The sequence below is a fragment of the Bos indicus x Bos taurus genome, chromosome 18 (genome assembly GCF_003369695.1).
Source record: "Bos indicus x Bos taurus breed Angus x Brahman F1 hybrid chromosome 18, Bos_hybrid_MaternalHap_v2.0, whole genome shotgun sequence".
In the NCBI taxonomy this organism is placed as follows: Eukaryota; Metazoa; Chordata; class Mammalia; order Artiodactyla; family Bovidae; genus Bos; species Bos indicus x Bos taurus.
Window position 1 is genome coordinate 53389531 of NC_040093.1, and position 69810 is coordinate 53459340.

Consider the following 69810-nt stretch of genomic DNA (forward strand, 5'->3'; position numbering starts at 1 on the left):
GAGTCAGGAGAGGGAACGTTTATCTGTGTCTGTCCTGCAGTCAGATCAGCTGCCTTGTCTTCGGGCAGTGGCTGTACCATCTGAGTAGACACAACAAACTTTTAATAACTCTACACAACTCTAAAGCAGAAGTATATTTTTACTCTTGTGAGTCAGCCATTTATTTGTCAATAAAGGCCAGTAAAGGAAAAGGCCCAGGGGGCATTTATAAACAGACGGTAGCCCCTAGAGACATCCCGGGGGAAGCCGAGCTGTCTAGAAATTCTCTGGACCCTGAAAACCATTCCACGGGAACAGACAAGCACGGAGCCATCTGGGAGACAGGCTGCAGAGGCACCAGAGGTGGAGGAGGTGTTCGGAGGAGGCAGTGTGGTGACAGCCCACGGGCCTTGGGCAGACCTGCCTCCCAGCCCCACTTAGGAATCTTGGGACAGAGTGAGTAGCTCACTGGGCCTCAGCTTCATCATCTGCCAACCCTTCAGGGCTCCATGGAGATTAGAGATCAGGTTCATGACGGGCGGTGCTTGAACGTCCCTTGTGACAGGGATCAGGGCGCTGGTGGTGACTGGGATGGCAGGGTGATGGGAACCGGGATTGATCAGTATTCATTCTCCAAAAGTGAGCTGAGTTAGCTGAATACCTGTTGCATACCAGGGGCTCGCCATGTACTGGGAAAGGAGGAGGAGGAAGCGAGTGTAAACGCACCCCCTCTGAAAAGAGCAAGACATGGAGGAACAAGAGTTCTGTCTCACTGGGATACTGTCTGGCAGGATGAACCTCAAAGGACACAGAACCCATAAGCAGCAGTTCCTTTTCTGGAGTGTCCCCAGTCTAATAGAGGGTTCTGTTCTACAAGAAGGCATGTGCAAGCCCACTTATAGCAGTGTTACTCCCAATAGTCAGGAACTGCCAACAGCTCAGGCTCCTGCCAGCAGAGAATGAAGAGGTTGTGGTCTCTTCATCTAGGAGAATATTACTTGGCAGTGAAGACAGACCAGCCACTGTGACACACAACCATGTGGGTGAGCTTCCATCATAACACAAGAGAAAGAAGGCAGACATGCTGTGTAGGTCCATCTACACGACAGTCGAGAACAGATAAAGCTAACTGATGAGGACAGAAGTCAAAGCGTCAGTTACCTCTAGGGTGGGAGAGTACTGACTGTCTGGTGATAGAAATATTCCAAATCATAGCCCCAGAGGTGATCCAGAGAGTGTCCACGTGTCTAAAATGTTATGGATCTTGTACCTACGTACGTTGTTGTTCTTTTTCAGTCATTAAGTCGTGTCTGACTCTTTTGGACCCCATGGGCTGCAGCACGCCAGGCTTCTCTATCCTTCACCATCTCCCGGAGTCTGCTCAAATTCATGTCCATTGAGTTGGTGATGCCATCCAGCCATTTCATCCTCTGCCACCCCCTTCTCCTGCCTTCAGTCTTTCCCAGCATCAGGGTCTTTTCCAATGAGTCAACTCTTCTCATCAAGTGGCCAAAGTACTGGAGCTTCAGCTTCAGCATCAGTCCTTCCAATGAATATTCAAGGTTGATTTCCTTTAGGATTGACTGGTTTGATCTTCTTGCTGTCCAAAGGACTCTCAAGAGGCTTCTCCAGCATCATGGCTCGAAAGCAGCAATTCTTTGGTGCTTAGCCTTCATTATGGTCCAACTCACATCCATATGGGCTTCTCTTGTGGCTCAGCTGGTAAAGAATCCTCCTGCAATTCAGGAGACCTGGGTCCGATCCCTGGGTTGCGAAGGTCCCCTGGAGACGGGAACAGATACCCACTCCAGTATTCTGACTTGGAGAATTCCATGGACTGTATAGTCCATAAGATCGCCAAGAGTCTGACACGACTGAGTGACTTTCACTTTCACTCACATCCATAATGACTACTGGAAAAACCATAGCTTTGACTATACAGAGCTTTGTTGGCAAAGTGAGGTCTCTACTTTTTAATATGCTATCTAGGTTTGTCATAGCTTTTCTTCCAATGAGCAAGCGTATTTTTATTTCATGGCTGCAGTCACCATCCAATACATGCCTTTAAATGTAATTTTAACAGATGTATTTCATTAGGACTCTTTTGTTTGAAGATGACAAAAACACAACACACCCTGGCTTAAGTAAATTGGCTTAAGAATTGATCAGCTCCTCTAATCAGATGTCTGGGGCAGGGGGAGCCTCAGAGACTCAAGTACTGTTCTCTGCCCACCTTATCCCCCATCTTCTCTTTTTTCTTCTAAGAAAAAGTGTGTGTCAGTCACGCGGTCCGACTCTTTGTGACCCTGTGGACTGAAGCCCGCCAGGCTCCGCTGTCCATGGGATTATCCAGGCAAGAATATTGGAGTGAGCTGCCATTCCCTTCTCCATCCAAGAAAAAAGAAACCACCAAACTGACACTGTCCTCCTTGATACAGTCAGATGGTGTGGAGAGAACTGAAAAGGGAGAAACTTCTCCCTGGGTGACTTTTGGGTCAGCTCCCTCAACCCACCGAAGGCAGGAACCACAGCCACAGGCATCTCCAGGCTCCCATGTTTCTCAAGAAGACAGCACTTCCTCCTCAGTGATTAAAACCCTGTGGTGGACTCTCATTGGTCCAACAGGAATCATGTGTCTGAGGCTGGGCCCAATCATTGTGTCCCAGAGGTGGAACCCGATCCACCTGCAACCCCTGGAGGAATCCCAGGTTGCTAGCTCCAGTTTTTTCTGGTCCCTCCAACAAAGATTTGTGGTTTTCTTTTTAGTCTCTCCCCAAGCACCTGTTGTTACCTCCTGTTATAGCTACAGAAGGATGATGAGTTAGTAGGGGCATCAAGAAGGGTAAAGACTGTTGAAGAAGGAGAAGACTCAGAGGGAAGAAATGGTGTCTGGAGGGCTGCAAAAGAGACAATTAAAGTTATACATGTGAAAGACGGGGAGTCCACACTGCCAGAGGATTCTATGACGCTGACCTCGTGTATTCACTTTCCCATTTTCTAAGAGGACTTATTTCTCTCTCACACTTTCTCTGATCTCCTCAAATCTCCATTATCCTGTATTCTCTCTCAGGTGATGACTCTTCATGCTTCGTAGAGAAAATTAAAGCAGTTAGTTGAAAATGTGAGAAGCATCCTTGTATTTCTACAGCCACTTCCTCCACTTGTGCTCTGCATCCCATCGCCTCATGTCCTCTTGTAATTATTTTCCTTCTCTCCTGCATCATTCTTTTGTTTCTATTACATCATTTCTATCAACTTGTAAATACGCTTTAACATTATTCTTAACAAAATCTTTTTTTAAATTTTTAATTAATTTATTTTACTTTACAATATTGTATTGGTTTTGCCATACATTGACTTGAATCCGCCATGAGAGTATATGTGTTCCCCATCCTGAGCCTCCCTCCCACTTCCCTCTCCATCCCATCCCTCTGGGTCATCCCAGCTTTCCTAACACCATACCCCCATGCAGTTACTGCTACCTTTTTGCTGTTCATTCTGCACCTAAACTCCTTGAAGGAACCCTCTGTACTTGTTCTCCTCTTTTGCTAATCTCTGCTCTTTCCTCAACCACTCCAATGAGACAACAGATAATGCATTATTGAAATAGCCCTTATCAAACTCCCATGAATGTCCTAGATCTTGCTCAGTTTTCTGTTCCCATCATACTTGACCTTCAACTAGCGTTTGATACAATTGACGCCTCCCTTCCTCTTTTATTCTTCCTGCAATTGGTTTCCTTCTTAACTCTGGCTATTCATCCTGAGGATCTTCTGTGGGATCCTCTCTTCCATACTTAAACTATAAATATTAAAGTGTCCTAGACTTAACTCTGGGTTCTCATCTCTTCTGTATGTATACTCTCAATTGGTTACCTCGACCAATCGCTTATTTTTAAATATCATCTATAGAGTGGTTTTATATCTCTATATTCCTGAGCATATCATGTATTCAAATGCCTACACTTCATTATCTAATAGGCATCTCCAACTGTTCATTGCTAAGATCAAACTTATAATTCTTACATCTGTTCCTCAGATTTTTTCCATATAAGGAAATTATGCTACCAGCCATCTTGTTAGTCAAATGTAATCTTTGGAAATTCTCTTTAATTTCTTCTTATATCCTTATCTACTCCTCTCACCACAAATTCTTTTCATCAGCAAGGTTCCACCTCCAAATGGATCGCAAATCTGACCACTTAACCATCTCCAGAGTACTGTCCTAGACAGAGCTACCATAATTTCTTATCTGCATTATCACAGTCACCTCCTAATTGATGTCCTTTCAGTTCTGTCCACTAGAACCCCTTCACTGTGAAGTGGCCAGACAGATCTTTGTAAAGCTTTGATGGAGTCACACATCATCCTTGCCCAAATCTTCAAATGGTTTCATTATAGCTAGACTACATCCTAATTTCCAAACCTGGCTCACAAGACACTTCAGCATTTTGCCCAAACTGCCTCTCCACTTAGTGTTCACTATGTTCTGGCTACATTGGCCTTTTTGCTCCTGACATGTCAGGCTTTGCTCCCATCACAAATGTTTATACTCCTGCTGTTCCTTGTTGTTTTTGCTGTTCCTCTAGAACTTTGTATTACTCTCATCATTTAAATCATGCAAAGGCCGTTTTCACAAAGATCTTTTCTGACCAGGCTGGCCAAAAAAGAATTTTAAAAATCCAGAAAACCATTAACCAATTAAACAACTACTCCAAACTCAATGACTTTCTATAATGTCATCCTGTTTTCTTTATAGCAGTTACTTGTCTCATTCACTTATTTATTTATGTGTTTGTTGTCTGTCTCCCTCAACTACACTTGAATAGTTGTAGTTTTTGAATAAAAGAGAATCCATCTTTAAAAAAAAAAAAGAGACAATTAGACTATGCGTAATAATTATTGTTTACAAGGCATCACAGTCCTCATCTCTTTGTTCCTCTATCAAAACCCTGAGAGAGGAGGAGGGGGTTCAGGGCAGGGATTACGTCCCACTCAACAGGGGAGACGGACTTCGAGGAGGTGAAGTGCCTGTCTGCACTCACTGCTTAGATTATGAAGAAGAGGAGGAGAAGGACCCGGACTTTCTTGCTGCCTCTCCCAGTCTCCCTCCTCCCCTGCTTGCCAAAGCATCAGCCAGCAGGGAAGTGTGAGGTTTCTTCTTCTTCTTCTTCTTCTAAGTCGCTTCAGTCGTGTCCGACTCTGTGTGACCCCATAGACGGCAGCCCACTAGGCTCCCCTGTCCCTGGGATTCTCCAGGCAAGAACACTGGAGTGGGTTGCCATTTCCTTCTCCAAGGCATGAAAGTGGAAAGTGAAAGTGAAGTCGCTCAGTCGCGTCCGACTCTTAGTGACCCCATGGACTGCAGCCTACCAGGCTCCTCTGTCCATGGGATTTTCCAGGCAAGAGTACTGGAGTGGGTTGCCATTGCCTTCTCCGAGTGTGAGGTTTACCAAAGCACAAACCACCTCTCCATGATCTCATTAATATTTTCCTTTAGGTTGACTCTGGTTTTTACTTTAATAATTTTTAAAAGTGAACTTTGAAGAATTGCTGACAATGGACTATCAGTACCTCTTTGATATGTAGATTGTAACCAAAAGCAGATAAAGAAAGGGAAAACAGTGTTACTCAGCCCTAGCTAGACAATGTTACCTGCCCACAGCTCCACCTCCACGCCCAGGCCTTGGTCTGCTTTCCTTACAGGAGAAGATCCGCAGGTGTCAGAGGGAGTGAAAGACAGCCGACCTTGATGCCTTTGGATGGAGTGGAGGAGAATAGGAAGGGGCATTTCTCACTTTCTCACTGGGTGACTCATGATATGTAACACTCAAAATCAAATATGGGAAAGCATGTTTATTATGGTTGTGTGTTCATTTTCAGAATGTCTCTGCTTTTTCCTGCCCCCTCATTCCTTCTGGGTCTTAGTACATGATGGAACAAGGTCCTGCCACTGCAGCATTTGATATCTTGTTACTGTGGTGCCAAGTAAAAAAGCCTATGTGGGGAGGCAGGGAGGGAGAGAGAGATGGGAGGGGCAATTAATACTAAGAGAATGGAGTTAAACATAGGGCCACAGGGGATATTTTAAGGTACAAAAAGGAAATATTAAGGCTATCAAAATGTAAAATAAATTGTTTTACTAGAATTGACTCCATGACATTTTTAAGAAGATACATAAACCCTAAGAAATTGCATTTTTGGGGGGAAGAGAAACTTGTTAACTATAAGAATGTGATCATCAAAATCCAAAATGTGGGAAATCCCACATGATAAATGATGTTTCTTCAACAGATAAATTGCCAAAAGAAAAAAAAGAAATCAAAGGACTAAAAGCCACCCAATGTATAGCTTTGTTTAAATCCCAATTCAAAGAACCCAGTTTTTAAAAATTATGAAAAAATGGGGGGAAATGACTCAGGATTTTTATGACATTGAGGAATTTATTACCAATTTGTAATCAGGGTATTGGACACCTTTAAAGAGTCTTTCCTCATGTTTTAGAGCTATGGGCAGAAATATAGAAGAATGAAATGATACAAAATCAAGCCTTCATCTCAGAGGTAAAGTTGATATGGAACTGATAACTGCTGAAGTCTGGTGAGTAGGACATGCAGACATTCTCTACTCTTCTGTGTGTTTTAAAGGTTCCAGGATAAAAAGTTTGAAATAATTCAGCCTTTACAAACATGTCGGAAGGCCCTCCTAAGTTCCATTCTCCTAAATGTGTGGAGACCGGTCCTTAAAACCATCTTCCAGGTGCTGAAGTAAAAAGATGCATCATTCTTGTCCATCGCCCGGCCAACAGCATGTGCTCCTGGACACAGAGGTGGGGGGGCCCCGGTCCTGGATTTGGGGAAGGGGGTCCTGACGGGTCTTCAAAGGGGGCAGGTTTTGCCTGTTTCACAGCCCACTGAGAATTCACAGTTCTCTAATTGTGAACCAAACATGAACTTTTTTTCAGCTAGGGAACTCATTTATGCTTGGCAAACGGCAACATCTCATTTCAAAGCCAGGAAGGGAGGACTTTAAAAGATTTAAAACCCAGCTCCAAAAGTTCCTTGGACATCAAATAGCTTTTTCGAAACAAGGTTTTGATGAGTTAAGAGCAAATGAATCAGAAACATATGGATTAAATTCCCCTTAAAATCCGCATGGGTTTAAAAAATGAAGGGGAATGGAGCTTGGCAAATATCTTTTTTGGTTTTATCAGACCCCAAGCATTTTAAAAACAGTGCAAGATGGCTGGCAAACCCAACATGCAGCTGAATTCATCCTGTGATAATGGCGGGTCTCGAGAAGGACCCGCTGCACAAGTTGGGGACACCACGCAGGGCAGCTGTTAGCGTCCCCTCCCCTGGTGAGCAAAGGCCCCCCCTCCATACGCCAAAACTCTGTGAGCAGAGAGCTCCAGTGGACGGCTCCATAAAGGGATTCTGGTCCGTGTGGCCACTCGCTCTTCTTGTTAACTGCATGACAGGAAATTAAGAGAAATCACAAAAGGCAGCGTTTCCATTCTGTTCGGGTGTGCGTGCTGTTGTGTGACTTTGTGATTCCATGAACCGCAGATCACCAGGCTCCTATGTCCATTGAATTTCCAGACAAGGACACTGGAGTAGGTTGCCAGTTCAGGTTCCCACCTCCGATTAGAGATGTCCTCCAAGTCTCCCTCCCAACCTCCGCCAAAGCCCCCTTTGGAGGAACTCAGATGGCTCTCAGCTAAAGAAAGTAGTGCAATCTTGGATCTGCACTGAGATGGGCCTGCCACAGGCTCGGGACAAAACCCCAGTGCGTGTTCTGTAAGGAGGTCCCTCCAGAGGGAGGCCTGTGGCCAGGCGGATACGTGGGGGTCCCTCTGAGCAGACCCCAGGCATGAGACAGCGGAGCAGCCCTCAACCAGCCCCAGAGAACTCCTTCTATTACTTGTGAGGAGACAGGGCTGAGGGCCCAGGGCCCCTGGGGTCACCTGTCGAGACACGCAGCAGTGACGCCGGGGTGTGGGAGCTGAGGTTCCCGATCCCCAGGTCACACTCAGGCTGCATCTCAGAGCACCACCAGGAACCATTCTGGAGCACGACTGACATCAAGCATCCTCAAGGATGGTGTCCTGGGAGAGGTGCAGAAACACATCCATCGGTGGTCCCCTGCTCCCAGAATAAGCCCCAGTTCTCAGCTTTCGTGTCACGCTGTCTGCAGGGTCACCGCATCCACCCTGCCCACAGAGGACCCGTCCAAGAGGCGGATGGGAGAGCGCTGAGAGGAGGGAAGCCGGCCCGCCCCCCAGCTCCACCGCGCAGAGCCATCATGCCGCGCGGAGCGAGCTGCCGGGGACCCTGTGGCCCAGCTGGCTCACCTATAAAACAAGGATGCTAATGGCTCCCATCCGAATGCGGTTGGAGGGACTGCTTGAGTTTCTCCAAGTGAGGCTGTTGGCGTTGGTCTGGCCCGGGGACCCGCCATGCCTGCCCACGGTGCTGATGGTGACGTGGTGCCAGTCACTGCAGATAAATGACCTCACCCCACTCCATCCTCACCACCGCCTTGATGTCATCACCCCCACTTGAGGGGTAAGAAATCCGAGGCTCCAGGAGGCTGAATAACTTGCTAACGAGCTGCGCAGCCAGATTTCCAGATCAGATAGGGCGGGCTCCCCAGCCGCCTGCACCCCGAAGGCACCGCTGCTCCAAGGCGCATGGGCTGGGTGTTCAGCCTGGGCTTGGCCCCCTCGGCCAGCTCTGCGCCATGGACCAGCTGTGTGACCAGTCGCCACAGGCCTGTCTGAATCCAAGGCCATCCACTCTCCTTAGCCGAGGAGAGGTCGAGGGGTAAAGCAGAGACACCCCGCCATCTTAAGTGCAGAGTCCAAGCCCAGCCCACCACCCCCTCCCCCCTAACCCCAAGAAGATTTGTTCACTGAGTCTCAGTCCCCTCATCTGTAAGATGGGCCTGTCATTAGTATTTACATCCCAAGGCTGGGAAAAATAAATCAGAGAAGGCCTGTACTTCTCTCACTGGGCAGAGTTCCCAGCATGGCTAATTGCCCGATAATTATGGAGGCTCAGGCCTGCGTTGTCCCCCACCCTCCAGCCTCCGCCTCCACGAGGACAAGGTGTCTGCACAACAGAGTCCTTCACAGGCAACAGTGTCCTTTCCGTAGCCCAGCCTTGCGCCTCCCAGAACCTGTCTAGGGTCCAGGCACAGAAACGCAACCACATGCCAGGGCTCCCTGTGTCTGTCTCCGCTGACACTCTCACGTTGGCCTGCCTGGCTGTTCTGCCTGGGAACATGCAAGCGGCTGCATCTCGTCATGCTTCAAAGTCCGATACCAGCCCCGTCACTTCAGTTCTAAGATGCCACCAAAGACGGGGTCCTATAGATGGGACACCTGATGGGTATGGACTCAACCTCCCCCCACCATGGTTCTCCCATCTGTAAAACAGAGCCAGTAACACCTGCTTCTACGGGGCAGTACCAAGAACACAGCAAGTGCTCAGTAAATGGTCCACCTGCCATGGGAGACTAACTCTCCATCTAGTTTCACACCAAGCGCCAAGAAAACTGTAGATCAAACCATACCCCAAAGGCGCAGGGATGAGCCTGGCCCTGGGCTTGCTTCAGATGAAAAAGAGCTTGCTTTTGCTATGTCAAGATCACAAACCTATTACACTTTTAAAACCCAAAGAGGAGACTCGGGCCCTTTGAAGCCAACGTAAATACAACTGTTTAACAGCTTATTTTAACTATCCAATGGGAAGCCAGTTGCTTAAATGGATTCACGTTGCCAGCAATCTCTCTCTGCGACATGGTATTTGTTAGAAATCAGGATTTCACTTCACAAACCGTCCTGCGGTCGCCTCCGCTTTGTCTCTTAACAGGGCTGTCTTTATGTGAGTTTTCTTTGGCTTCCCAATAGAAGAGTAACAGATTCCTTTTGAAGTTTTTTTATTGATGAATGAGCCGCTATAAATAACCCTCCATGGCAGCCGCCCGATCTCTGAAGTTTACTCTGGAATAATAGTAGCAGTGGGAATGAAGGGCAGTTCACAGCAGCGTGTCATGAAATACTTTAATGGGCTTCATACTGTTTAACTTAATCTTTACAGATGTAAAAACAGAAATACAATTATTTTAACAACTATTATTACATATTGCTTTGCTAATGAAAACAAAGTCCTAGGAAGCACGGGGAGACACTGAGGGAATCCTTATGACCCTCACGGAACTATGCTGGGTGCTGGTGGGGATGGGATCTGGGGACGGAGGGAGAGTCAGGGACGGAGCATCTTGGCTCTCCCACAGGTCTCTTTCTGCCTCCCAGCTTTGACACACACACACACACACACACACGCAACCACACACACACACATGCAACCACAGAACACATCCTAATGATGCTGTCATACCAAGTGCAGCTTCTCGGAGCTGATTTCAGGCTCAGCTCTGCAGTATGAATTATGGGGCCCATGGAGAATTTCTGTTGCTGGGAAAGACAACCGCTTGCTCTTAATGGAGCTCGAAGGACTTTTCCTGTTTCTCACAGTCCCCAGCTGCCACCCCGCCTCCTTGATCCCAGCCCTCCCACCCCCGCCCCCTCAACTCCAGCTTCCAAGGAGCATCCTCTCGCCAGAGGGGACTGGGATACAGCTCACTCGCAAACCCATAAATCCAGAGGTCGCGCCTGCAGTCTGAACCTTCTCCCTGCCCCTCTGGGAAGTCGCAGAGATTAAATATGGAACCCCTGGGTCTCGTCCACTGCACTGTGAAGACCGCCCTCCCCTTTGATTCTTCGGGGAGGTCTCTGCCTGCAGAGGCGCATCCAGAGTCCAGACATGCCTGTTTCTCATGAGCTGTGGCCTAACCCCCCTCCCGCACTCCAGACTGGGAGCGGGGGCCCCCATGCAACCCCCCACTGTATAACTCTGTGCCTTCTCCTCCCTGCTTCTTGGAGCGGTCCTCGCCAGTGAAACTAGGAGCTTGCCTGAACCCCGAACCCTTCAGGAAATGACAGGATTGGGCAGGGAGACGTCAAAAATATGTATTTTGAAAGCTCAGCTGGAGACAGGGGCTTGTACCCATGGCAAGCAGCAGATTTGCCCAGTAGTCAGCAGCCGCTCTGGATTCTCACAGCCCCCACCCCGTGGACCAGGGGCAGTGGGCAGATCCTTGAGAGCAAAATAGAGGGCAGCTCACTCCCAGGGAAAAAGAGCCAGACTGGGACCCTGGATGCCTCTCTATGTCTGCCCAGGTTTACCCATCAGGTGAGCCCCACCACCCACCCGCCCTGGGCTGAGCAAGTAAAGGGGTGAACAGCCTTGTGTGGAGAAAAGCACCAGGAGTCAGATAAGTGCTTTCCCGGGATCATTCTACAAGTGTTCACTGTCTGCTCCGCACCAAGCGTTGGATCACAAGCCAAGGGACGCTCACTCTGGCAGGAGAGCCAGGCGTGGAGAAATGCAATCCTGTAACAAACATTTTTGGAGGCCTGCTAAGTGGCAGGCTCTAGGCTGGACATGATAGGAAAAAAGGGGCACAGCAGAGAATGATGTGACCTTTGCCCTCAAGAGCGCATTGCATCGTGGGGAGGGACAGATGCAAAACTCATTACTGGGCAAATAATTACTTAATTGCAGTTGGGATAAGTACTCTAAAGAGCTGCAGAATCCTCTAAAAGTGTGTGAAAGGGCAAGCAAAGAGAATCAAGCTGTGCATCCCTCAGGCTGAGGCGGAGTGCGTGAAATGCAGCTCGTCTAAACTAAGATGTGTGGTTAGCACAGGATACACACTGGACTTCCAAGACTTGGTGCCAAAAAGATGTAAAGCATGTCAATAATTTTTATATTAAACCACATGCTGAAGTGGGATCAAATCCAGGTCTCCATCTGAGCCATCAGGGAAGCCCAGTACCTTGGATAGGTGGGGTTAAATAAAATAGACCCCTGAAATGAACTTTACTTGTTTCTTTTCACTTTTTCTTTTTTAAGGTGGCTCCTAAAAATTGTCAAATTACTCTTCTTCAGCTCGCTGGGCTAGAAGATCCAAAAATGCATCCCTGAGCAAGAGGCTTTCTGTGGCCCTTTAGCTTGAAAATCCCAGAGAGATGGGAAGGAGATAGAAATATGGCCTATGCCACTAACTCTGTTCTTTGGGTGTGGAGATCACACAGAGGAACTAACCAGGGTTTCTCAAATCTCAGGGCTGTAGAGTCAGATAATTCTCCATTGTGAGGGGCTGTCCTGTGCTCTATAGGATGTTCACAGCATGTCTGGCCTCAACCCCCTAGCTGCCGCTAGCACCCCTCCCCTGGTTACAAGAACCTAAAACGCCTCCAGACACTGCCAACTGCCCCAGGGGTAAGACTGCCCTGGTGAGAACCAGCCCGCTCGACCAGTGTGGGACCAGGTGAAGATTCTGCATCAGAATCCCCAGCGTCTCCGGTAGAGGGGTCTGGGCAGCTCAATTTGTCAAGCTCACTGGAAGGTTCTGACATGCAGACCCCACTGAAGGCCTCATGGAGGATGCTGTCTGCTAGGAGGTGTGTTCCCTGCCTGTCTCTTCCACTTCAGGAGGTGAGGAGGTATTCACCCTGTAGGCTCCCTGCTTTCACACTTGGTCGGGTGATACAGAAGAGTGGCTACGAGCTTTAAAGACAGGAATGCTTGCCTGGGTGTGGTGCTTTGTCAAGGATCTGCTTTGCAAACCTGGCCGGCGGGGGCGGGGTTGAGTACTGGTAAAATATCAGTAATAAAATGGACACAGTGCTCCCCAGCTCCCAAGTTTACCTCAAGATGAAAGAGATTGTGCACACAAGACCTCAGGACGGAGTCTGACGATGGAGGGTGCCGCAGAGCCGGAGAGCCTGGGTCCAAACCCAGCTCTGCCATGCATGGGTCATGGGACCCTGGGAAGTGACTAAGCTCTCTGAACCTGCTACCCCGCCTGTAAAAGTGGGGAAACTACCGTCCCTAGCTCACAGACCCAGGAAAAGTAAATGAGTGATCATATACATTGAGTCCTTACACCCCAGCAGAGCCTGAGTACTCCGCAAACACTGCAGTGATGACTAGCCCTCAGAGATCTTATCACTCTTTTGTTGGCTTAAGTTTTTACTGCAAACACTCCTTCAATTATACAGGAAGAATTTGCAAGCCGCTCACAGGATCTTTACAAAGGCTACAGCTTTTGGTAGCCTGGTCCCAAGCTGCCAGGACCACAGAGCTGGCCACCGCAGAAGCTGCCGCCTCCAGCAGGACCTGAGAACTTCAAATCCTGGGTGGTTTTCACAGCTCCGGGTCTCAGGACCACTCCCGTGATCCACAGCATCCAAGCAGGTACACGACCCCGCCTCCTGGCCCACCTGGCTCCCAAGGCCACACCTGTACATCTGGTGGTGGGCCCTGGCCTAGCACACAGGTGAGCAAGGGCCACCTTCTTTTCTTTTCGTATTTGAAAGATGAGATAGAAAGAATGGGAATCTAACAGGAATTGGAAAGTGTTTAAAAGATTTTGAGTAACCATAAATATCAACAGGGCCCTCACTGGTGCCTGTCAATATACTTCGCTGAATATAAGCCCCTCAAGGATAGGACCCGGGCCTGGGCTGTTTATGTATGACTAAGGTGTGCCACAGGCCTGGCACTTAATAACTATTTGGTGGATGAAGAATATCAAACTATTCTGATGACAAAGGCACTTGGAACAAGTTCCTGATTGTGGGAAAATAGAAACGTTTTTACTTCTTTCTGGGAATCCCCACACATATGTGCATCCTTTACCCCGAGCTGAGTGTGGGTCAATACTGGTGAGGCACTAGCTCAGGCAGCAAAGACGGTGTGAAAGAGAACAGGCACTTTAGGATCCGGTGGCCTTGATTCGTCCTCCATCATGTGGGGAGACTATTTTGATCAAGTGGAAATTGAGTACAAATGTGGATAAATAAGAAGAAAGAATAGAGGCGAACAACCCCTTTGCACGATTCCTTCCTCCCTGGAGATGCGCCTGAGGGCCTTGGAACCGCGATACGTGGCTCACGGTCCTGGCTGCAGAGCAGACCCTCCTGCGGAGCCTTCAGAAACATGCCATCTGGTCCCCCCACAGACCAGCGGAGTGGGAGCCCTTGGGAGCAGGACACAAACACTGGGAGGTCATCCTGTATCAGAAGGGTGAGCACGCGGCCCCTGGATTTGCTCTCACCCCACATGGAAAGCCAAGGAACCCCTGGAACAAACAGCAGAGACGAGAAATGAAACACACTGGAAATAGATGTATTTCTCCTGAATCCCATCTTCCTTATGCCACTGAGTGGCCCTTACTCAGATACTGGGCTATCCCTAGGCTAACAGTGTCTCCCATGCCCAAGGAAGGGAAGGAGTCGTCATTGCAGGGTGCTCCGGGCACCAGCAAGAGCCCAGCATGAATTATTCATCACTGTCTCCGTGCCCCGCCCCCCCATCATGCGCTCAAGATGGAGCCCACAGGGCAGACACAAAGTCCAAAAATGTGGGAAAGTTTATTTATTTCTCCAAAACATTCCTGATTTGTAATGTGCTTTCTAAAAATGTTCTAGCTGACCCAGCCCCTGCTATATTTAGACACAGCATTTAAAGAAATGTTCCTTACCCTTTATAAGGCGGGCCATGAAACATGAATTTAGGAAAAGCGGCTCCCCAGTCTGGTCCCTTTGTCCCTGGGAGAGGGGTGGAGCCTCTCCTTACAGTAGCATGATCTTGGTGCTCGGAGCCCGAGCGAGGGGGGCAAAAATAAAGAGTTGCATTCATTCCCAGGGCCCTTGAGTTCACAATGGCTGGATGGCCAGCCCTGGGAAGCCCCTTCTAAGCTCCCGGGCAAAGCAAGGAAACACCAAAGGACTGGCTCTCCTCTGTGAAAATCGCTCTCCTGTGGTTTCCGAGGATCCCCTGCCGGGTATGACAGCTTTTTTTTTTTTTGCTTTTGGTTTCGTGTTCAAATGTTTGGATCATCTCAAGAGCTGTAAGACTGCAAGGAAGAGATGAAATGGCTGCCAGCCTGCCCTGGAGGAAGAGCTGAAGAAGTCCGCCCAGGAGGCTCCCACCACCTAGGAATTAGGAACGCGAGCAGGACTGTGGGTTCATGATTTTGTTACAAAACTGAGACATCACAAATGCGCTCGTAAAACAAAAGTGTTTAGATTAGAGGCTACGCCTGTATACAGAGATGAGACCTCCCATTTACCGAATGCTTCCTGCACGCCAGATATTTTATGTATATATATTTACTGTTTTGGGCTTCCTTGATGGCTCAGATGGCAAGGAATCCGCCTGTAATGCAGAAGACAAAGTTTCAAACCCTGGGTCAGGAAGATCCCCTGGAGCGGGCATGGCAACCCACTCCAGTATTCTTGCCTGGAGAATCCCATGGTCAGGGGAGCCTGGCAGCTACGGTCCATGGGGTCACCAATTTAGTTCTGACAGCTGCCCGGTGCTGAAGGCTTTAGTACTAGTCCATTTTGCTGGTGAGAACTAGGAACTTAGACCCATCATAAAACTTACTCCTCACAACAGCTTGACGAGGCGGTTACTAATGTTGCTCCCATCTGTACAGATGAGAAAGCTGAGGCACAGAAGGGTTAAGTCATTTTGCTGATGTCACACAGCAACTGGGTTATTAGCGGAGCTGGATTATTAGCCTGTGTCTGGTGGGCACAGTCTTGATGAGGTTAACATGCTCCTTCACCTGAACCTCGAATCACTGAATGGTAACGAGTCTTAAGACATTAATGGGAGGGTTTTCCTCGCAGTAGGTGTGTCTGGAGAGACCTGGGAATGTGTGGAGCAGAAGAAGGTGACCACTGCCTGGGAAAGAAGTGTGACCCCGGGAGAAGGGTATGCGCAATGTTCACTTTGCACAGGATGGGGACCTGAGTCCAGCTGTAAGCTAGGTGTTGTCCAGGGTGACATGGGCTTGTGAGCAGCAGGGGGCCACCCCCCTTCCCAGAGGCCCAACCTCGATGTTGCTGGGCTGGGATACTCCCTTCATCTCCCTCCTCTGGACTCCGGCTGGAGGACACCCACACCAGCATGTGGGCCACAGGTTCTGGAAGAGTTAGCCAGCATCTGTCATGTTCTGCCTACTACCCAGGAAGGAACAGCTTTGTTTTAAATGCTTGACAAACACAAACGGATACAAACTATGTGCAGTCATCCCAGGCCCCAGCAACTCAGTAAGACATTCTGATCTTGGCCCTTGGACATCAACAGTGTGGTCCAGGTTCCAGAGGAAAGACCCCCTGCCCACTGTCCTGGCCATGCTCTGTTGGAATTGTCCCCACTGTGGCATGTTCTGTACCCTTCTCTGCCCCTACAGGCTAACCCCTATGGACTGCTGTTACCTGGGCTCCCTGTAGGCTGGACTTCTGGTGGGTTTAGCCATCGGAAGCACCATGGTGAGGGTGGAAGACAGAAGACGAGTTGGGTGTCCCTACTCCGCTCCTGTCAGTGCTGTGGCCGCATCTACACTCATTCCGCCCACTCCCCTGAAAAGAGTCCTTCCACCCCAGTCTCCTTCCAGTGGCTCATCTAAGTCAGGTTCTGTTTCCTCCTGGAACCCTGATTTTCACACTGATAGAAAAGGGAAGTTGTGACAAATCTTTGCCCAGTTGGGCCCAGGCCCCACCACTCACTGTGACCCTCTCTAGGTCACTGTACCATCTATGGGGATCTGTCTGACCCTGCAGAACCCCGAGTCTGGGGCAAAGACAAAAGACAAATGTAGATGAGAACTTGCCACTTGGGTATTCAGGTATACAAATTGCTTGAAATGTGGATTAAAAATAAAGGTTTTACTTTTCCAACAAACTCATGCTCTTCAATTTTAATAATGAAGCTGGATTATGATCATGTATATTTTTGACTGTATGAAACAACCCCTGCTTCATGGAAATAAGATTCTAGCTGCTGTGAAGCACACCGAGTTATGACGCTCACACAGGCGTGTGCGTTCCTGGCCACGGGCTCCGGCCTTCGGCTGTAACAATAAAATCCAGTGTGGCTGATTCATTAACCCACACGTGGATAGACAATGAGCACTCTTAGTGAAACGCTAGAGACCGCAGGTAGGCTCCTTTCCAGAGAGGTGCGATTGTACTGGAAAATGGCAGACATATCCTGTTCCTCCGGTTCTGGAAAACCTCGTGGGGCATGTGAGAACCAGGAGGCCATCAGCTTCCACAGGAGCCAGGAAATACCCAAGAAAGGAAAACACAAAGGCCCTTGCAGAATCCCCAAACCCTTGCAAGAGTCCAGGAAGTAAAGGTCTCAGATGTGTATGTCTTCCAAGACTCTCTTATAATGTCTTTGTTAGTTTCACTGCTGCTGCTGCTGCTAAGTCGCTTCAGTCGTGTCTGACTCTGTGCAACCCCAGAGACGGCAGCCCACCAGGCTTCCTCATCCCTGGGATTCTCCAGGCAAGAACACTGGAGTGGGTTGCCATTTCCTTCTCCAATGCATGAAAGTGAAAAGTGAAAGTGAAGTCGCTCAGTCATGTCTGACTCTAGTACTGGAGTGGGATGCCATTGCCTTCTCCGGTTAGTTTCACTATAATCGTGCAAAAAACTAAATAATTCCTTGTTCAAATTCTATAGCAAAACAAAATCTTTCCAAAAGTGCCAGTACTTGGGTTATTCTAAAAGAAATCAGCATTTGATCCGAGTCTATCTGTCTCAACTACGCAAAAAAGATGAATTTCTGACCATTTGTGTGTGTAGAAAGTATATATACACACGTATATATACACATATACAGATATGTACATGTGTACATACATACATATACACTTACTTATCATTGTACATACACCTGCCATATCCCCCATTATGTTCAGTGTACTCGTGCGTGTGTGTGTGTGTGTGTGTGTACACAAGAGAAAGGTCACCTACAGGAAACAGAATCTGTTCCTTTTGTGTAGACGAGAACATAGAGGCAGACTTTGCATTGCCCAAGAACAGGACAATATGGTTGCTTCCGGTTTACTCAAAATCTCACTGATTTTGCTTTTATTAAGACTGGAAACCTGTTCTTGGTCTCACTGATCCACAATCAGGAGCACAGGACTAAAACTGGGACATTAGAACAGCTATTTGGATCCCTAAGTCCCAAAGCGCCTCTTTCTCCTTAGCAGGGAGTAGCGCACACGGAATTGTGTAGAATCCACAGAAGATGACCCCACTGTCCATTTCTGTATGCTTTCCTCAACCAGATGAATGAGGGGCTGAGGTAAGAGAATTCCTCCTTATGTATGTATAAATACTGACGGAGTGACACATACTCCTGCCTTTTTCCTTCTATGCCAGAAAAATAATGTCTGTACTATGCTTTTTGGAATTGTAACTCTAAGATGCCATCCTTTGTAAATGACAGTATTAGAATATTTGCTTCTCCAGAAATGAGGCATCATACGTTAACAAAAGATAGCAAATCAAACATAAAGAGAAAACATTAAAAGAATATCCCACTCAGCAGAATCTTCATCTTATTGGGGACCCTCAGGCAACACCTTCCAGTCCTGGGGCTTTCCGTCCTGCCCTCCAGTCCACGCACGAGCCCTCCTCCCTCAGAAGCCAGAACCTGGGAAACACTGCTGGGGTTCCCAGATATGATCCCAGTCTCCCCTTTCCTGTTACACTGCTTATTCCCCCTAGTAATCCACTGAACCAGTCCCTGAGAGGTTAATGAAAAAACAACTTTATTCACAGAGGTTGAGACTTCAGGATAACAAAATAGCCAACAATGGCCCTTCCAGCACATTGTAAGTTAATCACAGTGATCTTGGATCTCAGCATGGTTCATCAGAGTTCTTAACATCAAGGACCCCAAAGCTCGCCCACCACAGTGTTTCCACCAGCCCGGGCAGAACTCAGACATGGATGCTCCTGGGGGTCAGTAGCAAATGGCCTTCAGCATGAATTCTCAGTCAGCTCTGTGCTTGCTAACTCTTAAATTATTCTGTTTGTCTGACATATCCTTTCCAGCATATGAACCAACAGGCTCTCGGATGTGAAGTTTGTGTTCACTTTTATATAAGTTCTGGAAACTGCTTTAATCTGCTTTAAAAAATTATCTCAAAGACCCATCTCCGCCTCCCTCCAGGAACTACTGACTGTGCTTTTCCCACATTTGATAAAATTAAAATAGCTCGGAGGTTCAGGAAATCGAGTCTCAGAACCGCCACAACAACTCAAAGAGATACCGTGAGAGCTTAGATGCATTCCCCCAAAGTTCCCAGCCGAAGTGGGCTGTGAAAACCTCAGTTTTCATAACCACATCTTTGTCTCCGACCCCTGCCCTCCCGCCCACTCCTCGCCCCAGCCTGGCAGCCACCTCCATAGGTGTTTGTTTAACTGCAGGCTCTGGGCCTGCCTGGCTGGCGCTTGGAGGGAGGAGGCGGCTGCAGTTGGCCAGAGGGCCTCCCACCAAGCCTGCTGTTCCTGGGGACCCGGAGAGCTGCTCCCACCCCTGCCCCCACCCCCGCAGACCCCAGGGGACTCCCTTGCTCTTCTGAGCGCTCACCCATCCCTACTTCCACTTGCTTTCCGTGTGCTTGTTTCACCCAACTCTTCAGATTAAAAATAGTCCTTCACTACACAGTTCTGGAAAACGTGGCAACAATCAAGATTCCCTAACCCTCGTGCACTTCCGGTGTCCCTAGAAATGTTTTGACCCCTTAAACAATAAAGCTAAGAGAACGGAGGATGTCTGTGGTTGGTAGCAGGCGTTGGAGAGCATGTGTATGGACTAAGGACCTACTGAGCTATCTATTGTAATGCAACAAAATGCTAAGTTACACAGAGTGCACTTTTTTAACAGCGGTTGTTAATACAGACGTTCACAGGGCAACCCTTATAGTAAAAAGAATCAAGCTTTTGGCCAAAGAATATAGCGTGTTCCTTTTACTATCTAAAAGGAAAAGAGAGAAGATTTCTCTATTTACAATGAAAGTGTGGTCTCTCAGCTTCCGCCTGAACATGGTCCTAAGTCCTCACCAAGCCCTAGGATCTGCTAAAGAACCTAAAAAACAGGTTGGCCCTGGTGTCCCCACACCTGAACCTTAGGGACAAACCCAACTGTGAACACCCATCACTCCGTGGGGTCAAAAGCCAAGGCCCGGGCCACAGTAACAGGCGAGCTGGCGATGGTCAGACCGTGGCTCCTAGACAGAAAGGACCACACTGCGGCCATCTGTCTGCCCTCCGGTTGTCTGGGCCCTCCCCCACTCCCTCCGGACGCGCAGGACCTGTCTGGGTGCTAGTGGAAGATCATGCCATCAGACTGACCTAAGGTTCAAGGAATTTTCCTGTGCCTGCGGTAGGAGGTCTGAGATGCCCAAGTCGCAGCGTGGGCAGGGTCTTTTCAATCTCCGAAGCTGCTCCGGTTCTGGGAAGGTCCGTCTTGCAGGAGGCAGGGGAGTGTGCTCACTCGTGCAGCTGAGGATGCTAATACTTCCCACGATCCATAGGCAGGCAGAGGAAATCATTTATTTAAAAATGCGACTTCTTTCCCAGTGGTGGAAGCCCTGCTCGGTCACACGGAGCTCAGACCTGGGCGAGGGAAAGGAGCCGCCGTCTGCTTTACTGGAAATGAAGCACCGCTTCCGGGAGCTGCAGGGGGAAATAGGAGAGAAAGGGGATCCCGAGCTGGTAGAAGCCACCCTGGACGTGCGGGTCGAGCATCAGAGAAGCGTTGAAAGGCGGACGGAGGCTGGAGGAGGTGGCCAGAAGCGAGGCGCCCAGACAGCCGCCGGGCCCCTGCTTGGCGACCCCCAGGAGCTCGCCCCCTCCAGTCGGCTTCTGCCCCTGCCGTCGGGCCAGGATGCTGTCTATGCTGAAGCTCTTGGACTTGTCCGAGCTCTTCGGAGAGCTGCGGGAGGCGGGGCGCGGAGGAGTCCCCCGGCCGTCCACCGTGCGCTCAGGCTGGCCGACAGCCACCGCCGCTGCGCCCTGGAGCGTGTCGCCCGCGTCACCCTCTGGGGACCCGGGCCTGGGCCAGGGGAGTGACGCCGGCGGCGGAGAGGAGGCTTCCCGAAGGGGCGAGGGGCGCGCGGGCGCTCTTTCCTGGATGGGGGTCGCGGGGCGGGGGCGCCCTCCGGCGCTCTGCACCTCAGGCGGCGCCTCTGCGCCGCGCTCCTGCGTCTCGGCGCGGACCCGCTTGGCCTCCGGGCCCCCCGGGCCGGGCTTGGGCTTCCTCTTCCGGCGCCGGTAGTTGCCGTTCTCGAACATATCCAGGCATCGAGGGTCCAGTGTCCAGTAGCTGCCCTTGCCGGGCCGCCCTTTCTCGCGGGGTACCTTGACGAAGCAGTCGTTGAGCGAGAGGTTGTGGCGGATGCTGTTCTGCCAGCCCTGCCGGTTGTCGTGATAGAAGGGGAAGCGGTCCATGATGAACTGGTAGATGCCGTTGAGTGTGACCCTCTGCTCAGGCGCATCCTGGATCGCCATGGCGATGAGCGCGATGTAGCTGTAGGGAGGCTTCTGGGGGGGCTCCACCCTGCCCGAGGCGGCCAGCGCGCCCGCAGGGGCGAAGGCCAGAGGCAGCCCGGGTCTCTCGGGGCCGTACAGATAGAGCATGGGCGAGGTGGCCAGAGCAGGCAGCCGGGGGCTGAAGAGGTGGCTCATGGCGAGCGGGAGCCCGCGCTGCGCTCCCGGTGACGCCGGCGACCGGGCGGCTTAGGGACGGCGCCCCGCGCCGCAAGGGCCCTCCCGGGGAGCCTGCCCTGCGTCTGCCTCCCGCTCTGCCGCTCTCCCCAGCCGCTCCGCGCTCTGTCCCTTCTTCATGGCTTTAAAAATGTTAAATAATTGTTGTAAGTTTGCTATTATATGTTGACTTAGCGCTGGAAAATAAATTGTCTATGATAAACAGTCGCTGTGTTCTCAGCCCACCCACATTAATTAAAATTTCATTGCTGAAAAACTCCAAGCTTTTCCCTCCACGTGTCTTTTTGATACCAGCCAATCGGTTTCAGGGTTATTCCTTCATTTGTTTATAGAATTAGTCTGTTGATAAGTCCGCCCACCCAAGTTGAATCAAGCTGTGTTTATTTGGAAAAATTTCCGGGCACCCAATATATAAACGCACTGATCTGATGTTTGAAATATCACGTCCACCCCTTGACGCTGTAAGCACACACAGTCAGTCAGGCAGGATGTGGATCGAGGTGGCTCGGGAGCAGGGTCTGCCCCGCCAGGAAGAGGAGGTGGAGGTGGGAGGGGCGCAGGGGTGTTTTACCTATGGCCTAGGGGAGCCCCCGAAATCCCATGGCCTCCCACAAAAGACCTCTTCTTCTCCCAGGCTTAGTAGGAGATGGAGAGATGACACAGTCTCATAAATGCCTTCTGAGGTCTTGGAGAGCTCTTAGATATTTTAGCAGGGGAGAGGAGATAGATGAACGTCTGATTAGAAGAGGATGCAGCCCTCCTGGGAGACATCCTCAGGATACCCTGGAGGAACTGGGGGTGGGGTGTGCTCCCCAGGGGCCTCGCATCCCAAAAATGGGCAGGCCTGCCCCCCTAGGGCTCCCTGGGGATCCAAGAAGAGGACCCCAGGACCCCAGCTTTTCCGATGCCGATGGCACAGGGCACTGAGAGTTGGCAAAGGCGTGCAGTAGCGGGTCCACAGCTTGGTTAGGGGCAAGTTTCAAAATCACCCCTTTTGGAGAATCGAGGGGGAGAAGCTACGGTCTTTCTGATGGGGCCGAGATTGCAAGGAGGAACACCATAAAAGGGGAATTTGGCAGCTGGCGCGGGAGAGCTGGTATTTGTGAATGCGGGTCTCTTGCTTTATATTCTGCGCTTTCCTGTTTATAACAAGGAGGGGGTTATAACAACTTTACAAGTGCACGCAGCTGGCCCATGATTACATTAAGCATTTGGGAAGCCTGCTAGCTTCCCCCCCACCCCACCCTACCCCACCCACTCACCCTGGGGTGTAAGCACTCCCCACCCTGACTCATTTTACATTTAGCCACGTCCTGGTTTGAATCAAAAACCTTGATGATGCTGATTTAGAAGGGGGTGTCTGCCCTACTCTGCCGCCTTTGGGGAGGGGGGTGGATTGGCACTTAACGTGACTAGTTCCTGTTTATGATCTTTGCTGGATATATTTTAAAAGAAAGAAAAAGCTCAGGATAACTAAATTAACATCTCATTGAGTAAACCCTGTGGATGCCCAAGAAGAAGAGGGAGGGGTGAAGATGGCACGTGGGGGTGGCTTGAGGAAGGACACTAAAGGTGCCTTAAGGCACGTTTGCTGCTTAACCCCTTAAGGGCTGTCCCACTGGCACACAGGCAGCACCATGCTGGGGACCAGCTGCTGGGGCGCGGGCCATCTCTGAACGTGGAAAAGCAGGGACAATCCCAACTTTAAAATGGAGGATCCAGAAGGTAAAGTCTGTGTTTGGGGGTTCCGGAGAGACCATAGGGGAGCAGGGACCGTTGAAATACCTAAAAGGAACTCGCTGACAGGGTCGAAAAACCGGTTTGGGTGCAGGCAGGGCTTGAGGGAGAGCCAGGTCAGGCCCCTGTCCCCAGCGCTGCTTGTCTAACTCAAGCCCAGTGTCCCGCTGGTCCCCGCCTCGGTCTCGAGGATGGCCCTCTAGCCAAGAGGGGGCGGGACTCTGTATTCTTTCTGGATCCCCAGAAAGGGGGTGCTTTCATCGGAGCACCCCCCTTCGATCCTGGGATGGAAAAAGAACCTCAGTGTCGGCGCTTCTGCAGCCCACGGGCTCCACGGGCTCCAGAGTCACCCCAACCCTCCAGATCAGCGCACCTCCTGCAAGCTCAAGTTTGCATCCAACCTCGGTGCCGGCCCCAACAGACCCAGAGCGAGAGACTCACTGCTGTTGCTCCGCGGTCCCTCGCCCCCCACCTCCTGACCCGAGCCCTCCCTGGAGTTTTCCGGACACCCAGCGTCCAGCACGCACAGCCCTGCCTGAGGCGCGCCACCGCGGCGCTCCTTCTAAACTAGGAGGCAAATCCGAGCTTGAATTCGTACAATGATAAACACCGCCCAATTTGGGCATGGGCGGGACGCAGGCGGAGACACACGCGGCTGGTGGGCAGGGCACTGATAGTAAAGAAAAAACAACCCCAGTTCTAGCGGCCGTCTGGAGAGGCGCGTCCCGCTCCACGTGCTGGCAGCAGTTAGCAACCTCTCTGGGAGGTTCTGGCCACAGAACTCCTGCATGGCGCCCCAACCCGGCTCCGGCGAGGGGTCGGATCCTGGGTTCCCAGGTGAAGTGTGTAACCGAAGCCGAGGACGCTGCCGGCAGGAGCCCCGAGCGGAGGCTTATTTCCGGGGAGCGCAGGACACAGGCGCCGAGAGCCGAGTGTGGATGCGCCCTCGTGCGGAAGCTCTGTCGGGAGACTCTCACTGGGAGACCGGCCGAGCCTGGGAGACGGCGGGGAGACAGGGTGACTCAGAGAACCAGATGGAGACACTGACCGTTCCCTGCAGGTTCAGAAGTCTTCAGATCCCGGAAAAGCATTCATCTGTGAAGTCAGTGGGCGCGGGTCTCCCAGAAATCATGCTTCCGGAAGGACCGCGGCAGTTCCAACTCGGGGGCCCAAGAACAAATTGGGTTCAGCGTGGGACGAACCATTCCCAGCGCCCTGGCAGGAAGCCTGCTCCTGGGGCTGGTCAGGCAACCAGCCGGGACCACAGAGGCCTCACAGACAAAGGCTGGGTGGGGGGAGAGCGGCTGCTCTTGCGCCCCACCCCCATACGCCCTTCTTCTGTTTCACCGGTAAATAAAGAAGGCTGACATTCAAGTGAACCATAATCTGCGTCGTGTTCCCGATTATCCGCCTCGCTTTTCTAAGTGTGAAGACAGTTAACAGTGTGTGTGTGTGTGTGTGTGTGTGTGTGTGTGTGTGTAGAGGTGGAGTGAATGAACGATTCTTCCTTAAGTCTGAGAAGAGTAGCGCTAAAAAGATGCAAGATCGCTTTACTGACAACCTAAAATGTTGAGAATGATGAGAATAAGGATAACATTAATAGCTAATTCTGTCTTGAATTACTATGCACTGGCACTCTTCTAAGTGCTTTCCTTGAATTAAGTCACTCCATTCTCACAGTAATCCTAAGAAACAGAACTTTTAAGGAAATCATTCCCATTCTGCAGACCAGGAAACTGAGGCCAGGAATTTGACTTGCCTCAGGTCTTCAAAAGGAAGTGTTCCAAACACAGGAAAACAGTCACATTTATAATAGCTACTGTGTGTGGATGCCAAGGACCCTGTGGAAATTCTGTTGAGAACCCTGGCACCATCTACGGAAGATGGGAGGATGGATTTGCCCATTTTACAGATGAGGAGACTGAGGCCAGGCAGAGAGCACCAGAAAACAATGAAGGTAGTGAATAGCACAGGTTGGAATCCACATGGTTTCCTCCAAAGGTGGGTTCACTGCGGTCTGACACCCTCAGCTGAGCACAGAAGCTAAGAGGTGTGTCTGGAGTAATCAAGGTGGGGGGAAGGGGAACCCTCTGGAGAGGAGAGGTCTGTGCTGCCCCTCCCCCAAGAGCTGGGAGATTTCGGGCATCCTGAGTAGGAGACCCAGAGTCCTCACTTACACCCTGCCAAAACCGGGGAGACTCTTTCCTCCCTTGCTCTCCTCTCCCATTTTGAAAGGATGGGGAGCAGTGTCGTCTGCTTCTCTCAGGGGAAGTGAGCCACGAAGGTAAGGGCTGGCTGGTCAGCTGATGCTGATTTAGTCCCGAAGAGCAGGGGCAGTTGGGGCCCGGGCACTGCCTTGCCCAAGCACATCAGCATGTAGCTCGATGTACGCAGCTAATTGAGATCCAAGGATCCTTTCTCTTCGGTTGTCCAGGTACATCCTAATAGCAACAGTCCTTACGATGGACTGGACGTTTGGAAGCACTTTGCACACGGGTATTGGGTTCCTTGGTCCTGTCACTTTTTCAGTTGAGAAAGGGGCTCAGAGAGCTTGAGGTAACATGCCCCAGGTGCATGAACCCTCAGCTGGCTTGTGCGCGTAGGGCTTGAGTTGGTGCTCTGGTTGAGTTGGGTTCCGGTTAGAGAAAAAATTTCCTCTGGGGAGACCATCTGGAAAAATAACATGAGGGCACAGAGAGTGTCCAGAGGGTTTGCTGGAAAGGTAGGACCCAAGGTCAAGGGCCACTGAGCCTCCCTGAGGTCAGCGTGTCTCTCTGGCCTCGGTGACCTCCCAGCCTGGGTGGGCATGTGGACAGAGCACAAAGTGCTCCCCAACTCCATCCCCCTCAAAGGGACCATGGATGCTAGCAAGCTTGTCAAGCTGTCCACACACCCCCTTCCTGCGTTTCAGCCTCCACACACTCAAAGCCCCAGGATAAAGCCCCACAGACCTGACACAGCAAAACCTGTAACACCAGTAAGACACCTTTGAGATCCAAACTTCACACAAGCTCCGTCCTTCTGCTGCAGAGCAGAAGCTCTGCCGCAGCGGAGAAAGAAAGCCTTGCATGAGCTGAGGTCCCAGCCTTGGGAGCTGCCTGAAACTTTCCCCCCTTTCTCACATGCCTCTGTCAAAAAGCAACATCTCAGATGCCTTGGTGAGCTGAGGCCATGTAAGACAGAGGCCGGCAGGGAATGCTTCTCAAAGTTTGGGAAAGCATTTCAAGTATGTGGTACCAGCAGGCACACTGGGTGGCTCTGACCAGTGTGTTCCACTCACCTGGAGTCTGGCTTCCCAGCACCCCTGGCTTGGCCGCACCTACAGGCGCTGAACCTCAGAGCTCTACTTCTCCACTGACCCTACACTCTGAGCGCAGGAGCCCAGGGTCCGGACAATGCAGGTTGTCACATCCCCTGAGACACCCTGAACAGGCTCTGAGCCCCCAGTGCCTTCTGTTCATTCTTCAGGGGAATCTTTTCCCGGTGGCTCATCTGCAAAGGATCTGCCTGCCAATGCAAGAGATGCAGGTTCTACCCCTGGGTCGGGAAGCTTTTCTAGAAAAGGAAATGGCAACCCACTCTAGGATCCTTTCCTGGAAAATCCCACGGACAAAGGAGCCTGGCAGACTACAGTCCATAGGGTTACAAAGAATTGGATACGACTGAGCTATTTGGCACATACATTCCCATTGGCCAACCTGGCTCAAAACCCTTGTCCGGTTTTTTGGGTGAGGGCTGGGGCTGAGGATGGAGATGAGGTTGGAGGCAGTGACCACTCAGCCTCCAGGGACCTGGGAACTCTGCTCTGTACTTCGGGTGAAGCTCACCAACCTCTCCTGGGCTCAGAGACAACCTTCCAGGCAGTCTTGGGTAAAGGGGAGGAGGTGGACCCCCAAAGATCTATGAGCCAAATGGTGATGTTCCTGGGACCCTGAATTTTCTTCTCCCTTTAACTTCTGGTCGTTACCTCTTAGGAGCAGAGCACAGGAGCGAGGCTAAGTGAGGGCCCATCGCAGGAGCTGAGGATGAAGGAAAAAGCACACCCGGCAGCCAGCACTGCCCTTGCACTCACCTGCTCATTTTACAGATGAGAAGACTGAGGCCAGGAAAGAAAGGTACCTGTTCACACGGCGAGATGTGCTCCTATGACCCCCTAGCCCACTGCTCCAGCAATTTGAGAGTGCACATGGACACCGATTTTGGCGTCTTCCGGGACAAGCCACTTGGACCAGGGCAGTGAGGGCCGCCAGGCCGTAGACCCAAATCTGGCCGCGGGAGAGAGGCCCAGCTCTCAGCTTTGGATAAAAGCTCTCTGAGTCTCACAAGAAGCAGAGGCTACTCCAGTTGCGGCCCCTCCAGGACTGAGAACAGGGTACTCAAAGGCCACTGGGTCTCTCTGACGGCCTTTACCTCTCAAAACCGGACCCTGGGGAGAGACAAAATCCACCCAGCCAAGGCCAGTGAGGGACGCAGGGTTATGTCTATGGGAAACGGTCTCTGTCATGGTGCTCGGGTCGCTTCTGTTTTATTCGCAGTATCTTTGAGACCTGCCCAGCTGTATCTTACTGGGTCAGGAAGAAACATGGCTATCACACGCGGCTTCATGCAAACTGCGTCTGTGGACCGCAGAGCCGCCCAAGCAAGGAGTCCTGGCAGCCTGAGACGGGCATTCCGGCCCTTCCAGCCCCGGCCTCCTTTCCCCAGTTCCTCCAAGGCCCCGGGACTCCCGAGGAGAACGGCGGGGGAAGGAGCTGCGTGTGGATGGATCCGTGGGGCCAGGACGTCCCCCGCCCTGGGTCCTCCGCCCCGCGTCGCGCGCCGTTTGTGCTCTCCAGCGGCAGACGCGAAGACCAGCAAGGCCACCGGCGGTGCCTCGGCTCTGCGCTCAGCCTAGTCGGCTTGCCCTTCCTACTCCGCAGAGCGACGGGCGCCCCAGGCCGCGGAGCCCGGCGGCCGCGCGGGCTGCCGAAGGCCGAAGGCCGGGGCTGGGCCTGGCTCCGAGAGCCGCGCCGGGCCCCGCACGCGCCGGCCTCCGCGCGCCCCAGGCTCTGACTCGCCTCCAACCCACGGCCTCCAGAGGCCCCGGGTGACGCTCCCAACACATTCCCCAGGTGCCCAGGTTCCTAGGGGACTGGAAAGGGCCCTCGCCCTGGGCTCCATGGCCTTCTGGAGCTACCCGGTCAGGTGAGCGGCCCACGCACAGCGGGGACTTCTTTAAGAGACTTTCGCAAAGGTAGGAGACCCCAGCGGGTGTCATGACAGATCAGGTGTCTGACCGGTGGGTTCCACTTCTCTCTCCGTTGTTTTCCCTGTGTCTCTGAGACCTCCTTTGAGTTCCAGATCTTAAGGTGAGATAAGGCTTTCAGGGAGGACTCTCTAAAACATCTGGGGAAGAAGAACCCGCTAGAACCCTCTCCTAAAGGGGAGGAAAGTGAAACCCCAGTGCCCTGAGCCGCAAGCAGCGATCTGCGGCCTGATTCTGCCGCTCAGAGAATGGTCTCCGGGGTCTCTCCCTCTCTGTTTCTGGTCCTTCCCACTCACTAAGCACCAAGCACCTTGGCTCACCCCTCCTGCGGTCACAAAAAGGAGTAAAATGCAGCCCTCATGTCTTAACCAGCTGCCACCTCTGGGGCCATAGATTGAAAGAATCTGTGTTGCACATATGGGGGAAATTATTATGCTCAAACTTTCCCCAGTGCTATTTCAGCATAATACAGAGACAAAATGGCATGTTAAAAACAACAGAATACCCAGGTTACATTCAAGGCCACCGTATCCAGGAAAATCATTATCTCCTGAAGTGTTAAGTTCAGGGAGCTGCACTCCAGGGAAGGTTACAGCTCACCTGCTGGGGTGGGAAACACATTCCCAGTTTGGAGCTCTGGACCCCAAAGTCACACACAGAGAGACCAGGAGGGGTTCAGCCAGTGAAACAGATAGTAAAGCCATTTCCCCCCGCAGCTGTACCTCACAGAGGCTGTGTTGCTATTTAAAATTTTAAGGACGAGATATCAAAATTGAAAAGTCATCTGTCATTTAAAATCTTGTAAAGTCTGACAAATTTAAAACTCTAAAAGCATTGTAAATTATTTTTGAAGCGCTATGAGGCTTTAAAGTTTTTCACTGCAATAGGGTAAAGATTAAGAAATCAAATCCAGAAGTAGAGAGGTCTCAAATTCACCTCTGATCTGGCCACTCCCAGGGACCGTCATTAAATGGTACAGAATCAATCCCCTTTGGATTTTCAAAATCCTGGTTCAGATCCTTTTCTGGAAAACTATTAACGTGCGGAAGGAAGCCCGCATTTTAGGAAATTGAGGAAAAGCAGGATTCCCCCTGGTTCGCTGGTAGCTAATGGAAAATGTTTATCTTCCCCTCCCTCACCTCCTAAATTGGAGCTGGTTGGACATTGGGATGGAATGGTAGTGTTTGTTTTGACTATTGGCATGTTTTTCTGCATTTAACAAAATGCATTACAGCAAATGTCATTACGGCTCACAGCCCTTCAGGCAGCCACATCCAACCAGGACTGGTTCTCAATTGCCTGGGTTAGGGGGGTATTCTGAATTAATGAAAAGCCTTTTCTGACACTAGCAGGACAATAGGGGAGTTCCCGCAGTCCTCTGTGCTCATCTGTAGATGTCTACACATTTACCCACCTGTGTAACAAAAATAATCAAAACAGGTGGATTGGTGACCACACCTCATTTTTTAAAATTTGAGAATACAAACACACTGTCCGGACTTTGGGCAGAAAAACAACATGGGTTTATTTTAAGGCAAGTACAACAATTAAGACCACATAAGACAAACACAGGTGAAGTTAAATTTTTAGTGTTTTTTTTTTTTCTTTTAGGAATGCTGGGGGAGGAATCTACGATACATCACCATCACACTTTGTAAATAAAAAGTATCAGATACTTGACTTCTTTATCCGCCAACAACAACAAAATAAATTATTTTCTTGTTTTGTAAAAGACCTACAACTGGGAAAAGAATTATGTCTCATAATTGTACAGGGAAGGGAGGAAACCCCACATAGGTTTCTTGAATTTTCACTTTGGCAGTTAGAAATGGTCGGGCAAGATGAGAAATTATCCAGTGAACTCAACTTTAAATATTATATTAATGGCTCTGAAAAACAACAAAAAATAGCCTGATTACAAATCCACACACTTGTACAGCACGGTTAGAGAAATTTAAAATTACACACAGCACATACATAATCTATAGAGACCCCCATAGACCTATGGGGGTCTCTACAGAGAGTCATTACTGGGTCGCTATGGGATTTGGTCCATAAGTTATAATTTTTGAAACCCCGAATGGAGCAGTGAGCACAGCCATCTTGGAAGGGGGGGGGGGGATTTTTAAATCATTATTCATTTCGTTGGGCCGCGTCCCTGTACTGGGGCTTCTTGGGATCTCAGAAACGGGGCGGCGAGTTAAAGTTACCTGCAGCTTCGCAGAGGGCGGAGGCTGGCATGCGCGCTCTCTCTGCTCCCGGGTCTGCGGAAAAAGCGGTGGGCAAGTTTTGGTTCTTTTTGCGTCTCTGCAGCCTGAATTGTCTGAGAGGGTCGCGTCTGGGAGGCGAAGCCGGAGCGGGCCAGGGCAGAGGAGGGCCGGGACAGGTCAGTATTTCGTGCAGTCATAGGAGTACGGAGCCGCGTGGCGGTAGAGGGATGGCGTGGATCTGTAGGGCAGCTGACAGCTCGCGTTGCTGCTCACCTGGGGTTCCCCGAGGGTCGAGTTCTCAATCCCCAGCCGGTGGGAGTTGAACATCTCCCTGACGTTAGGGAAAGTCTGCTGCTGGGCCGCGAACGTGTGGCCGGAAAGGTGGTTCAGGTCCCCGCTGTGGTTGAGATACCAGGAGGCCGCCTGGGCCGCGGCAGCCCCGGGCTGCGGCGCCGGCTGCGGCTGGGGAGCCGGCGGGGGCGGCGGCGCCTGCGGGTGGTGGTGGCCGTGATGCTGGTGGTGGTGGCCAGCGGAGGCGGCGAGCGCGCCCTCCTGGCCGGCGGCGAGGTTGAGGGCGCTTAGGGGCGATGTGGGGCCGCTCGGGTGGTCCGAGAGGGCCTCGTCCAGAGCGGGCGGGACGCACATGTGCGCCGGCCGCTCGGCCCCGGTGTACAGGCTCATGGCGCGCATGCTGCACTGGTAGCCCCCGGCGCCCGCAGCCTCCAGGCCTTGCGCGCACGGCTGGCCATAGGCGGCTGGCGGCGCGGCGGCGTAGGGCAGCGCCAGCGGCGGCACCACCAGGCCCGCGCGCCCGGCCGCGGGGCTCAGCTCGCCGCCGGGCGGCGACGTTCGCAGCGTCATGATATTCTCCACGCTGAAGCCGGGCAGCCCGTTGGGCGCGCCCGCGTGGGGCTCCGGCAGCGAGCCGTCAGGGGAGCCGGCGGGCGTGGAGGCCGCGCTGCGCGGGCTACCCTGCAGCGCGCTCTCGGGGCTCAGTGTCTCCACCTTGGTGATGACCGGCAGCGCCGGCGACGCCGCCTCGCTCTTGATCACCACCTTCTTCTCGGCCTCCTTGGGGGTGTCCGCTAGAGGGGGACCGGCCGGAGCGCCCTTGGACGCCGCCGGGGGCGGCTCCTTGAGGTGGGCGCGCTCCTCCTTCTCCTTGGGCACGTCTTTCTTCTTGAAGCGCCGCCGGCGCCGCAGGAAGCTGCCGTTCTCGAACATGTTGTAGGAGTCCGGGTCCAGGGTCCAGTAGCTGCCCTTGCCAGGTTTCTTGTCGTCGCGGGGCACCTTGACGAAGCACTCGTTGAGCGAGAGGTTGTGGCGGATGCTGTTCTGCCAGCCCTGCTTGTTCTCCCGGTAGAAGGGGAAGCGGTCCATGATGAACTGGTAGATGCCGTTCAGGGTGATCTTCTTCTCCGGCGCGTTCTGGATGGCCATGGTGATGAGCGCGATGTAGCTGTAGGGCGGTTTCACCAGGTCCTTGGGCGCCGCGGGCTGGTGGTGGTGATACGGCGCGTAGGAGCGGCCCATGCCCGCGCCGTACTGCTCCGGGTGGCCCGAGTAGACGCCCATGGGGCTGGTCATGCCTCCGTAGCTGCCCGCCGCGCGGTAGTAATTCTGCTCGCTCAAGTAGGGCACCACTCCCAGGGCGTTGGGGTCGGACACAGAGTAGCGCGCCTGCATGCTGCGTCCGAGACGGCTAGCCACCGCCTGCGCGCACGGACCGCGAGGAAGGCCCTACGAGAGCGAGCGCGAGCGAGAGAGGAAAGAAGGGAGCCGGTGGGGGGAGCCCCGGGCGCCTGGAAGCCTCAGGGGTGAGCTGGAGGAGGCGCCGGCGCGGGGCGCCCGCCTTCGGGTCGGGAAGGGGCGCTCGCTTTCAGCGGACCGGGCGGAGCAGCATCTTGGAAGGCGCGCCCCGGCGAACGCAGCGCCGGCCCCGGCTCACTCCTCGCTTGTTCCCGGGACTCGGCGGGCGGCCGGGGACCAAGCGGAGACGCCGCGCGCGCGGTGGACCAAGGCAGGCCGCTCGGTCCGCGTCAGGAAAGGAAGGCGGCTATCCAAGCCCCCCCCCTCAGCAAATCGGCAGCCCTGAGGGTCGGCGAGCCGGGGTCCAGAGTGCTGCCCTGCCGAGCCCGGAAAAAGAGGCAAAGTCCCTTTTAGGGAATGGGAAAAGTTTCAAAAGTCTTCTTGGAGAAAGCGAGGTTTTACTTTCCCCCGGCCACGCCCCCTCCGGGAACTTTGGACCAATAAGACGGCCGCTGTGGGGACTTGGAACCAATCAGGACGATGAGCGCCGGAATCCGTCGGCTCTAAGACCCAGCCGCGCAGAACCAGACTTTCCTGCAGCCCAGTCTTAACTTGAAAAGATTTTTTTTTCCTTAAAAAGAGTTATATCTTATTAAAATTTATTTTACTATCACATTTTGGTTAATGGGCCCACGTGCCCAGAGCAAAAAAAAAAAAAATTTGGCGCTCCTTTGCAGATAAAAGTGAGTTTGAGATATAAAATCGAATTGATTAATGTAGTCCAATATCTCCCCAAAGACCTTGTAAGTAGCAAAGAACCTGGGACTGTTTTTCTTATTAATGAGTGATGAGGCGAATAATTAGATTTCCTAATTGTGGGGGGCCCAGGTGTAATGGATTCCAAGTAAATGTGTTGAATTGGAATGGAGAGGCCTCCTCTGGATGTGGTCATTATTTAAGCAAATAATTAATAATCAACGGGGAGTTTTCAGGTTCAGGGCCGTCAAGAATAACCTATAAATGTTTAAGAGGCGAATTATAGAAACCGAGTGCCCCTCACCCCTACCTGAGGAGGCAGGCCCAGGCGTCTATAGGGGATATAGGCAGATAAGCGAAGTGGGGAACGTAGCGATGCCTCCAGAATATAATCCTCTAAACTCGCCGTGGATTCGGTAAAGCATCCCCGACATCGGTTGCTGTGTTGTGGGGTTTGGGGAAGAGAGGGAAATAATTCTGCTCATCTCCCCCTCTGCCCTCCGGCGTAGACGCTCGTAGCCCACCAACCCCAGCCTCGCCGCGTCGCTCCCTTTTCCCAGAGATAAATTCCCTTTGACAGGCTGACTCCCGCGCTCCCCGAAGCCGGGAACAATGCACCAGCCACCCGGCCCTGCGGCAGAGCTGGGCTCCCCTGCCCGCGAGGAGAAACCCGAGCCGCAGTCGGTGGGGGCTTCGTCGGGGACGCGCGTCCGTGGCGCGGGCTCCCGACCGCGGCCCCGCCGGCAGAAACCCTCAGCCCCGCGCGCAGCCCCCGCCTCCCGCTCCTGGCGAAGCCCCCTCGGGAGTCTCCGAGTTGATTTTCTGTATGTTAGTCTTTTTTGTTTGGCTGCGGTTTGATAAGGTGATCTGGGCACCCCGGCTCCGTGCGAGGATGGGGCAAGCGACTGCAAATGGTTCAAGACACCTCGGGAGACGGTATTATTCTGGATACGAACCTAGAGCGACTCGGAGATCCTCGCCCTTCAGAGCTTTCTCCTTCTCTCGAGGAATCCCGGGAAGTTTGTTTATTTGTGCACTGAGTATTTATTTCTTCAGCACCTCGAATAATCAGGTCCCCTTTCGCTCGCTTCCCCGAAGGGCAGGACACTCTGTGACGGCTAAACGCTGGTCAGAATTCTTCTGGAAGTTGTCTATCCGGTTGGGTAGTGGAAGAAGACTTCGGATAAAACTTTTGTATTTCAGGATTCCTTTTCCCCTCCTCACTGTCCCCATCAGTTGTTTATAAGATCCCCAAGAAAAGGGTTTTCGAGAATCTACCGTCAGCCTTAGCTTTTGGAGAGGTGAATATAAGGCGCTGGGGACACTTCATTCATTTTCAAAAACGGAACAAAAGAAAAATACTTACGTTCGTTACTAATGAATGGTATTATGTCCTGATAAATTAAAAATCAAAGGAAAAGTATTTATTACAAAATAGATTCCTATTACCTAGAATATTCTGCTTCTGAAACATTCACTCCATTTTTTATGGGCACTCTGGGTTCTTTCTCAAATTTGATTTTTAGGGGGGCAACGAAGTAAAATGAGGCTGCCCACTCTTCCACTCACAGGTGAATGGTTTGAACTCCCACCTCTCCAGCTTCCACTACAACTTTATTATTTTTTCATACCTCTAGTATTTTCACATCCATTAAAAAAAAAAAAAAACAAAAAAAAACCTTTAGCAAAAAGTGTCTTTCTCCTCGACTATGTGACAGGCAGCCCAAGTTCTCACAATTTTACTGGAAATGCAAACTATTGATCAGGAAACACCCCTCAGTCTGTAGACTTCCTGCAGGAATATTATTTACTCTGCTTTTTGAGGTGCGTTTAAAAAAAATTTTAAAGCCTTATCACATCACAGGACAAAAACCAAAATAGCTAAGGACCACGGAAAATAAATCCCAAAATGGCAGTTTCTGTCTGAGTTTCTGTTTATAAGGGTGTCCAGGTTTAAACCAATGACATCTGAAAAGAACTAGGCTGAACTGCCTAAATTATCCCCCCAATGCAAAAAAAAAAAAAAAAGTGGGGCGGGAGGGAAAAAGTCCTTATAATCAAGACAGAAGAGGTGAGAGAGACATTTTCCTTTGCCCCTGGAATTAGGTTTCTTCTCTGCTCAGTAGGACTCCGGGAGAGATGTTTGTTCAGGTTATTAAAACAACACCTTCCACACACCTGGACTTTGCAAAAACCATGTTTCCGATCTTTTCTTTTTCCTGCCAAAGTATTTTGGATTGGAGGCTGCTGATTTTTACCATTCTTGACCTTGCTGTCAGTGAGCTGAAAGCCTAATCGGGCCCCAGAGGGCCCCGTGCATCACTAGAATAATAAGCGACGATAACAGCAGAAGATACCGAAGTCAATCCCCCGCCACCCGGCATGGAGCCCTAGTTTGGGCGCCTCGGGCTCCTGCACCTGGAGGCAGCTGGGGCGGCCCCGTGGTGTCGGCGCCACCTTGAGGCCTACTAGGGAACTACCCTTAAAATAGTTGGGGGGTGGGGGTGGGAGTCAACCGTTTTGGTTACAATGGAGGTGCTGACACCTTATGGAGGCACCTTAGCATTGCATGGCAGGAATAAAGTAGAAAGAAGGTAAATAAACTGTGCCGAGTGTGGATCAAGAAAAAACAAAACATTTTCCATAGTTTTGCAATGTGTCAAGAACATGATGTGTTGGAAAACAGAAATGTCTTTGAAACTGCTTGGGGAGAAAGAAATCCTCTCTAGGGAGACTTGCTGAGGTTTTAAGCAAATAAAACCTGCTCGTCTTAGGTGTCTACAAGTCTGGCAATATTTTTTCCAGGGCTGTTAACAAATTGCTCTCCTCCGTGTCTCCCCGTGGCAGCTGTCTTTCTGCCCCGTGTGTAGCGTGAGTTTCAGGGAATCCATCAAAAATGTTTGTGCTGCACGTGTGTGCCTGACATTGGCAGGAACAACCCATAACCATAACCAAAGTTAAAAGAGACTTCAACATCTCTGCAACAGCTTCTGCTTTTGAGGCACAACCGAGAACTCAAAGATTGGACAAGCGAAAGGAGTTTTGTGTCTCTTTTCACTATTTTCAGTACATTTTCCTCTTGAGCTCACGAGGTTTTAGGGAAAGGGTCCAGGAATGAGAGCAGTCTCAGGCTTCCAAAAGCTACCTGGGATCTGATGAACCCTTGGGTTCATCACAGTCAATGCTCTTTCTTAAAAATCCACTGCAATCCAGCACCTGGAAATGTTTTCCAGGGCAACAAGTGGGTCACTGCTAGAAACTTTTCAAACCACTGTTCATAAAAGGTAGCACCATGAACAACAAAATAACAGGGGTAAAGGCTATTCTTCACTAAAAGATGAAAGAAACTTGACAACTGAATGCAGTACTTAATCCTAGATGGAGGAAATTTTAAAAAACACTACTACAGGACAGGTTTGAGAATACCTGGAGAAATTTTAATCTGGCATCATATTCAGTAGTAGTCTTGTATCAAGGTTAAAATTCTTGAGTGTGATAATTATATGTGATCAAGTAAGAGCATGTCTTGTTTTTAAAAGATGCATGTCAAAATATTTAGAGCTGATATTAATCATCTCTGCAACTTTTAAAAGATTCAACTAAGAGGGAGGGTGTGTATAGAGAGGAGACAGAAAGAGAAATGTATCTAGAATGAGGCCAATTGCTGAACCTATGGTATGTGGGTATTCATTGATTTTGCAAATTTTCTCTAACTTTGAAAATTTTCAAAATTAAAAACAAATGGGAGAAAACCATCTTTGTTATTTTGGAAATTAAAAAGGGATGTGACACAGAGCAAACATCTTTCCATGGAAGGAAATTAGGGCTTCCATATTGTAAACTACTGTGGGGGCCCAACTGGCCCCCAGTGTCTCCCCTCCTTGTGTTCTCCAAGTTTCTGAAAAACAATCTTGAACAACCATGGATTTTATCACATTAACTGTGGTTGTTCTGTTTGTTTGTTTGTTAAAGCTGATTGTCTAAGGAGCCTTGTTGTTCAGTCAGTAAGTGTGTCTGACTCTTTGGCAGCCTATGGACTGTAGCATACCAGGCTTCGCTGTCCTCCACTATCTCCTGGAGTTTGCTCAGATTCATGTCCATTGAGTCAGTGAGGCTTTCTAACTGTCTCATCCTCTGCCTCCCCCTTCTCCTTTTGCCTTCAGTCTTTCCCAGCATCAGGGTCTTTTCCAATGAGTTGGATCTTTCCATCAGGTGACCAAAGTATTGGAGCTTCAGCTTCAGCATCAGTCCTTCCAATGAATATTCAGGGTTGAATACCTTTAGGATCCACTGATTTGATCTCAAAAATATAGTCATGTCCAACTCTTTTCAACCCCATAGACTGCAACCCACCAGGCTCCTCTATCCATGAAATTCTCCAGGCAAGAATACTGGAGTGGGTTGCCATTACCTTCTCCAAGGGATCTTCCTGGTCCAGGGATCGAATCTGGATCTCCTGCATTGCAGGCAGATTCTTTACCATCTGAGCCACCAGGGAAGCCCCTAAGGAGCTTATCTATCTTTATAATTCAAGCACTGCCCCAATTAGCACAATCAAAATTGGAGAAATCTAATAGAGTACTGTAGATGTTTCCAAAACAGAGTACTAAATATATACGTATGTTCTTGTTGTTGTTCAGTCACTCAGTTGTGTTTGACTCTTTGCGACCCCACGGACTGCAGCATGCCGGACTTCCCTGTCCTTCAGTATCTCCCAGTTTGCTCAAAGTCATGTCCATTGAGTCGGTGATGCCATCCAACCATCTTGTTCTCTATCATCTCCTTCTCCTCCTGCCTTCAATCTTTCCAAGCACCAGGGTTTCTTCTTAAAGAGAACTAAATGGATGCCAGACCTTTATAGTTGGCCGTTTCCTTGTTGCTGTATAGTTGGTTTGCTTACACAGTGTATCAGTCAGTTGAGGCTGGTATATGCTGCAGTGATAACCCAAGTCTCATTGACTTCATAGTCTTGAGCCAACAGCTGGGTGTCACTCAGGAGCCTGGGTTTTCAAAGGCTGCCTCTCCTGTCACCTCGGCAGGGGCAAGAGAGGGAGATTCTGCCCTGGAAATTAAGTGTCCAAGTGACGTGTCTTTTCCATTTGCAACTCACCGAGCTGACCACGTGGCCCCAACACACCCCAGGGACGGGAAGTTCAGTCTTCCCTGGGCCCAGGCAGATGATGAGCTGACTTTTGTTTGGCAACCTCATGTCTGCTACACAAGTCCTACCTCTCCAGGCAGTGGCAACTCTGTCTTGTTTCTCTGCAGCCCTAGTGCCTTGCAGGGTACCTTGGAGCAGGTGGACAGGAAGTGTTTATTGAATGAATGTATGACTTTTCTGAGACTTTTCTCCCTAATAAATACAGAGAAAATATAATGCATGCCCACTGTGTGCCAAGATGTTCTACCTGTGACATCTCATTGAATCCTCTTTTGGGGTAGGTACTGTTACTATCACCATTTTAAAGGTGAGGAAACTTAAGTCTAGAGATTTTAAGTAACCCCAAATTTTCAGCTACAAGTGAGGGAATTGGGATCTCTTAACTCATTACTTTGCTGCCTCTTTGAGATTAGGGTTAGCGTCTTGGAAATTAGAGACAACTTAAAAAGTTAAAATACAAACTTCTATGTAAATAGTCTATGGGGAAACATACATTTATATAATTTCATGACTATATATATACACAGTCAAGAGTGTGTGTGTGAAGGCATGACTTCTGAACACATGACTCAATGTCTATGACATTTTAGTTTTTTATACCACCAACTTGCAAGCCTGTAATTAACCCTGTGGGGTAAAGGGATTCATTATCAGAGCCCAGAAAAAGCAGACTGCTCCCTGGGAGGTGCAGACAGGGCTTTGATTGTTGGACAGGGCAGGCAGAGAAAGAGGTGAGGAAGCTGTTTTTCACCGAGTCTGCAGACTGTGGGTTGGGTATTCTGAGCTCCAGGAAATACATCAGGCTTAGAATCACCATCCTCCCTCAAAGTGAGCACTGGGTCTCACGGTGACCACAAGAGAGGGAGATCCTAGGGGCCTACAAAGGACTGAACGAAGCAGAGTGACTCACTCCCCAGGGGGAAGGGAATCTAGCTTCTCGGGAGCCAGCTTCTGTTGTTATTAGAATTGTTTTATTATTCTACTTATTTACTTTTTAGCACTTTAGGAGGTGTTTGTGTGAAGATGACGCAGAGAGAAGAGAGGGAGCAGAAAGCAGACCGTGCCATTTAACATCTGTAGAGTCTCACAGGAGAGGAATTGAGTCATGGAGGAGCGATCCCGGTCGGCTTCCCGGAGTAGGGGCCCTCTGGGAACTAGAAATGGAGGTGGATGTGTTTGAACTGGCAGTGGGCTCGGGCAGGCTACGGGTGTTCACTCGGTAGCTCCCTCTTCTGCCCACCCAACCCTGGCAAATGCCCCTCAGACCTAGCGCTCAGTGCTGGCCTGATTGAGAATAAACCTTCAGGGACCACACGCACCGCCCTCCTCCCGGGGCGCGGAATCGCACGCGCATGCGTGAAGCGGAGCGTTCCCACCAGGCCTCTGCCGCAAGGCCACCGTGCCCCCCGGTCCAGACCAGTGCGCAGGCGCGGGGAGTGCGCGCACCGGTGACGTCACTTCGCGCGGGACTCCGCCGAGGGAGGCGTCGCGCACTGACAGCGTCGCCATGGAGCCGAGGGCGGGTGAGGGGAGGCCCCGGGCACCACCTGAGAAACGCGCGGGGGACGCGGAGGGGCCACATGAGAGTCGGGCAGGGGACGCTGAGGGCTACCTGAGAGACGGGCCAGGGAAGGCTGAGGGGCCACCTGAGTGTCGGGCGGGGGACGCGGAGGGGCCGCCTGAGAGACGGACCGGGGGTCGCGGAAGGGCCGCGTGAGGGACGGCAAGGGGTCGCGGAGGAGTCCCCAGGGATTGGGAGGAGAAACCGCCAGAGACAGAAGGGGGACATGGACGGGCGGGGTCTCCGAGGGTTCTGAGCGGGGTTGGGACGCTGTCGGTGGAGTAGGTAGAAGAAGCGGGGCTGCCTTCTGGGTAGGTGGTGGTGTCCGTTTCCTCACCCGCCTCCCCGCGATGAGCGCTGTCTCCTGTGTCGTCTGCCCCAGGCCCTGAGGAGGCTCGCCCCAGAGCCCCTGAGCTTCGGTGATTGATTGCAGGATTGCCTGGCAAAGATGGTACTGAGGCTCTTGCTGCCCCACGGTCTATTAAAGCCGAGTTCGAGAAATGTGAATAAATCCCCTCTTCCGTTACTGCCCGGGCAGCATGGAAACAGCACGGGAAACAGGTGCTGGTAGCTCGGTGGAATGGTAACAAAGACCTTCGGAGACGCTTGCCAAGTGCCAGGACTGCGCTCGGGGCTAGAGGTAGAAGGAGGAGGGAGACCCAGGCTGACCTGACGGGCAGTTACAGAACAGGGTTCATGCATTTCTCACATTAATATATGTCACCTTTTATTGTCCTAATTATTTCCCATGTTTTGGTAACTTTCCAAGGGCAGGGACCTGCCCTTACATTCTCTCCTTCCCCTTGCAATTAGTCCACTGCGTTCTAAATGGGAGTCACTCAGATGTGATGATTAATTGACTCTGGACCAAGGGCAGCAATTCCTACAACTCCTGGGTCCCACACAGCGTCCTGCACAGTGCTGGGGATATTGTTGGACCTCTGAGTTGTTAGTGAAAGTAATCTCATAGCTTTTTAAAAAAAAATTGTTTATTTATTTGGCTGTCGTGGGTCTTCATTGTTTGCAGGGGCTTTTCTCTAGTTGTGACAGGGAGGGGCTGCTCTCTAGATGCAGGACACAGGCTTCTTATTGAGGCTGCTTTCCTTGTTGTGGCACACAGGCTGTAGAACGTTCAGGCTTCAGCAGCTGTAGCTCCCGCCTCTAGAGCACAGGCTCAATAGTTGTGGCTCCTGGGCTTAGTTGTCTCTCGGCATGTGGGATCTTCCTGGACTGGGAATCAAACCCATGTCTCCTGCATTGGCAGGCAGATTCTTTACCAGTGCGCCACCAGGGAATTTGTTTTAATGGTTTCTGTTTTGAAAAACAACAACAACAACAAACAGTGAGGGCGTTTTGGGTTCCTCAAGAATCAAAGGTCCCAAAGGAGGAATGTCTGTCTCAGCTAGCCCTGACGGGAGAGGAGGGGTGAACCAGAGAAGGGAGGAGAGGAGGTACAAAGACCTGAAAAAGACAGGGGTACAGATGTGTGAGGCCAGGGACCGACACTGGGCCACTTTTTAAATTCAAGGTGGGGAGTGGCAGGAGATGAGGCTGAAGCGGTCAGCAGGGCTTTGCAGCTCATTCCACACTCTGTGTCAGGGATCCTCAGAGCACTGGAGCAGCATGGAGGGGAGACTTCCTGGAGGTGGTGCTAAAGCTGGGCCTTGAAGAGGGAGGCTTTGACTGACAGGGAGTAGAACAGACTTCCGGCAGAGACCAGAAAGTGCAGAGTTCCCAGCAGGAAAGAACAAGCCAAGTCCTGGAAACTGCCTACATGGCCTTAACCCGGCCGACAGCACTATAGTCCCGCATCCTTGGAGATGCTTGTTCCCTAAATACACGTGAATCTGCAGTCCTGATTTCTGGTTCAGAAGGGTCAAGAGGCACCCGAGTGTTTGCAGTGGGCTCCAGGATGCTCTGGGGTCTACCTGTGAAGGGCCTGGTATGGGTGCTGTTCCAAAGGGATCTGTGTCTAGCCTGAGGGCACAAGCACTGGAAACCTTTGGCTCTGGTCCTTAACGTGATAAAACTACATGTAAAAGTTTAATAAAGCATTATAAATTGGCGAGGTCTGTAAAGGCATATGTCAGTAGCAAGGTTGGACACCCCCCTGCCCATCAGTCAAGGACTGCTTGAGTAAAATTTGACCTACCCACATCATGGAATACTATGCAACTGCAGAAAAGTATGAGGGTGCTTTTTATATACCGTATGGGCCAATCTGCAGGATAATAAGTAAACAGCAACAGAACCCAATGCAGTATATGTAGCTGTTTGTCTCAGGCGCCCTCTTAGGAAAAGAGAATGAGGGACAAGAGTGGAGTGTCTCTTGTCTGAAGCCTGAGATGCCTGGGGAAAAATTCATCAGGACAAACAGATGCAACTGACTATCTCAGGGGAAGGGACCTGGTACTCAGTAGACAGTGAGAGAGGCTCTTCATTATATAGATGCCTTTGTGTGTTTTAAAACTCCATTTACAAAAAAGTTATTTAAAATGTAATTTATTCACAAGATTCAAAGTCACATAATTCATAAATGTTTATGGTGAGAAGCCAGCCACCAGCCACCTCCCACCACCCGGGCTGGGGGCTCCAGGTCTGCTGTGGGACGGCTACCTTGTGTCACTTTTGAGCAGCCTTTGCTCACTCAGGGGAGACTGAGGACCTGAGAGGGTGAAGCTGCCCCTCTCTCCCGCCCAGGCGTTGAGAGGTGCCATGTCACAGCAGAGTGATTTGGTGCAAACTTCTGCACAGGTGCAAGGATAGGCCTTTGGACTAAGAAAAACGAAACTCCATATAAATGCGTTTATGTGAATGTGCCACTTTTGTTTTTTTCCCGCTCGACTGGAAACTGCTTTTTGTAGTTCTCCATTTCAAGAGGAGCATGTAGTTAATGCAGGGTTTCTAAAGGCTTTCCCTAATCAAATAATTAAGGAATATTTGTTGCCTGAAAATTCATTTCCAAAGTGAGACCTAGAATAAAGATTCTCGCAATAAAGTGGATTGCAGTAGGTAATCCAAAGTAGCAGCTGGCTTACACATCACTCAGGCAAGTGAACAGGCCTTGCAGAAGGAGGGAAGTAATCATAGCTGTCTCAAGACTGACAGACAGAGTGAGATCACAGAGCCTTGACTGAGCAGGATCGTGTCTCCAAGAAAGGACTTAGGAATGCTTGGGTCGATGGCCTGAGTGGTGTTTGTGCTGCTGCTACAGGTTCATAGAACAGGCTTCATTAAGCACTTGGTTATGTACACTGTGTTTGGACTATAACAATCTGTTGAGGTATAAAATGTCACCAGCCTTGGTTTTTCAACGTAGGGGTCAGAAGCCCTAGATTCTGTCTGGCGTGGCAGAGCTGAGGGTGCAGTGGGAGCAGGCGGGCCCTGGGCCCTGGGACGGCTGTGCTGTGGGGTTCCTGTCCGTGTGTTTATCAGTCACACCTTTTATTGCTGTAGGTGTTTCCAAACAGGACATTCGTGAGCAAATTTGGGACTACATGGAATCACAAAATTTAGCTGATTTTCCCCGGCCTGTTCATCACAGGATTCCCAACTTCAAGGTACTGAGGCATTCCTGGAACATTCACAAGGAAATTGGGATATTCCTGAAGGAGTAACAGTAGTAAGACAGTTACCACCCCGCTTCACGGTGAATTTGAACTCGCTGAACAGTGAGTGGTGTGAAATCTGAACCAGCTGGCCAGGATGTCTCTATGCTTAGAGATGGCCTTCATCATCTTATTAATACTTAACACTCACTCTCAAGTGCCTCTTGCCTTTCTGTGCAGGATTGGTGGTTGAGTTGCATCTTGCCCTGAGGTGGTACTGAGGCTACTGCTACCCATTTGGTACAGAGTGGAATATTTCTCCCGGCTGGAAGCCTTCGATCCTGTGGTGCCTTTTCACACACCGGGCTCCTAAGGGCTGACGTACTCTGAGAGGGAGCCCCAGCCAGTGGGGCTGGCTTCCAAGCCCTTTGTACCCTGGCTGCCCCCTTAGACATTTCTCGGGTGACCCCAGACCTGGTCTCAGCACTGGCCCTCATGCCTGTATGGGGGAGGTGCTGGAGCATCAGGCTGTAGGTGGCTCAGGGCAGTGGCCTCTTGGTAACATGCACTTGCATTTAAAAACAGGGTGCTTCTCGGGCCGCCGAGCATTTCCCACGTTTGCAGGCGTTCAAAATGGCCAGAACCATTAAAGTCAACCCTGACGCTCCCCAGAAAAACGCCCGTTTCTTCGTCCTTGAAGTAAGTGCACCTCTGTCTTTCTACCTAACCAGGGCTCTTATCTGGCTTGCCAAAACATCAGAGACCTCGAGGTTTTTGCCAGAACGCAGGAACTTAAAGTGGACCCTGATAAACCACTGGAAGGCGTCCGGTTGCTAGCGCTGCAGGTAATCCCATTCCCTGAGCCAGAGCCCTGGCTGCTGACCAGCCTGCCCGCCGCAGGTGGCTGGCGAGTGGGCACCATCCTGCATTTGGAGGGAGGGTTCTGATTCCCTCCATGCAGAATGTGTCTGTGGAGTTGTTTTTCCCAGGACATTCAGAACTCTTTCATTGTCAGTCAGAAGTCCTGAACGTGTCTGAATTCAAAGAGAAAAGGCATTGATGTACCTCTCCAGAAGAAAACAATTAACAATATGTATATTTCTCCTACTACATTTGTGATACTATAATTCTTTGAAACTTGATGACTTACAAGTAAGAAATCTGATAAATGAGTTCCCCAAACACATGAATTAGAACAGTGTTTCTTATATATAATAGGTCCCTTTTCAAGAAGAAAAATTACCCCCAGGGTTGCCTTAATTTATAATTTCATTTAATAGGCATAAATATAAAACTTGGCATAAATTTTAATTTCATAGCTCCAGTGTGATTGTAAAATCAAAATACACATGTAAATTAAATATAAACAAAACTATAAAAGCAGTAACATTCAGGTGACAGCCTTCATTTCATTTAATGGCTGATGTTGGGGCAGTGTGGGGTCTGTGGGATCCTGCCGTATGCTGCTGGGCTCAGGTGGCGGCTCAGTTTCCCTACACCTCCTGAGAAGCCTTGCTCTGCGGGCACCTTCCATCCTGGGTGGGGGGCGCATACTCAATCAGGCTAGGATGGTGATGTGCACGACCACGGAGCATGCCTGGGGGTACAGCTTCCCAGGCTCGACCCCAGACCCTCATCTGGTGCTATTACTAGAACTCGGTCATAGTAAACGCACTATGAGACCTCCAGGTCTGAGCGTCCTGTCTGTAAGTTAGCACCTGCCGGGGAGCTTTGAAAGACTGCTGCTGATGTCCAGTTCTGAGTCAGGCTTGAGTGGACCTGGACTTTGGTGAGCCTCAGAGCTCCCCAGGGACCTCTAGTTTGCAACCAACGGGTTAGCAGAGTATTGGGCAGTACACCAGAATCTGGAGACTGCAGACAAAGTCACCCACCTCTGTTGTTACTTCTGTTGAAATACACTTCGTGGGGTTGAAAAACCTTTATTTAAGAAAGCCAAACTGTAATTTTATAGGACTTTTATTGGTCTTAGGCTGTCATCTCCTGCTCAAAAAGTAAAATATGCTATTTTTTACATAAAAGAGCTTATAAATTTTATAATTGCCTAATGGCCCACCCTTGTATAATCTGCAGCAGTGTCCTTGGCCGTGGTTCTCAAACTTACCCTGTGCATCAGGAGTCCTGGGTAGGCTTATTAAACCAGGCTGCTGGGACCCACCCCAGAGCTTCTGATCATGTCAAACGGTGCCCAGAAGCCCCCACTCTGAAAACCTCTGCTCTGGGTCTTGCAATAAACATTTGAGAATTAAATAGAAGAAAACGACTGTTGACACAAGTCAGTGTAAATTATTGATTATAATGGGTACTGATCTCCCAGACTGATTTACTGAGCAGCAAATTAGATATAAGTGCTTGATGGGGTAATGTCTTAACGTGGCTTCAAAATAAAACATCATTGTACCTGGATAGGGCTTAATTCGAGGAGCATAAGGCACAGCAAGATTATGGGTGGAGTTTTCTTCAGGACAGACTTCTTTTGGATTTGCGTCATCATTTTCACTGGGAACAGTTTTGAATGGCAAGTAGAATAGAATCAGCAAGTTTTACAAACCCTCGCCCCTTTATTCTGAGTCAGGGTAGTGTAAACCGCTCTTAAGTAGAGTCGTGCCCAAGTGTTATTTAGTTGAGTTTGCAAACCAGCTCATCTTCTTGACACATACCCCAAAATACAGGTAATGGTAGCTTGCTTCTGTTCTAAATGTTAAAACAATACGTAAGAAAGTTCCCATGTTAAATTTTGTAATTTATTCACTGTCTTTTTTTTTAAAAGAGCAAAAAAACATTGTTGGTTCCAACACCACGACTGAGAACGGGGTTGTTTAATAAGATTACTCCACCCCCTGGGGCAACTAAAGACATCTTGAGAAAATGTGCCACCTCTCAGGTGAGTTTGGAAGCAGCACCAGCCGCAGGGAAGAACCACTCTCAGCCATGCCCTCTGGTGAGTTAGAACAGTGTGACTCCGCCACAGGGTTGAAGTCTGTGTTTAGTAAAACCAAATAAAGAGTGGTGTGGGGTGTTCAGCAATCTTGTCGTTACAGGAACCCAGCAGAAAAGCTGCCAGGCACTTGGTTTTTCTTTTGCACCAAGGTGACAAATAGTAAATTCCTGGTAAGAAAGAGAAAAGGAAAAGCCAATTTTCTGGTACTCTGGCGCCCTCTAGAGTTAGCTTTTGATGCTGTTCAGTGTCCTAGAGCATTTTCTCTGATACCACCAGAAACAGGGTAGAATTTCCAAAATATGTTCAATTGGAAATTGTCTCACCAAGTGCTGAAGTAATAAAGGCTTTAGTAATTTAGCAGTATTTTTTTACTGCCTCATAATGCGATGAAACCAGTATACTGTAAACATTACATTAGAGTGCCTTATAATGAAATTTGTTTAGTATTTTATAGACAAAGAAATAGAATTTGGTGACTTTTTTCAGAGTTCTAGAGTTGACCCCAGATCATAATCTGATTCCTAATCTGGTGAAAATGAGAAATGGAGCATCAAGAAATACCTTTCTAAAAGGGATTTTCCACCTAAGTCTAGTGTATAACAAGTGAATGCTTTATTGTCATTTATTGATAACCTGTCTTATTGCAAAAACAGAATTTGGTGTGACATGCAAAAATACATATAATTAAGTAAGATAACAAAACGTGTGGAAAAAAAAAATAAAGGGAAAACAAATGTGAGAATGTAAGAGATGACCCTGGTTCTGGTCAGTGTTCAAAGTGCCCACCACATGCTCCCCTGCAGTTGGTGGATGTGGCCACAGACCCGGGCCCACACTTCCGAGGGCTGGCAGGGAATCTGGTCAGTTATAATCGTGGGTTGTGGACAGTAAAAGCAGCCCTTTTCCTCATACTGAAGTCCAGGTCAGATGTGGCTGTGGTGCCGGTGCAGTGGTCTGTGTCCCCCTTCACAGCGTCCCCTCCCCTTTGAAAAGTGACCAACACTCAGGTCGTTCCCAGGAGGCTCTGTGACGCGCCAGCACTGGCCGGTCTTTCATGGGCACTCCTGAAAGTATGGCCTGGCCAGAGTGAAGCCAGGCCGGCTCTCACGACTGAGCTTGAGTGCAAATTGAACAGTGTTTGGGCTCTTTTATATCATGAGATACTGGCTAGAAATCAGAGATCCAGGGTCATGAACCTCAGAGTGTTGTTTTCTCTGTGGTAGAGGAAAATGGCAAATAGAGAGTCATAAAGACATGTCTAATGCAGATGCAGGTTTAGTACGATTATTATTTAGGTGGCCAAAGCTTAGTGGTGAAATGCTGCCACCATGTATATCACTTTAGGAGACTGTGATGTCGCCTTACTTCATGGCAGGCAAGTCACTGAGTTTGTGCCTCAGCCTCCTGCCACTGTCATGCCCCAGCCACCTGTGTCTGCCATCATTGTCTTTGCATTTACTCTTTGACTCAGGAGTGTTCTGGGAACCACTCCAGGGGGAAGACAGAAGGGTCTGTTAACTGCCTAAGTCCCTCTTCCCCGCCGGTGACTCTTGGTTAAATAGAACAGGACTTTGGAGTGTCAGGGAGACTCCTGGTTGCTCATGCTCTGTCTGGTCAGACTGAGCAGGTGAGGCTGACCACTGAGAGAAAGGGGGGCCTGACAGACGGGTTACAGCACAGAAAACCTGATGCCAGTGTCTGCTACCCAAGGCTGCCAGGCGCTGAGCCCCCTGAAACAGGCTTGAAGATGCCAGCCATGGGCGAGAAATGCCTGGCTGCATGGGTGTGATGAGCTTAAGGAAAGACAGGCTTTCCCACAATGGGGGCCCCTGGGGACAATGACTGTGGTTTGACTGCTGGGAGGCCCCAAGGTAATCATAGTGCCGCTCCTTGGACCAGTCACTTGTCGTGGACCTGGCACTTGTCCGGTGGCCACTCCTGCAGGGTACTGGGCCACGCAGTGTCCAACTCTAGTTCCCTAGATTTCCCCAGGGCCTGTCATCAGAGTCATGGCCGCAGTAGCCTCCCTCCACTCAGGCCGTGTTAGTTAGGATAAGGTGTCCTTTGGGTGCTCTTTGGTTGAATAATTGGCTATTCATGCAGAGAGGCCTCCAGTGTTCATGGTGAACTAACATGTCCCATACGCTTAACGGCCGCGTCTTACATGCTGGATGCTTTGCCTGTGCTCTGTCATCTCATTCCAATGTGAGGGACGAGGCAGGGCTGCTGTCCCTGTGTCACAGAGGAAGAGACTGATGTTCAGAGAGCTTCCCTCTGCTGAGGCCGCAGAGGAGGGGTCTGGACCCAGTTCCTGTGACTCCTGGCCCTGGGTTCTAATCACTGTGCTCTCCTGCCTCCTGGGAGAGAAAGATTTACTGAATATTATGCAATGAAAGTCCTATTCATTTGCTGTCAGATCCCCCTGGTGAAGAATTATGGGAACTGCCTTAAAATGGTTCTGATGCATGGTTTCCTGAGCTGCTGCTTCCGCAATGCTGCATCGTTTGCTATGGGGCGGCTCACCTGCTTCCCGCGGGAGGTTCGGAGCCTGAGCGCACCTCCCCGTGGGTTATGAGGCAGGCGGTTTCGCTGTGCCGGGAGCTCTCAGGTCGCGTGTCTGTTCACAGGGCGTGAGGAACTACAGCACTCCCGTGGGCTTGGACTCCAAGGTCCTTGTGGACTTAGTTGTGGTGGGGTCCGTGGCTGTTTCTGAAAAAGGTAAGATTAAGAACAGAAACTCTGAGATGTGACCACTGACTGTGCAGCCTGCTGTTCCCCCAGCGCTCTGGCCGCCTTACAGATGATGACAGTGAGTAATTTCAGCTTTCTGGGTGCATGCCTGGCCGCAAAACCACTGCATCTATCACTCATGTTGAAGAATTAACTCAGTCCCGCCCACTCTTATCCCCACTCAACACCTTTACAGCATTTCCACTTTTCCTTAACAGGAGAAATGACATGAGGTCATCTCTTTTCAGGTGGTGAAAGATTTCCTCTCTGTTCTTAAGTTAACTGGAACTGGAGCTGGATTTATTTGCAGTGTGTCAGTAAATAGTTGGTTTTGGAGAGCCTCCAGTAAATGGAGAAACGTTGGGTTCTGAACCTCTTTTTTCTTGTGTAGCAGTAGCTTCCTGGTCAGTGCAGGGTGTCCTGAGCCTGCCTGTGGGGCCTGAGGCTTCTCCCTGCAAGCCTGCGAGCTGGGAAAGCGTGGGTCATCTGGGTGCTGGGCTGAGCCGCCCTCGGACTTGTTTCCCTGGGGCCTCTTCCCCTCTGCCCTGCCCCACTCCAGGCTCGGCTTGATGCTGTCTGGGAACAAGCTGCTGCTTCTGGAGTGGGGTCAGCACATTGCAGACTTGAACCTGTGTGTACGACTGGGGCCTCTGCCACTAGGAAAGCGTTCTCTTTCTTCTTTTCCCACCAAGAAATTGTCCGGAGATGCTCATCCCAAATCTCTCTTTGGAAGTTTATCAGCCAAAGCCACGTTCTTCCTTCAGTAGGTTCCCAGTAACTCGCTGGCGATTCCCAGTAAGTCGTTGGTGAGAAGTGCTCTAAGTCTCTCGTTCCCAACCCTGAGCATTGTGTTTTTCAGTGTCAGCCTTTAACATTATCGCCCTAAATTTACTCTTTCCCCTGCTCCTGCTCTGAGCTACTGTGTGAGACACCTAGGAGCAGGATGTTACAATTCTGGGTTCCTTGTTTTCCATGTGTTCCTGTTACGGACGCTTTACCTATGTCCTCAGGGTACCCTCTGTGTGCAGACACGCAGAGGGTGTAGTGTAGTCATGTCCTATGGTCTAGGGGGCCTTTGAGGACTACCTGTGGGATGACTCCTAGGAGAGGAATTGCTGGGCCAATGGGTTTTTAAGTCCTGATATTGCCAGGTTACACCGCAGCAGGGGTGCCCACCTCACATCCTCACACACCATCTGCCTTGCCTCCCTCTCTCTTCCCCTGTTAATAAATAGGATTAGCACACCTCACTTTTTGTGTCTGATAGTAAGCAATGGTATTTGAGTTGCCTCTTGATTTACATCTGATTTGGGTGAGCTTGAATGTTTCTCCTGTGAACACTGTTGCCTGTCTCTCTGGTCCGTTTGTACCCTCTGCTGCCCTGCTGTTGAATTGTCTTTCTCTTCTTTGCATGCATGGTTGAAGACTTCTCATTGTAAAAGTGGCACAGTCAGGTCTGACTCTTAGAAGGATGCCTGAGTGATGGTGCTTCTGTGCTTGGAGAAGTGCTAACGTCACACAGAAGTCAGAACTCCTGGCTGGCCTGGGCGTCCTACTGAGAGGAGTAACTGGACTTGGCTGGGAGCTCACAGCACGCTCACGTCCATTGTCTTGCATCCTTTCCCCCTGCTTAGCTTGTCCTTGAGCTTCAGATAACAAATCCTTTTCTTGTGCCGCATTTGTGAATTTGCAACATAGCCCTGCTTAAACTGCCTCCTTCCAAGTTGTGGGGCTATGCTCTTAGTTCCCTGACTAGGGCCTGAGCCGGCGCCCCGCACAGTGGCCGTGCAGAGTGCTAAGCGCCAGGCCCCCTGGGAGGCCCCTGCTTAGCGCCTCAGGCAGGGCTGAGCCAGCTCACGTCCGGGCCCCTGATGCAGACTTCCTGCTTTCCCTGCACAATGAAAACGACTTGCCTTTAGTAGGAACTTGTGTTTAGTGCTTTAAAAACTACTCTTCCATCCCTTTTAAATGTGGATCTGTTAACATAAAGCTCACGTAAGTGCTAGCTCTACTTCCTTTGTAAAGGTGCACAGGGTGCCAAGTTCCTTGACTGTGTTATCCGAGGTACCCGTCCTGCGCGGCACTTCCCCTTGAACTCCCCCAAGTCCACGATGAGAAGTGCGCTCCTGCCTGATTCCCCAGAACCCACACGTGCTGCTTCTCTGCATTGCCTCTTAGGCTGGAGAATTGGGAAGGGAGAAGGCTATGCTGACCTTGAATACGCCATGATGGTGTCGATGGGAGCGGTCAGCCAGGGGACGCCAGTGGTCACCATCGTCCATGACTGCCAGGTGCTTCCTGGGAACAGGCCAAGCAGAGCCGCCATTGGGCATGGAGCGCGAGGGCTGGGGCAGGGCAGCTGGGCCTCTGCCTTCTTTCTGCACCGTGTCGGGTGTGGCTTGCCGGGCTGGATGTGCTTGGTGGCGTGGCAGCTGGGCCTGGAGCAGGACGGGTTTGGGAGACATCATCCTTCCATCGAGCGGCGCGGTGAATGCGGCTGGGGCCGCATCCCCAGCAGCTCCCTCACCCGCTTCTGTTCGACCAGGTCGTCGACATACCTGAAGCACTCCTCGAGGACCACGACCTCACTGTGGACTATATCCTCACTCCAACTCGAGTCATCACCACAGGGTGTGAGCGCCCCAAGCCAGCGGGAATCGCATGGTCCAAGGTGGGTCACGTGAGGTGGAGCGAGGCTAGCGCCGGCCTGTGATTCACAGACACCTCCTCTCCCTGTGTTCTCTGTCAGGACTGCTATCCCCAGGCCTGCGTGGCCACCCGCGAGCTTTTGAACAACAGCTTCTGAATCAGTCTCCAGGCGTGGGCTGGAGAACATACTTAAGAAGCCCACCAGATCCTCCAAGCAGGCAGGATTCATGACACCAGCGGTAGTGGCGGGAGGTGACCAGCTCTACTAGGAGAGCTAACGCCGTGAATCTACTTGCCAGCTGGTTTCATCTCTAAGAGCTGTCTTCTGCCACCCCAGCTACACACGGGCTTTCCTTTTGTAAGCCAACTTTCTCAGTGCCTCTTCTGCATCTCCATGCAGAATGGAATTGGTAGGAGGCAGTACCCACAGCTTCATAAGCTGATGCCATGGTAACTTTCTCTCCAGAGTAGGCAGTGGCATGTATCACAGACTGGTCTGCAATAGAAGTTTGACCCCAGAAGCCAACCTCTAGGTTATGATGCTGTCTGCTGGAAAACAGCCAGAGTTACTGAGAAAGCTGGAGAAGTTGTGTTCCGATTGAATTGAAACTTTTGGTCAAATTAGCATGTTTGTCCATATTTCGCATTCCTTACACTTGAGTCATCCAGGGCTGGAAGGCTGCTTTCCTCTGGGCGTGGGAATCAGCAGTGTCCACCACCAAAGATGGCCCAGAGGGGACATCCTGTGCTCTCACCCCGCGCCGAGGGTCTCCCTGCAGAACACCTGCGCTCCTGCTGGAATCACCCCCGGTGAGAGCAGGGAGAAGGTGCAGCATCCTTCATGACTGTTGAAACATCCCTCAGGGTGGTTAGAACTTAGGGTTCCTTGGAATCCAGGCCCACAGTCTCCCTATAGATGAGTGGTGGCCCAGACACCGGCCATGGGAGCGAGGGGGCTGTGCTCAGGGCTGAGCATGTGATCTGGGAGAATGCGCCAGAGGGGCCACTCTTCATAGCTGAGGGCCAGCTGTGGTGCAGGGAGGGAGGGTTCTGGGGGCCTCGCCAGGGTGAGGAGATGGTTGCCTTGGAGAATACCTGTAATTTAGTAAGAAAAAGATGAAAACAGGAACAAGTTAGGTCATCAGTTGTGTTAGATGAATATAATCCCTCTTAGATGAAAGAGAAGCACAGTCCAGCCACAGCTTCCTGAGACCCCTCAGCCACGCCGATGCCTGCTTGCCGGGACCTCACCGTCTTCCTGGGGGTTGCTAATCGTCACTGCAGCCATGGCGAGAATCCCTCACTGTGGGTCCTGAGTTCTCAGTTCTGCCACCAGCTGGCCGTCCCTCTGTGTGGGTCCTGTGAAGGCAGGGACTCTCCGCCCCCAGATTCTTGCCTGGCCTTGCAGTGTGTGCAGCCAGAGCACCTTGGGAAGGGGAGGTGGTGGGGGCGGCTCAGTGCTGCTTGTAGTGCTGTTTCAGCTTGGCTCCTGGGCACATATGGGCAGATCCTGATCCTTCTGTGACACTCCCCACATAAACTCACGTGACCCCAGTGTGGGCCGGGGGTGAGGTTAGAGCCAGTGTCGTCTTGGGTTGGTGGCAGATGCCTCGAGAGTCAGATTTCTGATTGTGTTGGGCTTAGTGTGCATTTGTAGGGGACAGGTTTTAAACTTAATCTCTAAAGGGAACATGTATCCATAAATGACTGCCATCTGCATGCTTCAGCAAGAAGTGATTGGGGCATACAAAAAAGTCAATTTTGCTTTATACCAGCTTTTTAATGGAATGATTAGTTACAGAAGGCATAATTTTTTTTCTGTTTGATTAACAAGCAAAATGTTTTATTTCACATGGCAAATTGACAAAAAACCTAACAAACGTTCCTAACTGCCAGGAAAAACAGCACCCCTGGGGGTCCCCGTGTGGGAATCCAGCCTGTGTACTGGGCTCTCGGAGGCCATCACCTCGGGCCTCCATCAGCCCGCATGTGCCATTCCACAAGGAGCACAACGGGGGCCAGGGGACTGGGGGAGTGAAGTAGCAGAGGCCCCCTCATCAGAGAGGCTTTTCCTTCAGAACTCATGGGGCGTGGGGCTGCGAGGCTGCGGAGAGGGCACTGACGCTGAGCTTTGCCGTCCTAAAGAACACAGTGCTCTCAAAATGAGCAGTTCTACATAAAAGGCTTGCATTTCTGCACTTCTGTTCCCAAGACCCCTCAGCGTGGCGATGCTGTGGGCTCGGTCGGTTCACGGTGTGCTGGAGGGCATTCCTTGTCCTGCCGCTGATGGCAGTCTGTCCGAGTGCCGGCTCGGGTCAGCGAGTTCCGGGGATGTGCACAGAAGGATGCGTGTGTGCAGCACACACGTTCTAGGATGGATATCTGCTGCGTGAGTGTGGAGCCTTGCCCCACGGGGCCAGGCTTCTTGAGAACGTGCACGTCTACCTGAGGCAGGCCTGTGGATCCACTGGGCAAAAATCACGGGAGTTTCAGTATTTAAGGGGCAGTCATCAGGCCGAGACAGCCTCACAGCGGGCTCAGTGGATGCACGGTGTTTACCAGGAGGTATGGCCTTGGTGGCTCCCACTGCTGGTGTGGGGACTGGGGTAATGTTTCATTCTTCCATACAAGGACATAAGACACACTTTTCATTTGACTGTGATTACTGTTTTAAATTTGATCATCCTTTCTAAATGATCCAATAACTTAAGAAATCCTTACGACTCTAAATATGACCAGTTTAAATTTGCTGCTAAACACTTCGAAAGAATACAAGAATTTGAACTCCTTAAGAAGGCAGACCAGGGATGTGGGAGGGAGTCGGGTTGGCCGGACTCAGGATGTCTTTGGGATTCTTTGGGACCCAGAGCCTCTAGTGGAGGAAAATGCCCTTTGATCAGGAAGCGTGGCCCCATCTTGTGGGTGTCTTCATGGCAAAGACATGGTTTTTGTTTTCTTTTTGCATCTCAGTAGTGGGGCTTCCCTCATAGCTCAGTTGGTAAAGAATTCGCCTGCAATTCAGGAGACCCCAGTTAGATTCCTGGGTCAGGAAGATCCACTGAAGAACGGATAGTCTACCCACTCCAGGATTCTTGGGCTTCCCTTGTGGCTCAGCTGGTAAAGAATCCACCTGTTTTGTGGGAGACCTGGGTTCGATCCCTGGGTTGGGAAGATCTGCTGGAGAAAGGAAAGGCTACCCACTCCAGTATTCTGTCCTGGAGAATTCCATGGACTGTATAGTCCATGGGATCGCAAAGAATCGGACAAGACTGAGCAACTTTCACTTCACTTCACTTCAATGGGAAATGTGAGGAGGAGGAAGTTTTTCTCTGTGCAAGAGTATGCTCTGTTCTGAAGACTCGCATGGCTCCTGACTCAGCTGTGCCAGTGCCAAGAACAGTGTCTGGCTGGGGAGGCTCTAACTCCCGGGCGAGGCTCTGCTGCGGTGGAGTCACCTACCTGCATAGCACTGGGAGTGCGAGCCAGTGGGGGCTAGAAGCCTCTAGGTCTCTGAGAGGGTATTTGACATGCTTGGGTGTTCTTGTTTCTTCTCAATCTTATCCTAATCCATTGATTCTCAACCTGGGACCTGTGTGTCTCTTGCAGTTTGGAGGTTCATTCACAGGTGTTGGGATATTGTACACAGTTTTAGGGAATTCCTTTGTGGGAGGGAACCTTAGCTTCTCTCCAGGGTCTCTGACACCCTGCCAAGGATAAGAACCATTGCCCTAAGTCACATGTGATTCTGAATATACTGAGAACTCTGGTACTATTTGAACTATTTATTTTTGAAGAAAAATTAGACCTGTTCATTTTGTGTGCTGATCCATGTTGAGGTACTCATGTCTGTTGGAAGCCTGCATTTGGACCATTGCTTGCCTCTTGGTGATTGAATTTTTTTTTTTTTTGCGGGATCTTAGTTCCCTGACCAGGAATTGACCTGCACCCTCAGCAATGAAAGTGAGGAGTCCTAACCACAGAACCACCAGGGAATTCCCTTGGTGACTGATTGTTTACGTGCTTTATGCCCCAAACAGAAGCCAGAATGCACCTCTAAAGGATAATTTGTCAAAAAGACCTGAGCTTGTCTCCCTGGCAGTGCTGGTGAGGGCTTCTGGTGGAGAGAGTTCCTTCTCTGCTGTGTGGTTCCTTAGGACACGTGAGACCAGTTCTGCCCCTGCTCAGCCCCCAGTGCCCCTGGCACACAGCACAGGGCCTCAGCCTCGAGTATTGGGGCTCTTTTGTCACCTCCGTTGCTACAAGTGCTCTTTGATCAACTTAGCCAAAAAGCCAAAAGGGTCCTTTGTGTGAAAGTCCTACTGGCTGAGATAACATTGTGTGTGGAATGCGTTGTTTTGTAGCCTGATGAGCCATTGCTAGAAAGTATTCTCAGTGTAGTGTTCTGTTCTACATTTGCCTTAATTGTGCTTTTTCGGTGACGCCTAGATGGGTTTGGCCCTTAGGAGGAGGGGTAGGAGATCCCACGGCCCCATTAAAGACCTCACCCCACCCGAGGTGTAGGTCAGGGGAGGGGACAGATACGGAGGTAGAAAGTGCCCTGTTATCCTGGGAGGTCGCCAGGGCAGTTGCCATTTACAACCCTGTAACCCTCACACCAGTGATCTTAGCTCCACTTTTGCATAGGATACCTCTTTGTCTGCCTTAGCCATCCAGCTACCCGGTGCCGTGTCCTGTTGGGCGGACACAGAGCGGCAGAGGGAGACAGCTGGCCTAAGGGTGCTGAGTCTTCCGCGAGCACGTGTGGCAGAGGCTCCTGCATGACCGATGCTTCTTCCCTGGGACTGACGCCCTGAGAATAGCTGGAACTGCTTTGCTTTTTCAGATCAGCTGTGAGATGCTGGGGAAGATGCCCATCCTCAGAAGCCTGCGCCACCAAGAGGAGCAGGCTGGGAAGGACGTCACCCTCCGGGACGGGCCCCGGAGCCCTCCGGGTGCCACCAGAAGCCCTCGGGACCTGGCCCCACCAGAATTGGGCTCTGTGCCTCTCAGCTCTGTTCAGATTGGGAACCTCCCCCGGGATGCCAGGGTGAGCGAACTGAAGCGGGCCCTCAGCGCACTGGGCGTGGCGCCCTCGCGGCTCACCTGGCAGGGGCCACAGCACGGGGCCTTCCTTCACTACCGGGACCCGGCCGAGGCCCAGCAGGCCATTGCCTGCCTGCAGGGCTTCCGCCTGGGCGCCAACACAGTGAGGGTGGTGCTGGCCAGGCAGCAGAGGGCCAGTGATCTGGTGGGCAGCCACACCGCAGAGCCACTACCTGACCATCAACCAGCAATTGCTGGGCCATGATGACGTGCCGCTCTGGTCCCCAGCGAACTTCCGAGCCCAGCATAGCAGGCCGTGGTGGAGCCATTGCTGCCTGAGCTGCTGTTGAATTTGGTCCTTTCTGGGAAGTCTGAGCTTCCCTTTCTGGGAAGTCAGACATTGCTGCCCAGTGTCTCCTGGGGGCAGGAAGTCAGCCTGTGAGGGACTTGGAGTCTCTTGGAGACAGGAAGTTCATATTCAGGCTTCGGCGCATCCTGGTCCTTCAGCCTGCGGAATGTCACAGCCCTGCTGGTTTCTTGGTTGAGGGGACTGAGTGGGCAATAAAAGAACAGGAGTAAATTCTGACAGCAGTCTAGAGGGTCTGCATTCTGAACTTGAGAGGCGTGGGGGATTAAGAGGAGGTACATGGAAGAGTCTGCCAGGAGAGGCCTTGACAGGGACTAGCTGCAGAGGCACAGCAGGGTGGAACCAGAAGTGACCCTTTTGTTCCTAGCTTCTTGGCCTCTCACTGTTGGAGGGAAAAAGGTACGGTCACCCCACAGAAGCCAGGGGGTTTAGTCCAGTCCCTGGGGCACAGTCTGCTTATCTCAGCCCTGGTGCTGGAGATGGCGGCCAGTCCGACAGGGTCCCCTGGCCGTGTGGTCTCACCTCTGTCCCCTCCTCACCATTGCAGCTGGGCTTCTCCCTCTGGGTGACCCACACCACCCCCCGCCGGCCCATCCCTGCTGTCGGCCAGTTGCCCCCGCACAGCAGGAAGCTCTGCCTCTAGGAGATCCTGGCTTTGAAAAGTGAGGGGTCCCAGCCTGTGTCACAGACGAGGCCAAACAGATGCTCTCACACTCATTTGCCCACTACTGTGTGTTCTCTGCATCTTTCCCTCCATTTCTCTCCTAAAACTAAGCTGGACTTTGGCTGAACTGTGCTTTCTAAACAGAAGCGCTTTTGCAGTTGATCCTGGGTGAAAAGTCAAGATAAGCATTTAAGTGGAGATTTTATTTTTTTCAAATGCATATTCATTGGAAGTGTTTATTTTTTCACCAGAGGGTCTTACTGAGCATGATTTGAACCCATCATTACGCCTCAAGGGGGCAGGCCTTGCCTGCGCTTTGAAGAAAATGTTCTCAAGGCACTCAGTCTCTCTTTGAAAAGCATTTTCTTATTGGTGGAGAGTTTGGGAAAAGAATCGACCCTTAGATTTGCTCATTAAATGCCGCCTCTTTCCACATTTTTGTGAACAAAATCAAGGAGTAGAATATCTTAACACAGGCCAGACTGTCAGGGCTCTGGGCTCACCTTTCTCTGCCCAAACCATACGCCCCTTTCCCTCAGCTGGTGTCATTTGGTCACTTGTGTTCAGTTTGGCCATTCCAGACCAGCTGACTGCCCAGTCCAGAGTAGCGGCCTGATATCTGAACTCCTCACTCCCCGCTTGGGTTTCCCCCTTTCCCAGAACACCTCTTGCGTTTGACATGCTGGGTTTTGGTTGATGTCTTTATTGTTGCTTTGCCACCATTGGAGCAGCGCCCTGGGAGGTTAGGAAGTGAGCCTGTCCCTGCCTGTGCTCTCCGCCAGCCATCCTTTAGCCTCGAGAACCGCCTGCTGATGCGTGCGCAGAAATGAAGGGACCCGTCAGTCAGAGCCGAGGGGCAGGCTGTGTCCAGTGAGCCTGGACCCAGCTCCTCACACTGCTGAGCTTTGTGTTTCAGGGATGACCCCTGTGGGCTGGGCCAGGTTGCTGGAGTCCCCGTCACTTTTAGCCAGAAGAACCCAGGTGTGCTGATACACAGATAATCTGAATGCATTCATCACTTTCATATTGGGACAGTAGGTTAGCAGGTGGGAGACGGCCTGAAACAGTAGCCCCCCCGATGTATCATGTGTGTGCCTCCCCTTGGGCAGCCCTGGAGCCAGAGTTCTCAGCCCTGCCAGGAGGGGCATCAGGGATCATTTTTTGTTCCCAGGGTTCTTGAGTATTTTTCAGTGTCATAATCGTATAATTCACATAATAAGAGAATAATGGAAAATGAGCACTTGACAAGTTGCTGAGACTGCATGAACCTTTTTAAGTGGCTCTGCTGTGACTCCTGGGTCCCATCCTGTTTCCTGAGCAGCAGTGCAGCTCTGCCTGCGATGCGAGGAGACTCGACCACACCGGAGCAGCACCCTCTCCAGAAACCCAGCCTCCGCTCTGCACGGGGGCCAGGTCCTGGGGCTGTGCCATCTCCTCTGTCTGTTCCTATGATATGGCCACATCGTGGAGCCTCTCTGGGCATTTGTGTCCTCAGCTTTATAGTGAGAGGGTCAAGCGTGTTGTTCCTAAGGCCTGGCCAGTTCTAACATTCTGTTTCCTTTGAGGTTCACTGCTCGCCATCACTTAGGCTTTTCCATTCTGGAAGTTTGGGGCTGTCAGAAGTATTATACAAAGGGTGTCATCCCTCACCCCACCGCATAAGCAGCCTTGATATTGCCTCTTATTTACCTCTGGTCTTTCCTCTGCACAGTATTAAGACATAGCTAGCATTAACACACATGCTTCAGAACCACACAGATTTGGCCAAGAGCATCTGTCTTGCCACTGGCAGGCACCTCCTCTCTGAGCTTCCACATGCTCAACTGTGAATGGACATAGTGACAGGATCTCCTCTAGATTTGTTATTTTGAAGGGTGAATAAAGCAGCTTGGATTTCTAAATCATTGTTGTTCAGTCGCTAAGTTGTGTCCAACTCTGCGATCCCATGGACTGCAGTACACCAGGCTTCCCTGCCCTTCACTGTCTCCTGGAGTTTGCTCAAATTTATGTGCATTATGTCAGTTATGCTAAATAATACCACGTGTAAAAATAAATTCCAGGCTAATTAAGTATCTAAACATAAAAATAAATGTAAAGGAATTTGGGGATAATAGAAGAGAATGTTTTATAATGTTGGGTTAGGAAGGGATGGACAAGACGTTGAATTTAAGGAAGAGCTTATTCCTTCATCCCCCTTGGAATCCATATGAGCCCTCCAGGATGAGCTGTCTTCTGGGCGCTTCTCCAGGCTGCAGTGTTAACTCTTGTGTTTTCTGCATCGTGATTTCTGTATGTTCTCTAAAATTTGTCACTATGCATGGATGATTTTATTTAGCATTACTTATCTGAATGCAGAGTTCCAAAGAATAGCAAGGAGAGATAAGAAAGCCTTCTTCAGTGATCAATGCAAAGAAATAGAGGAAAACAACAGAATGGGAAAGACTAAAGATCTCTTCAAGAAAATTAGAGATACCAAGGGAACATGTCATGCAAAGATGGGCTTGATAAAGGACAGAAATGGTATGGACCCAACAGAAGCAGAAGATATTAAGAAGAGGTGGCAAGAATACACAGAAGAACTGTACAAAAAAGATCTTCACTACCCAGATAATCACAATGGTGTGATCACTCACCTAGAGCCAGACATCCTGGAATGTGAAGTCAAGTGGGCCTTAGAAAGCATCACTAAGAACAAAGCTAGTGGAGGTGATGGAATTCCAGTTGAGCTATTTCAAATCCTGAAAGATGATGCTGTGAAAGTGCTGCACTCAATATGCCAGCAAATTTGGAAAACTCAGCAGTGGCCACAGGACTGGGAAAGGTCAGTTTTCATTCCAATCCCAAAGAAAGACAAGAATGCTCAAACTACCGCTCAGTTGCACTCATCTCACACGCTAGTAAAGTAATGCTCAAAATTCTCCAAGCCAGGCTTCAGCAATACATGAACCATGAACTTCCAGATGTTCAAGCTGGTTTTAGAAAAGGCAGAGGAACCAGAGATCAAATTGCCAACATCCGCTGGATCATCGAAAAAGCAAGAGAGTTCCAGAAAAACATCTGTTTCTGCTTTATTGACTATGCCAAAGCCTTTGACTGTGTGGCTCACAATAAACTGTGGAAAAGTCTAAAAGAGATGGGAATACCAGACCACCTGACCTGCCTCTTGAGAAACCTATATGCAGGTCAGGAAGCAACAGTTAGAACTGGACGTGAAACAACAGACTGGTTCCAAATAGGAAAAGGAGTTCGTCAAGGCTGTATATTGTCACCCTGCTTATTTAACTTATATGCACGGTACATCATGAGAAATGCTGGGCTGGAAGAAGCACAAGCTGGAATCAAGATTGCCAGGGAGAAATATCAGGGAGAAATATCAATAACCTCAGATATACAGATGACACCACCCTTATGGCAGAAAGTGAAGAGGAACTAAAAAGCCTCTTGATGAAAGTGAAAGAGGAGAGTGAAAAAGTTGGCTTAAAGCTCAACATTCAGAAAACGAAGATCATGGCATCTGGTCCCATCACTTCATGGGAAATAAATGGAGAAACAGTGGAAACAGTGTCAGACTTTATTTTGGGGGGCTCCAAAATCACTGCAGATGGTGATTGCAGCCATGAAATTAAAAGACGCTTACTCCTTGGAAGGAAAGTTATGACCAACCTAGACAGCATATTCAAATGCAGAGACATTACTTTGCCAACAAAGGTCCATCTAGTCAAGGCTATGATTTTTCCAGTGGTCATGTATGGATGTGAGGGTTGGACTATAAAGAAAGCTGAGCGCCAAAGAATTGATGCTTTTGAACTGTGGTATTGGAGAAGACTCTTGAGAGTCCCTTGCAAGGAGATCCAACCAGTCCATCCTAAAGGAGATCAGCCCTGGGATTTCTTTGGAAGGAATGATGCTGAAGCTGAAATTCCGGTACTTTGGCCACCTCATGCGAAGAGCTGACTCATTGGGAAAGACTCTAATGCTGGGAGGGATTAGGGCCAGGAGGAGAAGGGGACGACAGAGGATGAGATGGCTAGATGGCATCACTGACTGGATGGACGTGAGTCTGAGTGAACTCTGGGAGTTGGTGATGGACAGGGAGGCCTGGCGTGCTGCAATTCATGGGGTGGCAAGGAGTTGGACATGAGTGAGCAACTGAAGTGAACTGAACTGAACTGAAATCATTTTGGAGTGTTACAGCATGTGTCTCCTGTGTCTAAAGTCAGCTTCTGGACTGCTCAGGGTAGCACTTAGTGGCTCCTCAGTGCGTGCAGGTGAGCATGTCCATCCTAGTTCTTGGAGTCTGGCCACCCAATGCAGACAAGTAACATGTGTGCCATGCTCTCTGTGAGCGCAGGTCCCAGCACACACTGTCTCAACTGTGAAGCCGTGCACAGCGCTCTACCCATATAAGGCCACTTAGGGGGCAGTGGGCCCCCACCTAGCCCCACAGCCAGTCCTGGCAGTGCTGAGCCTGGTACAGATGGTCACTTCAGGTCTCTGCCCACTTCTGCCCCCATCTCACACCTGGGCCGTCTGGACTGGAGGCTCCCTGAGGCCAGGACTGCACATCCCAGCGGACAAGAGCTCTGCCTTTTGAGAGTGCCTTACCTGCACCAGCAGATGGACAACTTAGAGATGAAACGGGGCTCTCAGAAGGGGTGACCAGCTTGTTCAAGGCTCCAGGCCCAGGTGAGGTGGTCACTTGGACCCCAGCCCCTGCCCCCAGAACCCTGCTGGCTTCCTGCATTATCGGTTGGCCATCGACAGCTGCTGATTTCCTCACCATCCCTGGGTTCAACCAACTGAGAATTTTGACTACAGGATGCATTACCCATAGATATGGAAGGCCGACTGTATGACAGTTTTATACAAGGGACTTGTGCGTCAGTGGATTTTGGTATCTACAGCAGCTCCTGGAAGCAGTAGCACAGATACCACGGGATGACTGTATCTTAACCTCCAGCAAAGGAGCCAGGACGGCACTGTTCACACCGCACGCTCCCCAACCCAGCCCCCAACCCCTGAGCTGCCAGGAAGTGGGGGAGCCAACCCCCTAGACTCTGAGGGGAGGGGTCCCGCCACAACTTCTGTAGGTCTGCCCTCCTCGTGTCCTTCAGCCATCGTTTGGCCACCCCGGGTCCCCTCCAGTGACACACACAGACCTGCTCCCAGGTGCTGCAGAGGGGGAAAGAGACATGACGACAGGCTGCAAGTAGGAAAGGCTGAGGGTCAGCTACCCGGGAAAAGAGAGCCTGTGGAGCTGAAACCACAACAGTGCACATTTGGTGAAGAGGGATATTGGTGAGAAGATAAAATGTCAGATGAGAGCAACCTTTAGAAAACCATAATCAGGTGCAGGGGATAGTAAACACAGGGCAAATCCAGCTCCGCGTTCACACCCACACCCACGCAGACATCAGTGACAGATCCCAGCGCCCCTACTGGTCAAGCTTGAGAAAACTGCCCTGGGTTTTAAGGGACCAGGGCCAGATATGAGATACCAGTATGAAATACTGAAGCTTTCTGCATTTTGGCCAAAGGAGCAAAACAGGGTCCTTCCCTGAGTCTCTTCTTTGTATTCCTCGGGAGCATGGCCACACATTGCCATCTGCCCTCCCCCACAGGCTCCAGAGAAGCACCTGGCTTGCAGAGGATGCTTCCAGATCTTCAGTCCTCACACCCCCTGCACTCAGCAGAAATAACCGGGCGGGGATTGCTACACTCCCGCCCCCTGTATCTGGATCTAACCTGTCCAGTGTTCCACATACAACAGGTACTGTGGACTCTCCGGTCATTTTCAAAGTGGATTTTTTGCGGGGTAGGGCTACTGTGGGGAGGTCTGTCTTCAAAATAAATCTTACACAAAACTCCATACTTGAAAGCAGGAAGAAGAGGTCAGCATGCCCGTGAACGATCACTTTCCACAGCATGCCGTAGGGGGCGCTGCCTACCTGCCGCCTCCCCCGTTCTGGAGCTGGGAGTGAGGTGACAGCCTCTGCTGGTACCTTTTGTCTTCCCTCCTGAGAAGAACGCCTCTAACTCACTGAGCTGTTTTAAGTGCTGTGGAAGTTGTAGAATGCCACCCAAAGTTCTTTAACAGCCCCATTGAGAGAAGAGATCTGGGCAGATCCCCTTGAATCTGGGCTCTGAGACAAGTGGGTGAACACTGTCGAACACCTTTCCTGAGGAGGCTACCGAACGGGCAGCTTCCACCCCATCTTCTTGGGACACTTGTTCTTAGAGGCCAGCCCAAGCTGCCCGTGGAGAGGGCTCACAGAGAGGAGCCAGCGCTGCCAGCCCACCAGCCTCGTGGGCGTGCCATCTTGGCAGTGAGTCCCAGCCCCAGAAGAGCTGCCTCAGCCAATGCCTGCTGGAGCAGACACGGGCTGGTTCCACTGAACTTTGCCCAGATTGCAGTCAGGAGTGAAGTGGGTGATTTTTGCTGCTTTCAGTTTTGAGGGTAATTTGTTCTTCATTAATGATCAGTTGCACAGTTTCATTTATATTATAATGATGTTAATGTATAACATATTTATAAATACACATACATTATTGAAGGTATGATTTAGAAATACAAGTTAAATAGATAATGGTAATGCATAATTTCACCTGATCCTCATAGGCACTTTTGAGGGACATTGCTCTTCACAGACTGGTAATTTGCCCACAGTTACCCAGCTTTGGTAGTGAAGCCAGGAGTCAGGATGTAGCTGATCATAGGCTGAACTAGGATTATCTATGTATCTTCTATCCCATCCCTGTGGGTCACTGTCGCCTGACCACCTGTGTTAGAAAGAGGCAGACAAAACTGGGTCATTTTCTAGAAGAAGGATTGGTGGGGGGGGGGGGGGGGGAGGAATTCCCCCAGGGTGTGCGCATGCTAGTGGCAGACACACCCCTGGGGCTGGGCTCTGCTCAGTTTGGGAGCCTACAGGGGAGTCTCCTGGCGGCAGGCGGTGGATTTTGTCCACTCACCATATCAAGTCTGTCTTGTCCATTCTGATCTGTCCCGTTGGAAGCCCACCATCTGCCGGTCACCGGGCCAGCCTCTCCTCTTGCTAGAAACAGACCCGTGTGTTATTGCCTGGATAGGTGAGGAAACTCAGGCACAGAGTTTCACTGGCTTGTTCCCTGGTGTGAGGCAGAGCCCCTTGTCCCCCACGCCACCATACCCTCCCCTCTGTGTTCCCATCGCCTCCTCAATCCTTGTCATCATCCAAGGTTTTCACTGGAGACTGCCTGGGCAATCTTTCAAACATGCAGAGACTTCTAAATAGTGGAACCCACACTCCTGTTCCTCTAGTGGGGCAGGATTTCTTCCTGTGAATGGAATTCTTTATTTTCAACGCCCATAAATCCACAAAGGTTATGATGGGAGCTGACATGTGACCATGTAATGTGGACATTTTGGACTCCGGATGGTTTGGAAGCAGTAAACTCAGACCCTGAAGTGCTGAGTTGTGAGCAAACTAAAACATCCCTCCCTGGCTCTGAGGGTGAATTCTCTCACTTAACCCTTAGAAGAATCCCACAGAGCAGGCCTGTCGTCCCCACTCCAGAGGTTGTCCCCACTGCAGAAGGTGCAGCTCCCAGGTTATCCGACTTGATAAGGTCACACAGCAGAGCTGGCCTTCAGCCCCAGGACCTCTCCCCACCATCAAGGGAGAAGCCTGTCCTCTAGCGAGACACGGATCCATCACCTCTCGACCACCAGCAGGCCTCCTGGGGAGCTGGGAGACACGGTGGCCCATGGGGACAGCAGAGACGGTTGATTTGGTGTTGGAGGTACGTGGTGTGGGAGCCGTACACACGGGGCTTTGCAGTGAATCCCGCTTCCACAGGCCCTTGCTGTGTCCTCAGGCAGAGTGCTTGCCCTCTTTTGGTTCACCTGTGAGCCCTTCATAGATTCTCTGATTTACTGAATGCTTTGAGAGAAGTACTCCTACCACGACCCCCACCTTACAGACAGGGAAGCTGAGGTGTAGAGGAGGCTGAGCCATCACAACCACCCAAACTCACAGCTGGGAGTAGTGGAGTCAGGACTCGGACTCAGGCCCTCTGACTCCCAGGGTCTCCACCCCTGGGCTTGTCATCCTTCTCCAGGGACAGCAGGGTCTCTGTGTGCAGGGAGATGTCTCCTGGGGCTGACATGCTGTCTCCAGGGATGGGTTTGAATCAGTGTTTGCTTTCTTAACATTCACTTTTCTACAGTTTGTTTATTTTAAATAAGCCCTCTCATTTGTGTAATTAGGAAAAGAGTAAATTCATTTAGTTTGACCCTCTCCCAAAAAATGCCAGCTGCCCCTCAGCAAAAGTCCAAGGTCCTAACACCTCAAAATCGGATTCACATGCACAGCTTCCGTCCATGTTCATGTGAGATCGGGTTTCCTGGAGGGCCCCTGCTGTTGTCCCGGCGCAAAGTGCGAAGTGGACAGCAGGTGGCGCTGCCGCCCCAGAAGCAGCCAGTGGCGTAATTCCCGGACCCTCAGACCCGCGGCCTCTACCGAGGAGGGTCCCTGCTCACCCGCACACCCCTAGCTCTCCCCCAGGGAAGGATTCGCTGGACAGAGATGGCCCGCCCTCCCTGCTCACCTGAGTTGCGACCGTGAGAAGGTGTTACTGCAGGATCCAGAAACGCAGGCCTGCTGAACTGTGGGGCTTGGTTTGAAACAGAAACGTACCCTCTTCCAGGGGACATCCAAGGGCCTGGCGTGCCCTGTGGTGGTGAGTCCTAGACACAGTAGGACTCTCAGGGCCCGGGCCTGCCCCCTGGACCTCCCTGGTCCAGCCTGGGGAGGCATATCACCACTGTCTCCTCAGCCACTGTCCGCCTGCGCTGCTTCTGGGCTGCTGGCCCACTGACACAGAAAATCAGCCGCAGGGCGCGGCCGCACCTGCCCCCAGCACCTCTGTCCTCTCAGCAGGCTCACCCTGTGCACGTCCTCAAGACAGCCCGCTCTGTGAGTCAGAGGGGACCTTGGTGACCATGCCAACATGCACGTGCGCTCAGTCGATCAGTCGTGTCCGACTCTCTGCAACCCCATGGACTGTACCCCACCAGGCTCCTCTGTCTGAGATTCTCCAGGGGATCTTCCCTACCCACGGATCAGACCCGAGTCTCGAGTCTCGAGTCCTCTGCATTGGCAGGCGGATTCTTTACCACTGTGCCCACTTGGGAAGCCCAACCATCCAACGTCAGGGTCATAAACAGCGCCAGCTTTCTGCCTCTCCTCAGGGCTTGGGTGCTTTGGCCTTGGTGCACATCGCCTCTTCGGGGTGTTGGCATGACTGACCCCAAATATCCTGGGGCTGGAAACTGTGCTGGTCTGTGGGTCTGTGACCGCAGCGGCGTGTCAGCTGCTGAATCCTGTCTGACCCAATGGCAAAGGGTAGTGGGTGCTCGGCATTCTGAATGAGTGAATTTGTGCCAGCTCGTCCTCTGCCCGTGTTTCTTGACAAAACAGTATTCCACATTTGCAGACTCAAATGTCCCTCTCCCCCGCCCACCCCCAAGGCCCAGAAATCAATGCGGCCGTGGTTTGTCATGGTCCCACAGTAAGTCAGTGTTCCATCATACCTTGCCAGTGGGAGATGCTAAACAAGCCCCTCCCTCCTTAAAACAGCTCAGAACTCTGAGCCATCGATGCCCAAAAGATGCCAGAAGCAGAGCAAGAGGCTATAGCCACACATCCTGCTCCAACTGGCCTCTCTTGCCTTGAACTTCAACTTTTGTTTGAGTTTTTCTCCACTGGATTAGGGAGAGTTGAGAAAGTGAAGGGATCTCTCAAGGGGGCTATGGTGGGAACCCATGAAAACCAGGTTCATTGTCCCAGAGAGGAGGTAAATGTCAGGGGTCTGAGCTGGGCTGCTCAGGGAGCTTCCCCACCCCATCCAAAGGCCAGCAAGGGGATCAGAGAGACCCAGTCCCCTGTGCAGACCCTGCCCATCATCATCTCCTCAGCACAGGTAGGAAGCTGGATCATGGACCAGACTTCGACTTCTCCCTTTTTTCATTAGGCCTCGTGGCTGGAGGAAAATGGGTGTCCAGGAGCTATGTGGTATTAATACAGTGGTTGGGAACATGAGCTCTGCATTCAGTTCCACCTCTCACCAGGACTGTCTGGATGAAGTCCCCTACCCTCCTCGAGCTGGTTTCTTCATCTGGAAGCGGGAGCAGTGAGTTATAGGATCTGCATAGTAGGGCTGCTGAGGAGGTAAACAGAGGTGCCATGTAAAGAGGATGGCCATACCCAGCCCAGGCACCTTCTGAATGTGAGCGAGCCCTGTGCTTGTGTCTCCAGGCACCCTGCGTCAGCTGCTTCTCCATTAACATCACAAGCTGGCTGGGCCGCTGGACGGGAGGGGGCAGCAGAGGCCACAGTGAGGCATCTTCTCCTAGGTTTTCTCCGGAGCCCAGAGAACTTTGGAGGAAAGACTCTAAACTTGGCGCCCATCAGCACCCCTGGAAGTCTGTGGGCCTGAGGATTCCTGGGTCCCTCCTCCAGAGATTCTAACGCAGTAATTCTCAGCACACACACACATACCCCCCACCCGCAGTTGGAGCAGACAGACAGCCCTGGCATTTCTGATGGGGACAGTCCCTGAGTCACTCTCTCAGAAGGGAAGCCCTTGAGCTCAGGGGTCTCCTGACCAGAGGTTAGGAGGTCCTGGGGTAGGTCCTTATCGGAACCCCTGATTCAACCCCATGTCAGAATTCCATCTCTTGAGCCAAATGGGATGATGTCTTCCTCCTCCCTGGGAAGGGAGGGAACGAACGTCCAGGTGCATCGTATTGGAAGATGGGGAGTCCAGCGGTCCCCAAGCTGGATACTCAAGTCCCTGAGAGGGCAGCCTCGTAAAATACTAGTTCTTGCATCTTGCTTGGCACTCATCCCCACAATGAAGGGGAGAAGGATAAGAAATGCCTGGATCTCATAGCCATTCCCGTATGGGCACCCCGGAGCTAGGCTGTCTTGCTCCCGACAGGCATCACCTCGCTGACCACCGTGCCCATAGGTCTACATGATGTTACTATTAGACAGGAGGAAAACTGAGGCTCAGAGGTGACGTGGCTTGCCCGGTCAAGCCTTGCGGGGTTGGGGCTCCAGCTCCATCTGCACTACCTCCAGGAGTGCTGCCGGCGGGGAGCCAGGCTTTCAGTACCTCACCCTCCCCACCCCTACCCCTTCGGTTTCCCCCCAGGAGCCAAGAAAACAGCAGGACCCGGCGGGCACTTTCCCTTCCTTCTGAAGCGCACACCCTGAGTGCAGACTGGTCCCTGGGCCTGCCTCCGCGGGGCTGGGGAGCCAGGACGCGGCGCCAAGGCGCTGCTGCAGCTGCTGCCTGGGGCCGCCATGGCCTGCAGCCGAGGTGCGGCTGTGTCCAGGGCGTCGGCCCCTCGCGGAGAGCTGCAGGGAGCTGCAGCCGAGGCGAGATGTGTCATCCTCTTCTAGAAACCCTATCGAGTTCTGTCCTGGCTGCTTCCCCACCCCCAGGCCTGTTGCTTTGCGGGGTATTCATACCTTTAGGGTATCTCGTCTGCATTGTTCCAGGACAAATCCTAAAGGTACGCACAGGACTTTTGAATTAATTCTCTCGAGGATGTTCCTAAGCTAGAAGTATACTCTACATACCCAGGGCAGGGCGTGTAACCACCTTAGAAGTGCGTTTGCATTTTAGGCTGGTAACTTGCAGGAACTGTGCAGGCTTTTGTGTTGGCACCTGGCAGTGGGAGCTTCATCCCGCAGTCGGTGTGAGCCGGACCAAAATGGGCCTTGGGT

At 51.1% G+C, this 69810-nt stretch overlaps 3 protein-coding genes across 6 annotated transcripts; 1 reads left to right on the forward strand and 2 right to left on the reverse strand.

Moving 5' to 3' along the window:
- Nucleotides 1–18668: 18668 nt before the first annotated feature.
- FOXL1 (forkhead box L1) lies at nucleotides 18669–22831 on the reverse strand. Its single transcript, XM_027513863.1, has one exon. It carries the CDS (start codon nucleotides 21613–21615, stop codon nucleotides 20575–20577), a length of 1041 nt encoding a protein of 346 aa, XP_027369664.1. The 5' UTR covers nucleotides 21616–22831; the 3' UTR covers nucleotides 18669–20574.
- A 7305-nt stretch (nucleotides 22832–30136) lies between these two features.
- On the reverse strand, nucleotides 30137–33027 carry FOXC2 (forkhead box C2). Its single transcript, XM_027513864.1, has one exon. It carries the CDS (start codon nucleotides 32530–32532, stop codon nucleotides 31024–31026), a length of 1509 nt encoding a protein of 502 aa, XP_027369665.1. The 5' UTR covers nucleotides 32533–33027; the 3' UTR covers nucleotides 30137–31023.
- A 6916-nt stretch (nucleotides 33028–39943) lies between these two features.
- MTHFSD (methenyltetrahydrofolate synthetase domain containing) lies at nucleotides 39944–57590 on the forward strand. 4 transcript variants are annotated; one of them, XM_027513865.1, is made up of 8 exons: nucleotides 39944–40035; nucleotides 43530–43633; nucleotides 44353–44466; nucleotides 46410–46523; nucleotides 49208–49298; nucleotides 51489–51601; nucleotides 51856–51981; nucleotides 56803–57590. In XM_027513865.1, the coding sequence occupies exons 1-8, from the start codon at nucleotides 40020–40022 to the stop codon at nucleotides 57265–57267; spliced, it is 1143 nt and encodes a 380-aa protein (XP_027369666.1). In that variant the 5' UTR covers nucleotides 39944–40019; the 3' UTR covers nucleotides 57268–57590. The 4 variants fall into 4 exon arrangements, with proteins under 4 accessions (XP_027369666.1, XP_027369667.1, XP_027369668.1 ...); XM_027513866.1 differs by lacking the exon at nucleotides 44353–44466 and adding an exon at nucleotides 44207–44320 and having other exon boundaries at nucleotides 39953–40035; XM_027513867.1 differs by lacking the exon at nucleotides 39944–40035 and adding an exon at nucleotides 40187–40524.
- Nucleotides 57591–69810: the final 12220 nt, after the last annotated feature.

Bases quoted from the DNA above. Each gene is read 5' to 3' on its own strand.
- MTHFSD (XM_027513865.1), top strand. The intron at 44,467-46,409 runs GTAATCCCATTC...TTTTTTTAAAAG, and splicing joins TCCGGTTGCTAGCGCTGCAG to AGCAAAAAAACATTGTTGGT. The intron at 46,524-49,207 runs GTGAGTTTGGAA...GTCTGTTCACAG, and splicing joins GAAAATGTGCCACCTCTCAG to GGCGTGAGGAACTACAGCAC.
- FOXC2 (XM_027513864.1), bottom strand. From the start codon at position 32,532: ATGCAGGCGCGCTACTCTGTGTCCGACCCCAACGCCCTGGGAGTGGTG.
- FOXL1 (XM_027513863.1), bottom strand. From the start codon at position 21,615: ATGAGCCACCTCTTCAGCCCCCGGCTGCCTGCTCTGGCCACCTCGCCC.